Source organism: Canis aureus, chromosome 33 (genome assembly GCF_053574225.1).
Source record: "Canis aureus isolate CA01 chromosome 33, VMU_Caureus_v.1.0, whole genome shotgun sequence".
In the NCBI taxonomy this organism is placed as follows: Eukaryota; Metazoa; Chordata; class Mammalia; order Carnivora; family Canidae; genus Canis; species Canis aureus.
The window spans coordinates 7,347,247-7,419,169 of record NC_135643.1 but is presented as its reverse complement, the minus strand read 5'-3'; the positions used below and the strand labels follow the sequence as shown (position 1 = coordinate 7,419,169).

Here is a 71,923-nt window from a genome sequence, read left to right as displayed (position 1 = left end):
CTAATTACTATAGCAGTAGTGAGTTGGAGGAGAGAATAGAAATGTTCCCTACTCTATGGGAAATATGACTGGCTTCTATTTTATCTCATTCTGACATTGCATCAGGATAAACTTAAAACCCATTGACTTCTGTTTTTTTTTTCTTTTTATAAATAATATTTTTTATTTAAATAAATAAGGAAAAAACATAATTTATCTAAAAATTTCAGTAATAATAAAAATACAGTTTATTGATTTATTTTTTTTAATTTTTATTTATTTATGATAGTCACACAGGGAGAGAGAGAGAGAGGCAGAGACACAGGCAGAGGGAGAAGCAGGCTCCATGCACCGGGAGCCCAACGTGGGATTTGATCCCAGGTCTCCAGGATCGCGCCCTGGGCCAAAGGCAGGCGCCAAACCGCTGCGCCACCCAGGGATCCCAAAAATACAGAGTTTAAACAGATGGAGGGATGTCTTCAATAATGAGAGAAGTGAGAAATGGAAAAAATTGAACTTATAAAAAGGTTGTGACTCTTAAAAATATACCATTTCTCATAGCAAAAAATGTTGATCTCTAAATGCTTCCCCAGGCATGGGCTCTAGAAGAACGCTGGCCAGGTTAAATGGTGGAGGAGCATGGCCAGTGAGGATCTGTGTTTAGCACCAAGAGGCCTGGTGTGTCATCCCCTACGCTGTACCCTAGAGGAAGCCTTAAAGTGGAATCCTTTCTTCATTTAGGGAAAAGTTCCAGTGTCTGAAAGGGCAATAATTCTGTTGAGGACTGGCTGTATGATTTGCCAAAATTTACATAAGCTGTTCTAACCTGGCTATATAATTTGCAGATCACTCTGTATTTTAAAATGCTTAAAATCTTAACCCATTAGCACTAATTCCAATTGGAAGAGGTAAGAATAGTGCATTTCAATTTTATTTTCCTAAGTTGGCTGATGAAAGTTAATTTGAGGGAAATCTTAGAATCAGCAAAACTACAGCCATTTATGATAAATGGGAACAGGAGAGAATATAGGTTAAAATTCATGTGTTGTCTTGCCTTCAAAAAGCAGCTTAAACTTAATTATTTCAGTCCCTTTTCATTTCATCTTTCTTCTGTCAGGTAGAAAAGCTGAAAAAGTAGTATAAATATTTAAGGAGCAGATTGAGAGAGATGAAGTAGATTATTAACCTCTAAAGGCACAGGGTTAGAAAGAGGTACAGCTGTCATCCATCCAGTGATCTAGGGTCAGGGGGTCAGGAGAGTACTGTAGGTTCAAACAGTGAAATTACATCTTGTTTTGAGAGATTCATTCAAGTTTCTGCTGCAGATTCACTGTGAGGTTGTAAAGAGCATTTGAAAGAACTGAATAGTTGCCTGGTATAAGTTTATGGTAAGAGTGGATGTGAGGTGGGACCTACGGGAAACTGGCTAGAGTCAGAAAATAACCCATCTCAAGTGCTGCCTCTCCTCTTCCAGGACTTCTTTGCGAAATCACTCTATGCCTCTTCCAGATTGTAAGCCTTCCACAGGTCACACTCTGCTATTTCCCCCAAATCAACATACGCTCTCATCCTCAGGCTAGTCTCCTCGCTACCCACAGGCCACTCATCTGCCCAGCTCTGCCATTGCAGTTGCCCTAGCAGCTTTAACCTGGCGAGGACTTGGCCTTTGGAGCAGGCAGCCCCATGTGTGAATCCTCCCTGTTGTACTTGCCAGCTCAAGACCTCAGTTCCTCTGAGGAACTGCTCTCCACCACCACATTCTCATCTGCCAAAACTGGGCTGTTGAGAGCATGAGACCGAGTTGGTGTATTATTCAAGCCTGTTATGGACTGAATTCTATTGTGCCCAAATTCAAATATCAAAATTCTACCCTCCAGTAACTCAGAGAGTAACCACGTTTGGTGATAAGGTCTCTAAAGGAGGTTATTAAGTTAAAATGAGGGCATCTGAGTAGGCCCTAATCCATTATGATCCATGCCCTTCTAAGAGGAAGTCTGGACACCGCCACTCGCACCCAGAGATGACTGTGAAGGCACAGAAAGAAGATGGCCACTTCAAGCCAAGGAGAGAGGCCTCAAAAGAAACCAACCTTGCCCACACCTTGATCACAGACTTCTGGCATCCAGAACTAAGAAAATAAATTTCCACCCCATCCTACCTTTGTCCTAAAGCACAAGTTTTAGCTCTTCTAGTAATCACAATGGTGGACCGAATAAAATCCTCCAAAAATGTCCATGTCCTAATCTCCAGAACCAGTTTATGTGTTACCTTATATACTAAACACATAGTATGTATACTATATACTAAAGGGGCTTTGCAGATGTGATTGAGAAGAATCTTGAGATGGGACTACCATGGTTATCTAGGTGGGTACATTGTATTCACAAGACTTTTATAAGAGGGAGACAAGACCAAAGTCAGTAGCAAGAGGTGGATCTATGAAGGATGAGGTTAAAGTGATGCAAGGGGTGGGACGCCTGGGTGTCTCAGGGGTTGAGTGCCTGCCTTTGGCCCAGGGTGTAATCCTGGGGTCCCAGGATCGAGTCCCACATTGCTTCTCTCTCTGCCTGTGTCTCTGCTTCTGTGTGTCTCTCATGAATAAATAAATCTTAAAAAAAAAAAAAAAAAAAAGAAGTGATGCAAGGGGTGAGCCAAGAAACGCAGATGGCTTTTAGAAGCTGAGAGACCGGATGCAGATTCTCCCTTCAGAGCCTCTAGAGGGAACCAACCAGCTGACACCTTGACTTCTACCCAGTGGAACAGAGTTGGACTTCTGACTTCCAGAACTGGAAGATTATAAATTTGTGTTGTTTGAAGCCACTAAATATGTGGTAATTTGTTACAGCAGCGACAAGTAAACATAACAAGTCAAGCTCTGATTGACCAGTCCTCTGAACTGCCAGAGCACGTGGTTGATACCAGGGGAGCAATTGCTAAGAACGCAAGTCCAGTGTCAGCTTGTGTGGATTGGAATCTCTGCTTTAACATCTGCCAGTTGGATGAACATGAGCCAGTTACGTGATCTCTATGTGGTTCAGTTCCTCAAACGGGACTAATAATAATAACCTTCTCATGGAAATTCATCAGTCTCCATCTACTAGAATGCAGATTCAGTAGTAACTGGACTTTGTCTTAGTCACTAATAGCCCCAATAAACCATACTGCAGGAACTCAATCAGTATTTGTAACTTATCATACATTAGTTTGCTTTTTTTTTTTTTTTTTTTTGTCATTTTCAATATTGAAGTACAGTTGGTTGACATGCAGTGCTGTGTTAGTTTCAGGGGTGCAACATAGTTGATTCATTGATTCTATTCATTACAGAATGCTACTGTGAGTACTTGCCAGACCCAGCGTCAGGTGCAACCGTTAGAAATTAGTGCGGTGCAGAGCGTCGGCGCTCGGGCCTGCGAGCCCGCTCCCGCCCCGCGCGCGCCGCCGCCGCCTCCCAGCAGCCTGAGGTCTTCTACAACCAGATCTTCGTAAGCAGTGAGTGGCACGATGCTGTCAGCAAGAAAACGTTCCCGCCATCACGCCATCCACCGGAGAAGTCCTCTGTCAGGTAGCTGAAGGGGACAGGAAGATGTTGCCTTCCCGCTGGCTCACCCGGGGCCGCTTGCCGACCCGCCTGGCCTCTCCGAGCGAGACCCGACCTCCCTGGAGCCCCGGAGACCCTGGGTAGCGGCGACAAGCCCTGTCGTCTCCTACCTGGTGATCTGCACACGGTCCTCAGATGCCTCCGCTGCTGTGCGGGCCGGCCTGATAAGTACCATGGGAAAACCATTCCTATTGATGGGGACCTTTTCAGTTATACCTGCCATGAACCTGTCGGGGTGTGCGGGCAGATCGTTCCGTGGACCTTCCCCATCCTGATGCAAGCCTGGAAACTGGTCCAGCCCTGGCGACCGGAAATGTGATTGCGATGAGGGTAGCTGAGCAGACTCCGCTCGCCGCCCTCTATGTGGCCAACCTGATTAAGGAGGCTGGCTTTCCTCCTGGCTGGTCAATACTATTCCTGGATTTGGCCCCACAGCTGGGGCTGCCATCGCCTCCCATGAGGATGGGGACAAAGTGGCAGGCTCCACCAAGGTTGGCCACCTAGTCCAGGTTGCTGCAGGGAACAGTAACCTCAAGAGAGTGACCCTGGAGCTGGGAGGAAAGAGCCCCCAGTATCATCATGTCAGATACAGACATGAACTGGGCCGTAGAGCAGGCCCACTTTGCCCTGTTCTTCCAACGAGGGCCAGTGCTGCTGTGCAGGCTACCGGACCTTTGTGCAAGAAGATGTTTACGCTGAGTTTGTGGAGCAGAGTGTTGCCAGGACCAAGTCACGTGTAGTTGGGAACCCCTTTGACAACCAGACTGAGCAGGGGCTGCAGGTGGATGAAACTCAGTTTAAGAAGATCCTTGGTTATATCAAATCTGGGAAGGAGGAGGGGGCAAAACTATTGTGTGGTGGAGGGGCACCTGCTGACCTTGGCTACTTTATCCAGCCCACCGAGTTTGGAGATGTGCAAGACAGCATGACTATCGCCAAGGAGGAGATCTTTGAGACAATGATGCAGATCCTGAAGTTCAAGACCATAGAGGAAGTTGTTGGGAGAGCCAACAATTCCAAGTATGGGCTGGCTGCAGCTGTCTTCACCAAGGACTTGGACAAGGCCAATTATCTGTCCAGAAACTGGAGGTCAGGAAAAGAATTAACTACAAAAGAGCACAAGGGAAGTGATGAAAGTTTGGTATTTTGATTTCAGTGATTTTACAAAATTGTATGAATTTGTCTAAACTCACAGAACTGAGTTATACCACACACAAAGTGAATGGAATTCATTTTCATCCATTTGGAGTAAGAATAACCAAAATGCAAACATGGAGGCACCTGGGTGGCTCAGTGGTTAAGCATCTGTCTTCGGCTAAGGTCATGATCCGAGGGTCCTGGGATTGAGCCCTGCATTGGGCTCCCTGCTCAGCAGGGAGTCTGCTTCTCCCCTTCCCCGACTACCCCTGAAGATAAATAAAGTCTTAAAAAAAAAAAAACCCAACCCAAAATGCAAACACATTGTTGCTGTGCTAATTCAGTTAGGAGCTAAAATTCATGTGGATTTATGTTCCAGAAGAACTATGCCGTTTCTGAGACCTACCTTCCTAAAGCTGGTGTTTTAATAAGAAATAAATAAGTAAATAGATAAATAAATGTGCATAGGTAGGTAAATAAATAAATAAATAAATAATAAATAAATAAATAAATAAATAAATAAATAAATAAATAAACTATTTAAAATAATATAATCTGGGACACCTGGGTGGCTCAGCAGTTGAGCATCTGCCTTTGGCTCAGGGCGTGATCCTGGGGTCTGGGGATCAAGTCCCACATGGGCTCCCTGTAGGAAGCCTACTTTTCTCTCTGCCTCTCTCTCTCTGTGTCTCTCACGAATAAATAATTTTTAAAAAAAAATAAAATAATATAATCTGACATAGTGGTAAGTTATTATGAAGAAAAATAAAGCTTGATAAGGGGAAAGAGTTACGGGGAAGGGAGAATGTTTGATAGAATGCCAGGGAAACAATTCTGAGTGGTGACAGTTGGACAGAGACTTCCATGATGTGATGGAAGCTGTGTAACAACTGGAGCAACAATATTCCGGAATAAGGAAGAGCAAGAGTATCAACCTTGAACCAGGGATGAATCAGATACAAGGAGCAACCGGAAGGGTCAGTTTCTGGTCTTGTTTCTGTAGTCCATAACCAGGCCATATTATAAATTCAGATGATTTTAATTAACACTTACCAAAATTAAAAAATACTGGGAAAAATTCGGTGTCTCTCTTTTCGAATGATAACTTGAAGGCATGCACAACTACCATCAAAAGAAAACTGCGAAGCAAAACAAAACCAACGTGTCCGTGTTCCTACTTGCAAAGTAGCCAATCTAGGCAGACAATTTATCAAGAGACTATCAGGAAGCTCCCAGAAATGAAGCACCAGGGTGCTAATTATTAATTTATTGCCTCTTGGCTCTAAATTCAGTCTTCACTATCTGCTCTGCGACAATGGAGGTGAACACTTGGCAATGAGCATGATATTAAGCTTTGTCAGTAGAGGGCACTGGAGGGACCCTGCAGGAGGAAGGGCTTTTCTTCCTGAGCCTGGTGTGTTTCCATTTGCTTCTTGCTTCCACGTGTGGCTGGCTGTCAGCAGCATGTGGTGGAGACATCCAGTTATGTTTAAGAACTGAATTCCTTCCTGGGTGTTAAGAACTGAATTGTGAACCCCCCAAATTCCTCTGTCGATGTCCTAACCCACAGTACCTTCTAATGTGACTGTATTGGGAATAGGGTCTTTAGAAGGGTGATTAAGGTTACATGAAGTCATTAGGATGGGCCCTAATCCAATATAACTAGTGTCCTTATAAGAAGCAGAGATCACACAGAGGGAAGACCATGTGAAGACATCAGAGGAAGGCTACCTACAAGGCAAGAAGAAATGTCTCAGAAGAAATCAACCTTGACGACACCTTTCCCTTGGACTTCTAGCCTTCAGAACTATGAGGAAATAAATTCCTGCTCTTTAAGCCACCCAGGGTGATGCTTTGTTACAGCAGCCAGCCGCACCCACATGTACCCCAGAGGTGGTTTCCTGCTTGCCAATCCTGGCCATGATTTCCTGGCCAGGCTCAGCCCACCTGTCCTACAAAAGGGTGTTCCTGCTTGTCCAGTGTCTAGAAACCAGCTCTGGAAGGGCCACCCAGCAATCCGGTCACCATCTAGTGGGCTAAAACCACTCCTCCAACCAGGTTTGAGTCCCAAACTCCAAGAGAAGGACTGCCTCCAACTTTGTTTCTTCCTTGAGTACTTTTCTCCACAAGGGCATTCTTCAGCATTCTTTTTATTCCTTATAGTTATTACCCAATTATAGTTAATAATTCTTTTTTTAAAGATTTTATTTATTTATTTATTGAGAGCATGAGCGGGGGAGAGGCAGAGGAAGAGGGAGAGAGAGAATCTCAAGCAGACTCTGCACTGAGCGTGGAGCCCAACATGAGGCTCCATCTTATGACCCTGAGCTCATGGCCTGAGCTGAAATCAAGAGTAGGACACTGAACCCAGTAAGACACTGAGCCACACACGTGCCCCTAGTTAATAATCCTTTATATTAAACTTTCCCTGTTCAAATGTGGCTTAGACTCTCTTGGTACACTCTGACCAATCCAGATTTGGCATGGGGACCTGCAAAGGTAGGATTTGGTTCATCATGTTCTTTGGTTAGAGCTCAGCTCTGAGTTCCTTGCCAATGAGAAATGGGAAGCTAGGAATCCCTGGCACACTGGGACATCACAGTCACACCATCACCCGTGTTTGACTGTGATGAAGTACAAAGTGAGGCAATCCAAGCGGTTGCTACATTTGACTGTTGGAGGCAGTTGATGAGGATTCTGAGGAGTGTGGTGTGAGATCAAGTGTGGGGAGTACAGTTGAATACTTATAAAATGACAAACTCAGCTTTGAGCTCTTAGCTTTCTCAAGCCAGAAAGTTTCCATGACGGTCCTAAAACAATCATTTCTTTTTACCCAAAGGGCTGATATTGCTGAAAACTAAACATAAAATGTAAATGTCTGGGCTGCTGAATTAAAACAACTGTTGAATTTACAGTTTATGAGCCTCTCTTTCCTGGGGAAGCAGCTTGCAAACTAAGTCCAAGCAAACTAGCCTTCCTTGGCTTAAATACCTGTGCAAAACTTCATCTGGGGCAGATTTCTTGGAAGGGCCCTTTGGTTCTCCTCAAGGCCCAGCCCAGCCACCTCCTTTTACAAATGATGCATCAGCTAACATTAAATATCAGCCTGTTCCCGCAGGCCAGGCACACACTCTGACCCAGGAAGAAATAGTTTCTTCCCAAAGAACGGCCACACTTTTCTAATATATATCATCAGAAACCTAGGGAACACGTGTGGGAGTTCATTTTAAAGATGTGAGAACAAGAAGGGTTCGGTTGGTTAAGCGTCTGCTTTTGGCTCAGGTCCTGGTCTCAGGGTTCTGGGATCAAGTCCCACACTGGGCTCCCTGCTCAGCGAGGAGTCTGCTTCTCCCTCTCCCTCTGCTCCTCAGCCCACTTGTGCACTCCCACTCTCTCTCTCAAATAAATAAATAAATACAATCTTGAAAAAAAAAAAGATGTGGGGAATATAATACTGGGCCAGGCCAAATTCACTGACAGGAGTGTGCCCAGCATGATGTGGAGGAGACAGTGCAAAGCCTTAGGGAGTTAGGAACGTTGGACTGGATGTATCACTAGCCTGCACCCCCATGTCCCATCTATGTTCCCGGAAACGGCCCAAAAAGCAACTCTCCTCACGAAGGCATCTGCGTCCTTGGAAAGCTCTGCAGTTCGCTCTTCTACAGGCGAGGTGTCACTCTAGGAGGCAGCACCCTGGAGAGGGGCTAGCTGGCTTCAACGGGATGGGGTGATGGGATCCCAGAGTACCAGAGGCCAATCGGCAGCATTTAACAGCCAAAGACAAGGTGTGCGGGCACACCTACTGCAAAGGGCGGCAGAGACCTGTCAGCAATCAGAATGCTTTGGCTCACAAAGATCTGACAGCAGCTAAGTGGTCAACATAGTTGGGCAGGCTGCCGGGCGGCTTGATCTGTACTACAGGGAAATCTCCCACTCTGGTAGCCCAAAGCCAGGTCTGAGGTTTTCTGTGGCAAGTCACTGCTGTTTACTCAGTTTCTTGAGCTGAGTGAATTCACAGACTCCCCTGAGGGTGGGAGGGTGGGAGGGTGGGTCTCCTGTGGGCCACCCTGACCAGAGCCCCACAGGGAGAGGACTTCTGGGTCGCTCCACCTGGTAAGGGGAAGAGCAGGGGTGTGAGTGCCAGCCCCTACTTTAAGCTACTATTCTCTTTCACCTCCTTATGGGGCACAAGGTGATAAAACCCTCAACGTTGAGAAGACATGCAAGTCCCGCTGAAGCTCACCCTGATGTGAGTGTTGAGGAAGGTGCGTGGCACGCTCCAACCTCAGTGGCAAACCTGCAATCCGGGAGGAAATAAATAGCGCTGCTTTTCCTCTTTCTCTTTCGGGAGAAGAGGCTCCTAGGAACCCACAGTTGGAGGTATTTCACCCTACTTAAGTCCCTGTTGCAGTTAATAAGTCAGTGCTGCTGTATCAATAAACTCAGACCTTTCTAGGCTGGCAGGCAAGTCCTCCTTACCCTTCAGCCAGGTGACCAGAGGTCCTGCTTTGTGTGGGATTATTTCCTGGGATAGAAAGTCTCCTAGCACTTTCTGTGCTACAGCTAGGCAACTCCCAGGCAAACTGGAACCCTAACAATCCCGTTGTCCTGCCCCCGCTCCCCTAGCTGCATTGCCTAGGAGTACAGGGAAACAGAAAATGAATCGCTCCATGAAATAAAAGTGGAGGAGACTACAGGTCTGTCAGGAGAAACTAATGATAATAGCCGACACCCCCATAGTGCTACGAGTGCCAGATACTAAGTGTATGAACAAGCACTTTGCACTTATAATTGATTTTATAGGTAGGAAACCGGGGAAGGGGGAGATTGAGTCATGGCATCAGGTCATCCAGGTGGTAAATGGTGTTGCTGGGATTCTGTCCCTGATTTGGGCCCTACTTTTGGATTGAATTAAGTATGTTGACCTATGTATAATTTTTTGATAAAATACACTCTAAATTTTATATAGATTTTAGCCACTAGTATTGATTCCAGTCAGATGGTAAAATATTTACCACAAACTTAATGGATAAATAGTTAATATGAAGCAGCCTCATGGCCCCAAACTACATAAAGGCCATCACAAACAAACTTGACTTCAAAATAATTTCCTCAGAATTTTCAGCATATCTTAACACCAATAAAAATCTACAACTTCTAAGGGGAACAAATAATACATAAATAAACCTAATGTAGAGGCAACATTAAAACCTTTTCAGGCTTTCAACAACTGCCCACTGAGCCTCTTTTCTTTAAAAAATTATTTCAGTTCTCTTTTTCTTATCCCTTTATTTCTTCATATAGAAAGACTAATAACCAGGTAAAATGTTTAGAAGACAGACAACAGATAAAGGACAATTAAAATGCAAATTTTTTCATGCTGGAATCATAGGTTCAAGCATGTTAAACTTCAAAGCAACCCTTGCAGCCATCTCACCTGGCATCTGCAGGTACCTAATGGAGAGGCAGGTCATGTGACATGTTAAGGATGATAGTTAAACAATAGAAGTATTTGTTACTGGTTTACTTCATAAAATAAAATAAAATAAAGTGGAGAAGACTACAGGTCTGTCAGGAGAAACTAACGATAATAACCAACACCCCCATAGAGCTACGTGTGCCAGATACTAAGTGTACAAACAAGCATTTTGTACTTATAATTGATTTTATAGGTAGGAAACCAAGGAAGGGGGATATTGAGTCATGGCATCAGGTCATCCAGGTGGTAAATGGTGATGCTGGGATTCTGTCCCAGAAAGTCCAGAGTCCTTACCATAAACATTAGTCCGGTTGCCCTGGCACAGGCATTAATGCAAGCTCGCACAAGGGAATGGAGAAGGCCTCAGTAGTCACAAACTATTTTGAGCAATAGTTGAAGCAAAAAAACAAGAACCACTTTTATTTATAAAAAAAAAAGACCCAGAAATAAGAAGTGGACATCCTTAAACTGTGCAATAAGAGCCATGTAAAACACTGAAAAGAGGATCCAGGCCATCCGGGAAATACTCTCCTGGCCACAGAGGTTAACTGCTATTGCCAGTTCCCTAGAGCGGAGGAACAGGAAATTGATGTCAGGACCTTCAGAATTGGGCAAAATGCTGAGTGGATTCAGACTTTTTTTTTCCCCAATAATTTTGAGCTTTTTTAAGTTGAAGTGTAATTAATATACAGAGGTATATTAGTTTCGGGTGGACAATATAATGACTCAGCAATTCTCTACACTTCTCAGTGCTCGTCAGTTAAGTGTACTCTTCATCCCCATCACCTATTTCACCCACCCACTTCTGTGCTGGTGACCACTGATTTCTTCCCTGTAGTTAAAAGTCTGGGTTTTTTTTTTTTTTTAATCTCTTTTTTTCTTTGTTCATTTGTTTCATTTTTGAAGTTCCACATATGAGCAAAATCATATGGCATTTGCATCTCTCTGACTGACTTATCTCACTTAGCATTATTCCCACTAGCTGCATTCTATTGTTGCAAGTAGCAAGATCTCATTCTTTTTTATGGTTGAATAATATTCCATTGTATTTATATACCACATCTTTTTTATCATTCATCTATCAGTGGATACTGGGGTGCTTCCTTTTTTTTTAAAAAAGATTTTATTTATTTATTCATGAGAGGCAGAGACACAGGCAGGGGGAGAAGCAGGCTCCATGCAGGAGCCCGATGCGGAACTCGATCCTGGGACTCCAGGATCACACCCTGGGCCAAAGGCAGACGCTCAACCCCTGAGCCACCCAGGCGTTCCTGGGGTGCTTCCTATCTTGGCTATTGTAAACAATGCTGCAATTAATGTAGGGGTGCATATATCTTTTCAAATTAATGTTTTCATTTTCTTTGGGTAAATATCCCACACCAGAATTATTGGATCATATGGTAATTCTATTTTTAATTTTTTGAGAAATCTCCATACTATTTTCCCCAGTGGCTGCATCAATTTATATTTTCATCAATAGTCTATGAGGGTTTCCTTTTCTCCATCTCTCCATAACACTTGTTATTTCTTATCTTATTGATTCTAGCCATTCTGGCTGGTGTAAGGTGATAACTGCATTGTGGTTTTGATTTCTATTTCCTTGATGATGAGAAGTATTCAGCATCTTTTCATGTAGTCTGTTGGCCATTTCTGTGTCTTTTTTGGAAAATGTCTACTCAGGTCCTCCACTCACTTTTTAACTGGATTATTTGGGGGGTTTTGGTGTTGAGTTGTATAAATGTTCTTTATATATTTTAGATATTAAGCCCTTACTGGATATGTTACTTGCAAATATCTTCTCCCATTCTGTAGGTTGCCTTGTTGTTTTTTCTGATGGTTTCTTTTCTGTGCAAAAGCTTTTTACTTTGGTGTAGTCCCAATAGTTTAATTTTTGTTTTGTTTCACTTACTTTGGGGGACATATCTAGAAAAACGTTTCTACGGCCCATGTCAAAGAGGTTACTGCCTATGTTTTCTTCTAGGAGTTTTATGGTTTCAGGTCTCACATTTAGGTCTTTAATCCATTTTGAGTTTATTTTTGTGTATGGTGTAAGAATGTGGTCCAGTTTCTTCTTTTACATGTAGCTGTCCAGGTTTCTCAGCACCAGTTTTTGAAGAGAAGTCTTTTCCCCAGTGTATGTTCTTGCCTCCTTTGTCATAGATTAATTAACCACATAAACATGGACTTATTTCTGGGGTCTCAATCTATTAATGTATGTGTCTGCTTTTGTGTGAGTACCATAATGTTTTGATGACTACAGCTTTATAGTATGTCTTGAAATCTAGGATTGTGATGCCTCCTGCTTCTTTCTTTCTCAAGATCGCTTTGGCTATTGTGGCTCCAAACAAATTTTAGTATTATTTGTTCTAATTATGTAAAAAATGCTGTTGATATTTTAATAAGGATTGCATTGAATCTGTAGATTGCTTTGAGTAGTATGGACATCTTAACAATATTTGTTCTTCCAACCTGTGAGCATGGAATGTCTTTCCATTTGCTTATACCACCTTCTGTTTCTTTCATCAATGTTTTATAGTTTTCAGAGTACAGGTCTTTTGCCTTTTTGGTTAAGATTATTCCTAGGTATTTTATTATTTTTGGTGCCATTGTAGATGGTACTGTTTTCTTTTTTTTTTTTTTTTAATTTTTTTTTTTATTTATTTATGATAGGCACACAGTGAGAGAGAGAGAGGCAGAGACACAGGCAGAGGGAGAAGCAGGCTCCATGCACCGGGAGCCTGACGTGGGATTTGATCCTGGGTCTCCAGGATCGCGCCCTGGGCCAAAGGCAGGCGCTAAACCGCTGCGCCACCCAGGAATCCCGGTACTGTTTTCTTAATTTCTCTTTCTACTGCTTTATTATTAGTGTATAGAAATGCAATAGATTTCTGTATAGATCCCTTTCTCCTTCATAGGACCTTGAACTATAGAATCTCTCTGGAAATATTTTTATGTTATTAACTGGACAGAATAGGCTCTATCTGATAACTACCAGCTCTATTCTGGCACCTACTCTTTTGTATTTCCCATGTATGTGTGTAAATGTTTCAATATGTGTCAAGAGCATGGACAGTGTGATATGTGTTAGTTTTAATCTAGAGAAAGAAATTCAGCCTTTAAAGTCCCTTAATCAGAAATTTACTCTCCAGGCATATTTGAAATGCCTTTAGCAGGTCCCCATACTCCAGAGGACCTATTAACAAGTGGTTTAACTCTTTCTAACTCAATAGGCTAATTATTAATTAGCTTAATAAATGATAATTTTTAATTGGCAAAAAGTGATATGTAAGCCATTTACATCAACTAGCAATACTGTAAAGGTACTTCTGCTCCTGTATACACAGGAATATATGAATTTTATATAAGCCCAGCAGACCAATTGTTTCAGAATGGTATTCTTGGCTCTGCCCCTGACCTGGACCTGAAGATTCTGCTACCTGTTTTGACTAGTAAGTGATCTGAACTTGCCTCTACACTATTAGTGCATCTGCTTTGATTAACCGTTTTATGCAAAATATTTGGCAGTGTGCGAGTGGTGGAGACAACTGGTCGTCCACCAAAAAAATGCATTCTGCCCTTCTTCCTAGATGTGTGGCTACACCATAATTATAGCCTGCCTAACAGGTGTGGTGTATGGCTACATCTGTCTGATAGAATGTGAGTAGCAGGATGTGTGCCTAGATTTCTGGGTCTAAACCTTAAGACCATTAGTATGCCTTCCTTCTCACCACTTGGATAGCTAGGACCTTGATCATGCAGAGAAAAAAAGGCCCTGGAAATGGTAGAGCATCATTTTAGAAGGAACGTGAGTCCGTGAGTGACTGCATGGCGTAGAGCCACCTGCCAACTTGAAATGTTCACCTTAGACTGTTGCTTTAAACCACTACATTATTGTTGGGTCTCTCTGCTACATCAGCTTTACCTTATCTCAACTAATACAGTATCTACTGGATTGAGCTGAGCTTACAGGAACAGAGAGCCTGATTGCTATTAATGATAGCTGAAGCAGAGTTCAGCCTGAGGCTTGCTACTAGAGTACATGCCAACTTTTAAGTGAATTTCAGGTACAACATGAAGTCCTCACCTACCTCTAACTACTGGAGACCCTCAGCATCTCCCAGGAAGAACCTAACAGTTGTTAACAGCCTATTAGACTTAGTCAGTTTGCAACATACCCAGTCCGAGCTCAGTGAGAGGCAGGGAGACACCAAGAAAAACTCAGGTATCTGGCTTGAGTAGCTGGGAGACAGGATGGCATTTTCTAAGTGAAGAGGAAATAAGATGAGTTCAGTTTTAGGTATGTTGAGTTTAAGGTGACTGCAAGATTTCCAGGTGGACCCAGAGTGGAATATTCAGGCTTTTAAATCAAAAGAAAAAGATCTGGTTTAAAGATAAAAGCTGGGGTATCATCCACATATGGAGATTAACTTAGAGACAGAATGGAATAAAAAGAGCAGAGGAACTAGGGCAGAGCCCTGAAGACAGCAGGCATTTAATGGATGGGAGAGGAAGAGGGCCTGCCATGGAGGTGGAGGGGTTGTGGGGTATTAGAAAGTAATCAGAAAAATGAGTTTCTGGAAGCCAAAGAAGGGTCATATCAGGAATGAGAGAGCTTAATAGTTCCAGATTCCAGAGAGAGGTCAAACAAATAAAGGCCGGAAAATATCTTCTGAATTTTGATGGTGTGGTGCAGCAAGAGCCAGACCGTGGTAGAATTAAGAGTTAGAGAGAGAAACAGAGACAACTTTTCAAGAATTTTGGCTCTTGATATGAGAAGAGAAATAGGACAAGAATTGACAATAGAGAATCAGTCCAAGGAAGTTTTTATTTTTTGGTTGAATTCGAATGGGAAAAGTTTGAGCATATATAAATATTGATGGAAAGGGTCCATCAGAGAATTAGAGCGGAAGCTATGGGTAAGAAGATGGCTTTTGGACTGAAGCCCCTACGAGAGCAAGAACAGAGTATAAGTGTTCTAAAATATTAATTTTTTCAACTCACGTTAGCTGGGACCTCTAGCTCCTGATGCTCAGTGTGTCCAGATGTGGCCTCTATGTCATTCTGCATCAACAAAGGTCATCCATTCTCTAGTTTCTGAGGTGGGGGGGGGAATCTAATAACTCAGGCATTTCATAATTTTTGTAGAGTTTACTTAGAATTTGGAGGATCCATAGAGAGGGGTCCATTGTTCAATGCCCAGCACAATACCATTTTAAACCTGGCAAGAAGAGAGCACTAGGCTCTCTGCTTTAGAGATCCTCACTCTCACCCTCCTCTGACTACATCCTCTTTATAGGCCAAGGAGTCTATTGGGCTGAGGAAACATGCCCACAGGGTTCCTGTAGCACTCCCTTTTATACCATACTCAGGGTGCCTAAGACCCTAGAATTCTCCCTCCAAACAGCCCTAAGCCTTTTTCAGGCCTTATACAGCCTCTTCATGGTTCAGTCTTTACATGGACAGGCTACCCAAAGAGAATACACACTCATAGTCCCCAAGGGTGCCAAAGGCACATGTTTTATGAGGGGGGTATAGATAGAGCTTCGATATGCAGCTTAGGATGCCCCCATATGTGCACACAAGGCCTGTTGCTGTGTATGATGGGGCAGTGGGCAGAAATAGAAGAGGAACTGCTCACAACTTGGGCTGGGACACCCAAGGAGCCAGCTGTGTTTGTATATTCTGTTATGGAACCCTAAAGAGTCTGAGAATGCTAAATTCTGGAACCTACACTTCCAGTTCATTCTAAAAATATACTTGCCAGAGTTGGAGGGTAAAATATATTTTATCTAACAATTTTGATACTCTGACTTACAACTTCTAAATACTTAGACATGTATTAAGCCAACATAATAGAGGAACATTAGAGGAATGGCAAAGCTGGTGAGCCTTGATTTGTAGCATTTGCCAATTTCCGTGGTATATTCTGTGCCAATTTCTTGTGTTATTCTGAGCTATCACGATGATGTCACTGATGGATGTCACCTGTCTCTCCAGAGCCAGTGGGAGCTGGTCACGCCCCTGCCCAAACCCATGAACAGAGGCCGGACTGGCCTGCATTGAATGAAGCATTTTGCTTGCCTCTCTGCTTCTTCTTTTCCTTCTCCTCCCTTCTTACCTTGTAGGAGCAACATAACTTCTCATCAATGTACAATGATATTACAACCATCTTCTGGTGCTTGAGTCTGACCTTAGGTCTTACCCTTCACCCTCACTGGCTTTTCAAAGTATTTCTTTTAATACTTTTCATACTTACCCATTCTTCTCTAGAGAACTTAGTGAATTTAAATCATCTTCAGCTCAGTCCACTGCAGACTGGCCTGTATAACTTGGTCTGATAATGAACCTTAATGATGATGATAAACTCAAACCTGAGAGGATGTTCAGAGGCTTTGAAATTGTACAGCTGACCCAGTTCCGTCATTCCTGTTTACAGCTCTGCACATGATGTACAGCTCATCATGGTCATGTACCTGGCTTCCATGTTGTGAGAGCCACCTAAAGAAAGAAGTCCAGGGATGCCTGGGTGGCTCAGTGGTTGAGCGTCTGCCTTTGGTTCAGGTAGTGATCCCGGGGTACTGGGATCAAGTCCTGTATCAGGCTCCCGGCAGGGAGCCTGCTTCTCCCTCTGCCTATGTCTCTGCCTCTCTCTCTGTGTCTCTCATGAATAAATACATAAAATCTTTAAAAAAAAAAAAAAAAAAGGAGTCCACTTGAAGGGAATCCAATACTCATTTTCTAATGAGACTGCAATTGTCATTTGCAACAAGAGCCCTCAACTTAGGTATCTGCCTCTGAGCACAGGTTCTGAGAGCTGATTTTAAATTCCTGATGACCAGTTCCCTACTTCATCCTTCACTCTGAAGATAGTCCCTGTAGAGATGCTATCTGAGCACAAATGTCACAATTGTTTTTATTTTAGTGAATGTTGAATCAGATATTCATTAGACTTACTATGAGTTGACTGCTTAACAGTCATAGAATGCTTTTAATACTCAAGAAAATGAAAACACATATGAAATTCTTTTTAAAAAGTGCTAACGATTATATTTAAAATTAAGTCACTAATAAGGTTTTTATAAATTTAATGTCTTTGGACATAGTTCTTATGAATTTAAGCATTTTAGTATATGTTTCAAAAATAGACTATAAAAAATAACTATAAAAAATAAGATTGTTTCTGCTATTTCAAGCTACTTAAGACAAAAGCCTACATTTTCTAAGATTTAATAGTTTGCGTGGGATTTATCACATCATTCTTTAAGTTTGGTTCTTCTAAAACATATAGAAAAAGAATGACCTCTCTTAGTGTTACATTCTCCAGAAAACTTGTCTGCAAATAGTTTAATTTTAGATGATCGTTCCTCTCCAAGATGGGTGTGGAAGGGGATAAAGTTGGCAGTCGGGTAGGTTACATATATATATTAATCTCAGTTTGTGTCAGGCATACACAAATTTAAAAAATAGTCCCTTCATCTTAATGAATTGTTACATTCATACTATTTCCAATGACATAGATACCAACTTAAATGCTTACATGACAGTCTCTTCTGATCATTACCAAATAAATTTATCCAATACTTAACATTGCTAATAGAATAGATTAATGTAGTACTGACAATGCTTTTCTAGAAGTAGTAGGTAAAATCTAGAATGGGTTAACATTTACAGGACTTCTAATTTTGAAAGAAAGTAAATAATATTCTATTTTCACTAATTAATATCATTTTAAGCCTGATAACTGTTTCAATATGCATTGCGATTTTTTTTATTTTTATTTATTTTTTTTATTTATGATAGTCACACAGAGAGAGAGAAAGAGGCAGAGACACAGGCAGAGGGAGAAGCAGGCTCCATGCACCGGGAGCCCGACGTGGGATTCGACTCCGGGTCTCCAGATTGCGCCCTGGGCCAAAGACAGGCGCCAAACCGCTGCGCCACCCAGGGATCCCTATGCATTGCGATTCTAATTATAAACTCCCTGGGGACAGCAGGCATGTTTGTCACTGCACCTATTAGGACAATCCAAAGCTCCTATTTCGTAGTCTACCATTTATTTTGTTTTTTCCTGAAAAAGTTTTCTTTCTTAGAGGTTTGTGTGCTGGGAAGATAGTTAATGATACAGAAATCCCATCTTTATTGTGAGAACAAGGAAAGAAGATAAAACATAGAGGTCTTACTGGCAAAATCGACAAAGTAGGGGACAATCTTTAAAGCATCACAAAATAAGATAGTCCTCAAATCACAATCTGGTAAAATTCCCTCCTTGTTTCTAGCAAACTTTTTATAAGAAACTAATACTAAAAATGGGTTTACAGAAAAAACAGTACTATGCATGCTGAACACACTCAGACACATGCAAGATGTTATTGGAGAAGAAATCCTTTCTACCCAAGGATGCCTTGGAGATTCACTGTCCCCTTCTCTCTCACAATCCCCTCCAAAGACTAGTCCAGAGGTCGGTGTGGGTTTCTGTGATGGCAGGATATCCGGGTATCTCAAGATGGTTCATCATGACCTGGTTGACGCACTAATTAGCCACACTCTTCAAGTCAGGGGACACAGTGAGGTAAGGACACCAACTCTCCTGACCTCAAAACAGACTTGAAAAAGTCGAGAAGATGGGAATGCCACCTCTGTGAATTTTTCTTTTCTGAAGAAAGTCCTCTCTCTTGTGAAATGCTAATGTCTTGGATAGAATATTCGGAATTTCCCAGACTTTGTCCTAGGAAATGCCTTGGCTTTCTCAGTGGCAAATCCTTTGTGAGTCTTGTGGTCCTGGGATCAGAGCCAGGCCTCACTTGGGGCCCCTGCCTTCACACAGGACACTAGGGTTGGTTCCTACCTTATCTCACATGGCTTTGCTTGAAATTCATTAAGTGAGGTCCCCGATCCTTTGCTACCTGAGTCATCATCCCTATTTGAGATACCTAGGATTTCTCAATTCCAAATGTCCTTGAACCTAGGGCAGGGGACATGATGGGAGGCTTCTTTCCAGTTTCTTAGGAGACACTCAGCAGTACCTATCCATATTCATTTGCAATTGCTTTGGTCAAATAGCATGAACAGATAAAACAAGTCAGCTCCTCTTCTAGATTGGAGGCAGTCATCTTCCTTATATGGTGTCTATAGTCAAAACTCTGAAACCAGCCTTCAACACCCAGGCTCGGTGGTCCCACACTGTTTTTAAATAATCTCTTACTGCTTCCTCCCTTCCCCTTACCAATGGGGAAATGGTGGGAGTTTGTGGGGCAGGAGCCATAGGCTGATGAGTTCTATGAGGCTTCAATTTTAGTATCTACAGGCTTTACATGCATGGTCTCAAAAGTCCCCCTTTATCTCAGAGCATCCTAGCCCAGCATAAAGGAATTCCATGTTTCCTCATTTTTTATTAACTCAGAATCCTTAGCCCCAAAGGCAAATCCTTTCTTTGTTCTTAGTCTTTTTTAAGAAAACATAGGGAAGCATGCAGACTGTATGCTTCTATGTACAAGAAGTTCTGGAATAGGCAAAACTAATCTATAGTGACAGAAACCAGATCAGTGGTCTCCCGGGGGGGTGGGGGGGTGGGGGGAGAACTTACTGCAATGGAACACAGGGAATTTTGAGGTCGTTGAGAATGTTCTGTATTTTGTCAACGGTATACATTTGTCAAAGTCATCAGACTGCCCACTTAAAGTATGTGTTTTATTGTGTGTAAATTATATCTCAATAAATTTTATTTTTAAGTCCTTTTTATTGCCTTGGAAATTGATCACAAGTATCACATCATTCTAAGGATTGAGCTTCCTGACAATTGTCTTTCAGTTCAGGTCCAATTGAAACTAACCCTCTTCCATCTTTTGTGCATGTCCTTTGATATCTGAGTTTCCTAGAGAATCTACTAGGCTGCCAAGTGTGTCACTTTAGATACCTCTCCTTTTTCTTCCTATCCAAGATCACCCTTGTTTGCAAGATTTAGAACTTAATTTTGAAGCACTTCTCTCAGACGCTAGTCATCTTCCCTTTGAGGGTCTGTCCAGGGACTCCTCCCATTTATCAAAATATTTCAGGTCTGGGAGCTTCTGGGTAGCTCAGTTGGTTGAGTGTCTGACTTGATTTCAGCTCAGGTCATGATCTCAGAGTGATGAGATCAAGCCCCTTGTCAGGCTTCCCCTCAGCTGTGAGTCTGCTTGTCCCTCTCCCTCTGTTCCTGACCCTGCAAGCTCTCTTGCTCTCTCTGTGTAAAAGCAATCAATCAATCAATCCTTAAAAAGAAAAACTCAGGTCTGTCTCACTGAAGTCTAGGATATGTATCTGATCATGTCCAATCCTCCCTGATTTACAATGAGCCCTATAATAACCAAATTACTTTTTTCCCATGAGTTCATGTCACTTCTACTTCTCCAGCAAGTTCCTTCTTGTGGTTAGCACTTGGTACTTACTTCCTCTACTTTCTGAGAAAATTTCCACATTAAAAAAAATAACAAAACTGTAGGCTCCCTAGGGAATGGCAGTTTTTAAGGTCAGTAACAACCTCTTCACTTTGTTATGTGATACATCTCAGGTCTTAAGGGCTGAGGTGTTTGCTCAAAGTCAGATAGTGAATAAATAAAACTCTGCATTGAAACATCATATCCATCAGGCCACTGTGTACTACTGGGCAGGATGTTTATTGACCAGGGGCAATCAGCCAAGGGCTGAGTAGGAACTGCATTTAATGTGTGCTCTACTTCCTTTGCCAAGCAGTGAGCCTTGCCTAAGGCTCTACCCACCTCCTCAGAGGAAACAGCCTCTCTCTCATTTTCATAAAGGCACTATTTTGCTAATAATGGCTCTGATCTGTAGTTAAACTTCTCTTCCAAATTTTTTCAAATGTGTTTATTTTTAAAAATCATATCAGGAAGAAATTTCACATTTTTTTTAATTTATTTTTTTTTAATTTATTTATGACAGTCACAGAGAGAGAAAGGGAGAGAGGCAGAGACACAGGCAGAGGGAGAGGCAGGCTCCATGCACCGGGAGCCTGACGTGGGATTCGATCCCGGGTCTCCAGGATCGCGCCCTGGGCCAAAGGCAGGCGCCAAACCGCTGCACCACCCAGGGATCCCCCACATTTTTATTTTAAAAGAATTAATATCCTATACCTTTCATAGATCCTAACAATTTTTCTTTCATCTTTTTCAAATGCTGTTCTGTGAATTCTTTTTTTTTTTTTTTTTTTTAAGGAGAGCAAGAGAGCACAGTGCATGTGGCGTGGGGGTGGGGCACAGAAGGAGAAGAAGAGAGAAAACCTTAAGCAGCCTCTGTGCTTAATGCGAAGCTCCATCCCACGACACTGAGATCATTACCTGAGCCGAAATCAAGAGTTGGACACCTAACCAACTGAGCCACCCGGGCCCCCTTGGTTTGCGGATTCTTATACAATCCAGGACATTCATAGATTTGATATACTTTATTTCTGCAGAGCCAGGCCAGGGGCTCCACTTGGAACTCCACTTGGAGTTTGCCCAGGACTCTGGGGCAGGAGCAAAGGAAGACTTAAGTCTCAACCACCCATAAGGCAGCTTTCAGTATGATATAAAGGACAGGTTCCAAGGAATAAGAACCTAATCCCAAAGGAAACGTCTGGAGTATGAGACAAACAGAACAGAGAGAGAGCGGTTTAGAGGCAGAGCCTGGAAAGTCTCCTTAAGACAATAGGAGACTTTTGTTGGGTGCCTCCTGCGTGCCTTGGCTGAGTAGGCAAAAGTAGAAAGGCCTAGTGGACCTGCAGAGACCCAAGTCAACACAAAATTGCTGCTGGATGCCAAGAGGATTCAGAAAAAGCAGAGACTAATGTCCTGGTCTAAGTGGGATAAGGCACTGCAACCGGAACCCCCAGTAAGGTTCACTGGGTAAAACAAAATCCTGCTGTGGGCCAGTCATCACTCTACCTGGTGCCATGTGGATGCCTAAACTTTTCCCCTCCCAAATGCCATTTTGGCTGGGGTGAGGGGAAGAGAGGAAAACACCTGGAAGACTGAGCACCTACACAGCGGACTGAGTTGTCTCTGATATTATCTTTAACTAGAAAGTGAATGCTCAGTGATCTACCCTCACGCCACCATCCCACCTCCCTGTCAGAGGAAATGGCACTTTCAGAACCAGAGCATAGTTACAGAAAAGAAGAATGCTGCATTTTCTTGACCTTTGAGTGCAGTTTAACCCATTATATCTGGTCCTTTCCATTCCAGAAAGCATGCTGTGTACATTACCCAGGAGTCACAGAGTTCAAATGTCAATTGTCAGTGTGAGTCTTTTGATGCCCTTAGGTTAGCTTTTGTACATAGAAAAAGATTATTCAGAGGTTAGTTTTAAAAATTAATATTTAATTCACAGGTGTTGTAATTTAAAAACTTAGCTTCCTTTAAGATTTTAAGTTCAACTTAGAATTCTTATTGTTCTTTTATAAATAGAGCAAATTTTAAAAACCACTTTGAAGGCCCTTAAATATTATTTGGTGCCATTTATAAATGTTATTAAATAAACTCCCCTAAACCTTTTCAAGGACATTTATAAATCTGATATTTTATTCACCTCAAAAATATAGACCTATTTGATTAATATTGAATCTAAGTAATGAACATAAATCTAATAAATCAAACCTATAAATATGGCGATTTTTAAATTAAGAGATTTAGTAAGAATCTGACTTGAGTATAAATAATTTCTCCCTTTGACATTTTTTTTTTAAAGATTTTATTTATTTATGAGAGACAGAGAGAGAGGAAGGCAGAGACACAGCCAGAGGGAGAAGAAGGCTCCATACAGGAAGCCCAACGTGGGACTCGATCCCGGGTCTCCAGGATCAGTCAGGCCTTGGGCTGAAGGCAGCCCTAAACCTCTGAGCCACCCAGGCTGCCCCATCCCTTTGACATTTTAAAATGGAATCACAATCAAACTAGAAGTTAGGACTTAAGGTTTAATTTAATTTGATCCTGGTTAGGGTTGTCTGGGTGGCTCAGTGGTTGAGCATCTGCGTTTGGCTTAGGTAGTGATTTTGGAGTCCTGAGATTGAGCCCCACATCAGGCTCCCCATGGGGAGCCTGCTTCTCCCTCTGTCTCTGTTTCTGCCTTTCTCTGTGTCTCTCATGAATAAATAAATAAATAATTTTTAAAAATTTGATCCAGATTAAACATTTTGGGGTGAAATACAGGTATCCCCCACTTTCTAAAAGTTTGCATTATGCCACTTCATGAAAGACCTACAGTAGATTCCAAGAGAAACCCAAAGAGGATTTTTGCTTTTATGAAAAAAGTTGATTCCATGCTGGGTGCCTGGATAGCTCAGTCGGTTAAGCATCTGCCTTGGATCAGGGGATCGAGCCCCTTGTCTGACTCCCTGCTCAGTGGGGAGTCTGCTTCTGTCTCCCTCTGCTGCTCCTCCCACCACACTTCTGCACCCCTCGCTCGTGCTCACTCTCCTTCTGTCAAATAAATAAATAAAATATATTTTTAAAAAGTTGTTGCAATGTTAATTGTGTAGGTCTTTTATAAAGGTGCAGTGGCATGAGGCAAACTTTCAGAAAGCAGGAGATACTTCTCACTTTACTGCTATTTCAGTTTACAAAAGGTTTCATAGGATTCTTCTACTTTCCAATAGTGGGGAAAACCTGCACTCCATCAGCAGTGCCATGTGCTTCATCCTGCACTTCATCAGGAAGCATAAGATGCTGCATTAATAAGGATTCTAAGTTTGGTCACTTGGTTAAGATGGTGAGAGCCAGGTCTGTCTATGATAACAGTGCTTCTCCCCTTTGCAGTTAGTAAACAATCTGTGGGGTGAGCCCGTGGCACCATGGGGATATTCCATTCCTTAAGAAACTTTCACCTAATTCATTGATGGTGAAATTTATTTTTATATTAATTATTTATTTATTTTAAATAAATTATATTTATTTAAATTTATTATTACATTGGAGCACAAAACTTTTTTTTTTAAGATTTTATTTATTCATGAGAGACACAGAGAGAGGCAGAGACACAGGCAGAGGGAGAAGCAGGTTCCATGTGGGGAGCCTGTTACAGGACTGAATCCCAGGACCCCAGGATCATGACCTAAGTCAAATGCAGACGCTTAACCACTGAGCCACCCAGGTGCCCCACAAAGTGATTTTCTAATTCTGTTGTTCCTTCTTTCCTTTCTGGCACAACAAAATGTTCCAGGTTCACATTGTATTTTCCTGGCCCCAGCCATGGAATTGGTCATTTCTTGAAGTTCTGCTTCTTTTTACTGAGAGAATTGTTTCTTAGAAACCACTATGTGGGTGCTAGCCATACTTCTTGCTACTGGAGTATCATCGTTTCTAGACTTCTTCAGTGGACAGACCTATGGAATATTTCTTTTAATTAGTAAGCTCATGAGGATATTTTCAATTCAATTTATATTTAAAAATTTATAGTTAAAGAATTTTTTTCTTAACTGAGTTTATTTCATACTTTGTTTTCTCTTGCCCTGGAAATCATGGTTCTAGCAATGTTATCTGTTTACCTATTATTTTATCTTACAGCATACATAAAATAATTTCAAAATCATGATACTGATATTCCTACTAACAAGGCACCTACTGGGAGAAGTCTAAAATTTCTTTGCAGTTCTTAATACCCTTAGAATATATTCCACTAAATATATATCATCAGAATACTATATTAAAATTTGTTCGAAATAATACTTTTCTTTGAGTGATTATATTATCCATTGGATATACAGTTAGAGTTTATATGCTTTTGTTTGTGCTCAGTTTTAGAGTTTGCTGTTGGTTACTTTTATTTAACTATATTTTTGAATATGTAAAACACTTACGTGTCAAAAGCCACAACTTTTCATAAAAAGTATATGTGGACAAATCTGCATCCCCTTCCTCTTTCCTGTTCCCTACTCCCTCTCTCCATCTCCGGTGGGTAGCCCTTTTCATTAGTTTCTGGTCTAATTTTTTTTTCTTTGCATAAATGTTTGTAATGTAAGAGCCTGACATTGAGCTCTTGAGTGTCCAGGCATCCATTTCAGAGATATCCATCTTGAATAAGCACATTGCTAAATGTATGGCAGCCACTAGCAAACCAATAGACTACTATTGGGACCAGGCTACTCCCATCCATTAAGTTGCCCTTTTAGAAAGCCCATGGTATCCTAGATAACTGACACTTGAGTGACCCTGCTTCTCCCTTCCTGCTTCCTAATTCGTGTTCTTTATGTTTTAAACTTGTCAGTAAAGAGTGAACCCATGAACTCCAGGCATACACCCTTGGACCTTAATAAAGGCAGAGCCCCAGTCCCTACTTCCTCCCCTTTCCTTCACGTGAAAACTTGTTGTGCGGCCCCAGGCATGCCGAATACCCTCCAGGACCTGTGAGTAATAAACCTTGCTATTCAAAATTCTCCGATGGCTGTTGCCAAGGTGCATCTTGCAATCCTAAAACCCATAAAGGACTGGTTCAGCGACAACATTGGCTGTAGTCAGGGAAGTGTCTATGAAGGCTTACAACGGGTAATACGGTGCTCATAGCACCACAGACTTAGACTAACACAACAGTGTGTTACACATGTATGCATGCATTACATAATCTCCCCTCCTTCACAAGATGTAGCATAATAGATGCACCCACCTGAACTTGCTTTTTTTCATATGACAATATAACCTGGAAATTATTCCATATATTATTTCATGGAGATCTTTCTTGTTCTCTTTAAACAGCTACAAAATCTCTCGCAATCAACGTGTTGGCTGAGCCTGCAGTCATCTGAAGACCTGACTGGGGCCTGCTGAGCCACTTTTAAAGATGACTCACTCCTGTACCTCACCCATTGGTGCTAGTTGTTGACAAGAGCATCTCCATTAGAGCTTTTCCCCAGGCTGCTAGAGCATCCCCACAACGTGGCAACTTAATTCCCCCTGAGCACATAATCCAGAGAGCTGGATAGAAGCAGCGATGGCTCTTATGACTTAGCCTAGTCACATACTAGCCCTGCCAGAACATTCCATCTGTTAAAAGCAAGTCACTAAGTCTGGCCCACATTCAAAGAAAGATGAATTGGGCTCCACCTTTTAAATGGAAGCATATCAAAGAATTAGTGGACTTATCTTAAAACCACCATAAACCATATTAAGGGAACATTCTGTACAGGACACTATTTACCTTGTGTGTAAAGTAATGTAAACTTTTTATTATGATAGTCAAACAGTTTTCACTTAGCTCAGGAATCAATATAATATTACTATGTATACTGTATTATATATGGGCATATATAGATATATACATATGTGACAAATATATCGATCTATTGATAGATAAATTCCTAGAGGGCACCTGGGTGGCTCAGTGGTTGAGCATCTGCCTTTGGCTTGGGTCATGATCTCAGGATCCTGGGATCGAGTCTCACATCAGGCTTCCTGCAGGGAACCTGGTTCTCCCTCTGCCCATGTCTCTTCTGCCTCTCTCTGTATTTATCATGAATAAATAAATAAAATCTTTTTTAAAATTTCCTAGAGGAGTTCTTTATTTTCTTTATGAAAATAACAAAGGATGTATTGAGAATTTTTATATGTAGACATCTCCATTTTATCATACATAACTCAAGGTCCTACTCTCAAATTAGGAAAACTGTGTTCTCAGAGATATGTAGTAGAAGGGTCAGGAGTATGTGTTCAGGAAGGGGCAGATCTTACAGGAATGGCTTTATGTGGCAGTAGGCAAATAAAAACATTTTATAATGAAATAACTGTAGACTGGAGTAAAACGTAGTGTCTACACATATTTTTTAAATCAAACATGAAACTTCAAAGACATTTTGCACTTACGGAGTTCAAATAGGCTGCTTTGGCCTATTTCTTCTAACCTCCCAGGGATGCTTTTCCAATTCGTTGTCCTTAATGGTACATCAGTGCAAAAGTCTGAGAGGTGTTGGCTTTCAAGTACATATCTATATTAGGGGTCCCATCTCCAAATACAGGCACCCTGGGGGTTAGGGCTTCTCCATTTGAATTTTGGAGGACATTCACATTCAGTCCATTAACAGTTATACTCACAGTTCCCAAGAGAAGGCATACATCATACCATGGGCTTGGGGAGTAGGGTCACGAGGGAAGCACTGGAGACTGTCAGGAGGCAGAGCAAGTAAAGGGAAAACACAGACAAGAGTCTTCTATGGTTTCCAGGGGAAGGACCAGGTGAGGCAAGGTGAGAAGGTTTAGGATGGGTAAGTTTAGTAAATTCAGTGGTCTCTGTCCCTAGTTGTCTGGTACCTGGCCTGGGGTGATCAGGGCCAGTGGATAGTGATAGTGGCGTGTGAGAGGGTATGGGCTCTGGATTCATCGGTCTGCACGTGAAAGGCATGTCATTTACCACCTCTAGGAAGTGGCTGGGTCAGGAGGGACAATCTCTCCAGGTTGGGCCAGGCCCTACATATCACTGCATCAGTGCAGAAACTAGAAAATGCGGTTATTACACATGTCAAAGTTTGTTCCACTTTTTAGTGTCCTTAGTCAAGCTAAAGAACCGCAGCCTTCATATTGATGTGTCTTCTAAAACATACAATCTGGGACGCCCAGGTGGCTCAGCAGCTTAGCGCCTGCCTTCGGCCCAGGGCGTGATCCTGGAGTTCCAGTATTGAGTCCCGCATTGGGCTCCCTGCATGGAGCCTGCTTCTCTCTCTGCCTGTGTCTCTGCCTCTCCCTCTCTGTGTCTCTCATGAGTAAATAAAATAAAATCTTTAAAAATAATAATAGTAATAAATAAGTAAAGCATATAATCTTAATTTTGCCTATATTGGAAACACCTTTTCATCACTAAATACCATACATATATCCCAAATTTGCTCTATCTTAATATGTTGATGTATTAACCATTTTTTTTTTTAATTTTTTTTATTTATTTATGATAGTCACACAGAGAGAGAGAGAGGCAGAGACACAGGCAGAGGGAGAAGCAGGCTCCATGCACCGGGAGACTGACGTGGGATTCGATCCTGGGTCTCCAGGATCACGCCCTGGGCCAAAGGCAGGCGCTAAACTGCTGCGCCACCCAGGGATCCCGTATTAACCATTTATTGATGCATAACAAGTCACTTCAAAAGTAGTGATCGAAAACAACAAACACTGATCATTTCACAGTATCTGTGGTCAGGAATTCGGGTGCAGCTTAGCCACGTGGTTCTGTCTGCGTTAGGTTCTCTCCTGAGGACATACTCAAGGTATCAGCCAGCGTCTTGGTCTTGAGGCAGGATGGGGGAAGAATCTGCTTCCAAGCTCATGCATGTGGTCATAGGCACGCCTGAGTTCCTTGTCACGTGGGCCTCTCCATAGAGCTGCCATGGGATAGGACAGTTGGCTTTCTGTACTACAAGTAATCTGAGGGAGAGCAAGAAAAACCACCCAAGTAGCCAGAGTGTTTTTATAAAGTAATCTCAGAGGTTACATCTCCCTTTTTCTGTCCTATTTTATCATTAGAAATGAGTCATTCTTCTCGGTCCAGCTCAAACCCAGGAGGAAGGAATAAGTCAAGGGCAGGGACACCCAAAGCAGGATCCCTGAGGGTCACCCTCAAAACTGCATATCACAAATGGTAACTATGTTTCAATACAATTGCTCTTTTCTTTGTAATTCTTTGAATTTTATTTTTTTGGAATTTGAAAACATTATTCTAAGAAGAGGTCCAAAGGCTTCTCTAACTATATGTAACACAAATAGGTTAAGAGTCTCTGTTCTAGTACCAGACAGACCCGGATTGAAACCTGGCCTCACCTATCAGCCACATGGACCCTCAACAATCACTTCACCTTGGTATAGCACTAGCAGCTATAACAACAACGTGGAGATGCTAACAGCCTGTCTCCCAGACCTGTTGGGGGGATCAAATGAGATCACACATATAAAAGCCAGACTATATTAAGCACTCAATAAACGGCAGCCTTTATCCAAACAGAAAAAAAATGTGCCTGAATTTCACACATATGCATGGTTTCCTATGTCACATAGTTACAAAACCCAGGGATCGTGTTTAGTAATGGTCGGGTTCCACTCTTTCCCCCTGTTACCTTAAGTATCTTAAGGAACATATGTGATGGGGCCCCACGTGTCTGTACCTCACCCGAAAGGACCATATAAAATACGAAGTATTATTGCACCTGGAAATATTCAGGCAAATGATGTCAGCAAAGACCCGGACGCTGGGCCAGGATCAGCCACAGGAAGGGGGCCTAGAACTCCAGGAATCTCCTACCCCTGACAGAACCTCGACCCTGGCGATTTGCATTTTCAATCAGGAAAAGCACTGCCCTGCAGAACACAGACATAAAGGGAACATCAGCCCTCTTACAAGCTTTCCAATTAGGCGCCCCTTCCTGCCAGTGCAGCTCAGAACGGAAGAGGCCGGGAAAGACTGGGGCCACCTGGTTATCATTGCGGATTCGCTTTTGCTCCTTTTAACAGAGGGGGTGCATCATTTAGGAAGCCGGTAACAGATCAGAACCTTGTGGAAAGAGTCAGGAATGGCTTGCTGCCTACAGCTCTTCGTCCCTGTGCGGCTGGAAGTCAGAAGGATGGGATTGGCCAGAGCAGGGCTCACTTCCTGCCCCGGGGCCTGGACACAGGTAGAAATTGCCCCTTGGGCTCCGCTCCACTTAGCCTCTGTTGGGGGGGTCCCTCGCCAGCCCCACAGCGCACACACGGACCGACAGACACGGAGCGGGGCAGCGGAGGGGCAGCACCTGACACCCAGAAGTAAGCCCAGGCACATGCTGGTTTTGCTTTCCCAGCAAGGGGACGAACTGAAGCACTGTTCCCTCCCCTCCTCGCCCCTGCGGGTTCACTCCCAGGCCCCAGGCCCAGTGGTGCAAGACCTGGTGATCCAGAGAGTTGGGTCGGAAACAGCTTGATTCGCACCAGAATAAAATTAAGGCCCACAGGCAACAGGTACACCGGCTCTCTCACAACTGCGTGTGAATCTACAGTTTCCTCAAAATAAAAAGAGCAATTTTAGAAATCGAGCTACTCAGAACATACTAGACAGGAAGAAAGAAATAGTAACACCCCATGGTCCGAAAGTGAAAAGGCTCATTCTGAAAATCAACTTTTCGGTTTTTTTAGTAGATGAACTTCCTCATTCAAGCCATTCCTATGTCGTTGCCGCTCTGAGCCTCGTGGAAGCTGGTGCAAGAGAAAATGCCACCTGTTCCTTTTTTCTCCTTTCCCTTGACCAAACTGACAAATTTCTTAATAGCAACTGAAAGTATATCTCCAGCAGCAGAAACAAGAACTGCTAAGACATGTTTGCTCCAGACAGAACAGAGGAATAGGCGGGGAGAGAGGGGAAGATACATCTGTCAGCATAGATACTTTTGGACTTTTGGATTTGATATTATGTGTACATATTGCCTGGTCCAAACCATTAGTCCCCAAATTTTACATATCCTTCGAGGGTCTAGTGCAAACATAACCTTTTCCATTTCTCATCATACCAGTTTGAATACACCATTCTCTCCTGTATGTTGCATAGTGCGGTGGTTCTTAACCCTGTCAGTTGAAAAAACTGAGAGCTTTTTTAAAAAAATGCTCATGGTCCACCTGAATGAGAATCTCAGAGGGGAGGAAATCAACAGAGATTTTTTTTTTTTTTTAAACTCCCTGGTAGTGTTAAATATGTACTTAGGATTGAGAACTTCTGCCCTGGCATTTTATGGAGCCAAGATTCCAGCACTCACCCTGTAGGTAAATACTGAATAATGTATTACAGAGATTAAAAGAAAAAAAAAAAAAACACAAACACATTCACATCCTTTATCTGGTTTTGCCTGTAAAACCGCCCTGTGAAACAGGTGTCACTGCCCCACTGGTCAGAAGAGGAAAGGGAGTGTTGAAGTGTTAGAAGTCATAAAGGGCCCCTTTGGGCTTTTTGGTTCTATACTTTGACCACGTCCCCTGAGATTAAAACTGGATTCTGTGTTCCCACCCGTACTCTAGCATAGCACCTCACGCCTCGGTGGTGTTCAGCGGCGAGTTATCAGCACAGTAAAAACCGAGTGGTCCAACAGAGCAGCAGGAAGTGTCTCAGTCATCCAGGGCTCTGGACAGGCTTCCCACATTGTGAGCAACTGCCCATCTCCCTGTACGTCCAACTGCTTGTTTACCCCTCTCCAAGTCACCTCAGCTGCTTGTTCAAAATGCAGACTCCAGGGCCCCGGATTTACAGAATCAGGATCTGTGGAGATGACATTCAGGAGTATCTTTGTGTGAGTGTAATAGGAAAATATACATAGCATATAATTCACCATCCTCCCCATTTTCAGTTGTACAGTTTAGTGGCTTTAAGTTCACACCGCTGTGCTGTCAGCATCACTACCCACCTCCAGGACTTTTTCATCTTCCCAAACTGACACTCTCTACCCATTAAATAATAACTCCCCATTCCTTTCTTCCCCGGCCCCACAAGCCCCATTCTTTCTGTCTCTGTGGACTTCACCACATTAGATATTTCGTATAAAGGGCATCACCCCCGCATTTGTCTTTTTTGTGACTGGCTTATTTCACTTGTCATGTCTTCAAGGTTCATCCATTGCATCATATGACAGGATTTCCTTTTTTTTTAAAATTAATTTATTTATTTTAGAGACAGAGAGCATGAGCAGGGGGAGGGACACAGAGAGAGAGAAGCCTTAAGCAGATTCTCCACTGAGTGAGGAGCTTAACGCAGGGCTCAAGTCCAGGACACTGAGATCATGACCTAAGCCAAAATTAAGAGTCAGACATTAACCAACTGAGCCACCCAGGCGCCCCAGGATTTCCTTATTTTTTAAGACTGAAAAATACTTCAATTTATGTATTATGCCACATTTTTATGCATTCATCCATCAGAGGACATCTTGACTATTGTGAATAATCTACAATGAACATAGATGTGCAAATCTCTTTGAGATCTTGTTTTTAGAGTGTTTTTTTTAATACATATACATACCCAGAAGTGGAATAGTTGGATCATATGGTAATTCTATTTTTTTAATTTTTTTAGGGTGACTCCACGCTGTTTTCCAGGGTGGCTACACCAATTTACATTCCCACCAACACTGTGCAAGTGTTCCAGTTTCTCCATATCCTCGCTATTTTTTATTGTTTTGACATCCTATTAGTTGTGAAGTAATATCTTGTTGTGGTTTACATTTGCATTTCCCTGTTGTTAGTGATGTTGAGCATCTTTTCATATATCTGTTGGCCATTTATATGTCTTCTTTGGACAAATGTCTATTCAGGTCTTTTGTCCATTTTTGACTCAGATTGTTTTATTTATTTATTTTTTAATTTTTATTTATTTATGATAGTCACAGAGAGAGAGAGAGAGAGAGGCAGAGACATAGGCAGAAGGAGAAGCAGGCTCCATGCACAGGGAGCCCGACGTGGGATTCGATCCCGGGTCTCCAGGATCACGCCCTGGGCCAAAGGCAGGTGCTAAACCGCTGCGCCACCCAGGGATCCCTCAGATTGTTTTTTTTGTTTGTTTGTTTGTCGTTGAGTTGTAGGAGTTCTTTATGTATCTTGGATATTACCTCTTTATCAGATATGTGCTTCGTAAATATTTTCTCCCAATTCTATGTTGCCTTTGTAGTTTGTTGATTATTTCCTTTGCTGCCCAGAAGTTTTAAAGCTTGATGTATTCACATTTGTCTATTTTTGCTTTTGTTGCCTTGCTTTTGACATCTTATCAAGAAATCATTCCGGAATACAATGATGTAATGTATGACATGTTTTCTTCTAGGAATTTTATACATTCAGGTCTTACATTTAGGTTTTTAATCCACTTTGAGCTTTTGTATATAGTGTAAGGTAAGGGTCCAACTTCATTTTTTTCCCCTGTGGATATCCAGTTTTCCAGCACCATTTGTTGAAAAGACTATCTTTTCCCCATTGTGATGTCTTGTTAAAAATTCATGTTAAAGACGAGTTAACCACATATATGAGGGTTTATTTCTGGGATGTCTATTCTGTTCTACTGGTCTATATGTCTGTGTCTATGCAGTCCCACACTGCTTTGATTACCACAGATGTGTCTTGAAATCCAAAAGTGTAAGGCCTACAGCTTTGTTTTTCTTTTTCAAGGTCATCTTAGTTATTCAGGGTGCTTTGATATTCCATATGAATTTTGGGATAGGTTTTCCTATTTCTGAAAAAAAAAAAAGTGCCATTGCTATTTTTATAGGGATTGCATTGATTCTGTGGCTCACTTTGGGTAGTATTAACATTTAAACAATATTAAGTCTTCTGATCCATGAATGTAGGATGTCTTTCCATTTATTTGTGTCTTTTTAAATTTCTTTCAGCAATGTTTAGTAGTTTTCAGTGTACAAGTCTTCTGACTCCTTGGTTAAGTTGATTTCTAAGTATTTTATTCCTTCTGATGCTTTTGTAAATGGTACCATTTTCTTAATATCCTTTTCAGGTTATTCATTGTTAGTATATAGAAATGCAACTAATTTCTGCATGTTAACTTTGTATCCTGCAACTTTGCTGAATTGGTTTCTCAGATCTAAGTTTTTTGGTGGTGTCTTTACAGTTTTCTACATATAAGATCATGTCATCTTGAATAGTGATGATTTTACTTCTTCCTTTCCAGTTTGAATGCGTTTTATTTCTTTTTCTTGCCTAATTACTCTCCTACCTAAGTACTCATCCAGCACTATGTTGAATAGAAGTGGCAAGAATGGGCATCCTTGCGTTGTTCCTGATCTTAGAAAGCTTTCAGTCTTTTCACCATTGACTATGATGTTAGCTATAGGCTTTTCACATATAGCCTTTATTACGTTCAGGTAATTTCCTTCTAATCTTAATTTGTTGAGTAAATGAAAGAGCATTGAATTTTATTAAATATTTTTTACATCAATTGAGGCAAACATGTGGGGTTTTTTCCTTCATTCTGCTTATATGATATATTACCTTGACTAATTTTTGTATGTTAAACCATCTCTGCATTCTAGAGATAAATCTAACTTGGTCATAGTGCCTAATCCTTTTAATGTGTTGTTGAATTCAGTTTGCTAGTATTTTGTTGAATATTTCTACATCAATATGCATCAGGGATATTAGTCTGTACTTTTAGTATTTTTGTCTAATTTTAATCTCAGAGTAATGCCGGATTCATAAAATTCAGACATGTTCCCATTTCTTTAATTTTGGGGAAGAACTTGAAAAAGACTGGTATGAATCTTCTCTAAATATTTGGTAGAATTCTCCAGTGTAGCCATTTAGTCCTGAGTTTTTCATTGTTGGAAGGTTTTTTTATTACTGATTCAATCCCCTTACTAATTATGGGTCTGTTCAGTTTTTTTAACTCTTCATGACTCGGTCTTGGTTGGTTGTATGCTGATAGAAATTTATCCATTGCTTTTAGGTTATCAAATTTGTTAGCATATAATTATTGATAGTAGTCTTAGTTCCTTATGATCCTTTTTATTTCTGTGATATCAGTTGTAATGTCTCCCCTTTCATTCTGATTTTTCTGACTTGAGTCTTTCTTTTTCTTACTCCAGTTAAGAAAATTAACTCTTTAAAAAAAAACAACCTCTTAGTTGATTTTTTTTTCTATTGTTTTTCTGTTCTCTATTTTGTTTATTTCTGCTTTAATTTTTATTATTCATTCCTTCTGGTAACTTTGGTTTAGTTTGTTCTTTTTCTACTTCCTTGAAGTATAAAATTAGGTTTTTGATTTGAGATCTTTCTTTTTTTAAAATACAGGCATTGTTCACTGTGGAACTTACCTCTTAGTTGTGTTTTGCTGCATCCCAGTTTGAGTATGTTATGTTTTTGTTTTCATTTCTCTCAAAATATTTTCTAATTTCCCTTGTGATTTATTCTTTGACCAATTAATTCAAGAGCTAACTTCCTAATTTGGGGCTGGGGGTATATTTCTATACAAATGATTTGAAGACCAGGAGCAAACAGGGAAGAACTCTTTTCTTACATAGCATGGACCTGGAAGACCCAGGCTGTGAAATGCCCAATTTGGAGAAGGGTCATTAGAACCAGCTGTGAAGACCATGATGCTTGTTGAGCATCTTGATCATTATCTCCATGTGAGGCCTTGTGTCCATCTGTGGTTCTGTCTAGACAGAGCTATGATTTGTAGTGCAGTGATTAACCCCAAAGCATAGCACAGATGTGTCTATACCTAATCCTGTCCCCAAGGTGAGAGAGAACTAGCCACAGATGGAGAGATAGTCCATTTGATCTCCTTATTACTTACTCTATCTACCCCTTTCTTGGAAACCACTGCTCCCCTTTCTCTACTCCCTTCCTTCATTCAAAGGAGAAAGAAAGAGAGGAAATAGTATACCAAGTACATAATATGAGTTGTCACATTGAAGCCTCACTAGTATTACTATCCCCATTTTATAGCTGAGAACTGAGGTTCAGTTAAGTAACTTGCTCAGACCCCCCCCAAAAAAAAGAAAAACAAAAAACAAAAACAAAAAAGTAACTTGCTCAATCACTGTTAAATCAGTAGACAGTAAGAGGAAGAGAATGGAGCTCAAAATAGGTCTTTCTGGATCTAACACCCCAGACTCTTCCCATTGCAGCTATCCTTCCCAGTCATTCAACAAATACCTACTATGTTCTTGCCCTGTGCTAAGAGCTCAAGGAGCTACAAAGGAAAACCAGATATGACTCCTGGCATCCAAGGAAAACACTGCCAGTAGAGAGGACAGATACCAAACCTCTAATTACAAAATTTTTTTGTAATACTGAAGTGGTATAAATACTATGGGAGCACAGAGAAGTAGGGTTCCTAGAGTATAAGTAGAGAGAAATCTCACATTTAGGGCAGGATTTCACTAGGCAGAAAAGAGGAGGAAGAAGGACATTTGGGAGTTTTGAAAAATAAATGCTATGTTGTAAATATTATAGGCTCTGCAGGCTAGACAATTTCTGTTGCAGCCACTCAACTCTGCCACTGTAGCGCAAAAGCAGACACAAATAAACATAATTGAATGAGCGGGGCTGTGTTCTGCTAAAACTTAATTTACAAAAACAAGAAGGCAGATGGATTTTGCCTGGAGGCCATAGATTACAAACCCCTGAAAAATCAAAGGTGATTAAAACAGGGAAGTAATCAGATTTTCATTCTCATAAGACCACTCTGGACAATGTAGTGGAAAGACTTTATGTATTCCCTATCTTTTTTCCTTGGAGTAGCTCGGAGAAATTTGCACCACAGTGGGCCTTAGGCTTTGGATTTTGTAAGATGAGGAGAGTAATGGGTCTAGGTACTTTCATACAAGTCTCTCAGTTCCTCATTCTATTCATCTTCCCAATTCCATTTTCTCCTATGTACTTCTATCTGCCCTCATTTCGGGTGTAATTTGCCAGATTTAGCAAATAAAAATACAAGACATCTAGTTAAGTTTGAATTTCAGATAAACAATAAAAATTTTTTTAGTATATCTCATGCAATATTTGAGGTATACTTATGCTAAAAATGTATTCATCATGTATCTGAAATTCAAATTTAACTAGGCTTCTGGTATCTTTATCTGGCAATGCTACAGGGGCACCTTTGTCACCCAAAATTGGCTCCACCTCTTGGTGGATGCTGAGCTGAAAGATACAACCAAGTCAAAGAATGGGAAAATGAAGGGTTTTATTTGCAACAAGTAAAAGATAACACCAGGGTTACTTCCCAAAGCAGAGTCTCCCTGAACAACAAAATTAAAGAAATTTTAAGTTAAGGGTGCATACATATTCATGAAGGGGCTTGAGCAATGGGGAATACAGTATGGAATTAGGGCAGAAATCATCTTAAGGTGACAGAGTCCAGGTTGAAGTCCAGAGAGCTTGGAAAAGGTCAGCATTATCACTTCTCCGCAGCTGATCTAGTGAGTGCTCATATGGGTTTAGATCCTGTAAAGATGACTTAAGAACATGTGTCAAATTGATCTTTACTTGGAACCAATACTAAGAATTTTACCACTGACTTTTTTGGCCCTGATATGATTAGGTTATCTCCTATTTGTTCCTAAAGTCTTTCACAGGATGGCTGGGGGCCTAAATGAATTATCTTATGTCAAGAAAGCTATGTCTTGTCTTTCTTTTGCTGGGGACCCTTAATTCTTTCTGCTTACACCTTCAGTCTGAGTTACTCAGAATTCTAACATAAGAGATGGGGATCAGAGTAGTCTGGCCAGTCTTCAGCAGGAATCCCCCCACCCTTAATGCCTTCTCATAGCATTTTTCCATGCACTGACCTCTTCGGTCTGCTCATTGGCTAGAAGTCCCCAGCTGCCTTTGCTGTATTCGGAGTTTAGCCCCATCTCTTTCTCCTGTTTTCTCTTTCCCTGACAGGTGTCACAAGAGTCCTGAATAAAGTCCTCCTTGCCATTTTGACAAGTATTAGAATAAATGTTTAACATAACGAACGACTGGGGTATGTTTGCCTCCTCAGGTCAGAGGCCTGAAGACATGAAGAATCAGGGACGGGAGGATGGAAAACAGGAATTAGCATGAAATGAGATAAACTGGGGGACCGAACATCTCATCCTCCCCAGACTCCTCAACCCACTGCACGAGCTGTCACTGAATTGGCCCCACCACTATTCCCCACACTTCCTCACCCAAACTCCTAGCCACCCTGCATCACCCTACTCAGATGTCACCAGGTAGTGATACCCTCCACTTCCCTAGAGAGTGTTTAGAACTCCTTCCTCTGAGCAGCACACTTCTCTTGTAATGCCTGTGTTAGAGGACCGCATTGCCGTCATTCACAAGCCTATCTCCCTTAATAATCTGTGTGCTCTTCCTTGTGGGGGGCATAAATTCGAGACTTTTAAAACAAGGCCTGATTCCCAGTGGCTTACACAATAGAAGTCTACTGTGAATTTCAAAGGACAGTTATTTGAAATTCTGTGGGAAGGCTGCCACGGGGTCATTTAAAAACCTAGGCTCGTTTCATCTTGTGACTCTACCTTCCACTAGGACCTTGAAGTTCTCTGTATTCAGCAGGAAGACGGGTAAGGGCACGCAAGACTGAATGTGGGAGCTGGAGATAGTGCGGTCAGGACCCCTCACGTTCCATTGGCCACAGCTCAGTCACGTGGCCACAGCCTCGCTGCAAGGCAGGCTGAGCAGACTAGTCTCACTGCATGGCCTGGGAAAGAGGAAATGAGCCAGACTGCCTGGGTTGGAATTATGCTTTCATTACTTACCGGTTATGTGACTTTGGATAAGTTACTTCACTTTATTTAGAGTCATAGTTTCCTTACCTGTATAAATGAGAATGATACCTACAGGGTTGATACAGGAAATAAATGAGCACACTTATATAAATACATAAAGTACTTATGTAAATAAATGAGTATATAACGTGCTCAGAGCAGTGTCCAGCATCTAGGGAATGCTATATGCAGATTAACTATTAGCAGCATTAACATCCTTTCATCAAAATTCTCTTACACCTTCCCCCTCTGACCCAGGGTAAAGGTCTTTACAATGGCCTATGAAATCCTTACATGAGCCGAACCCAGTTATCTCCTGCTTGTGTCATTACTCAAGCCACCCTGACCTCTCTACTCTTCCTGGAAAGAGCCAAACATGTTCATGCCTCATGCTGTGCAGTCTCATTTCCCAGAAGGTTCCTCCTGGGTTTCAGAATGACTCACTGCAAAACTCCTTCAGATATCTGCTCAAATGCCACTGCCCCGACTACTCTTTCAAACACTCACAGCCCCCCTCCTACACTTCCCATTCCCTTCCCGACATTATTGTTCTGGGCGATGAGCTTTACAGGGGCAAGAATTTTCCCTGTTTCCTTCCCTTCTGCTTCCCTAGCTCCTGCAGCCGCCTGTGGCAGAGCAGGCAGGCGGTTCAGTAAGTCAGCGAATGAACCAACGGCGACTCTCCACGGACACCCTAACCCTCTGGCCTCACTAAATGTCTATCGCAGTTGTGGCAACTATGATTTCTGTCTTATCAGACCTACAATTCATCTACTAAGTGTGTGCAGTGTGACTTGAACCAGGGGACAAAGAAATACATTCCCTTTCTGTTTTAACAGAAATGAATTCCTTCCGGTGTTAGTGTGAACTTTTGCAACTGTGTCTTGTGAGTACTTTCCTGTCAACTTTTTCTACGTGTCAATATGGGGAAAGAGAGGAATGTAGATAGAAGTCAGTTTTTCGGGGAATCCCTGGGTGGCTCAGTGGCTTGGCGCCTGCCTTCGGCCCAGGGCGTGATCCTGGAGACCCGGGATTGAGTCCCACATTGGGCTCCCTGCATGGAGCCTGCTTCTCCCTCTACCTGTGTCTCTCATTAATAAATAAAATCTTAAAAAAAAAAAAAAAAAGAAGTCAGTTTTTCAAGATTTGCATCCAGTCACACAGCACTTTTCTCCTCATACAGATGAGAGAGATGCCCTGCCCTTGCTTACAGTAATGCTAACAGCATAGGTGATGGGCCCTGTGTCATTTCTCCACCCAGGGGCTAATTCTAATTTTTTTTTAAAGATTTTATTTATTCATGAGAGACACAGAGACAGAGAGAGAGACACAGAGACAGAGAGAGACACAGGCAGAGGGAGAAGCAGGCTCCACGCAGGGAGCCCGACGTGGGACTCGATCCCGGGTCTCCAGGATCACACCCTGGGCCGAAGGCAGCGCTAAACCGCTGAGCCACCCAGGGATCCCCGCTAATTCTAATTTTTGCTTCACCCTCACCCTGAGTGTATTCAAACAGACACACTTCACAGTGTGTGTTTCCCAGACTGTGAAGACACTGACACCAGTTTCAGCTGGTCTGGGTGGGGATCCGACTTTCTACCCGCAATTCTACTGAACCCACCTGTGCGGTAACTGAACCCTCCTGCAGAACAAAACAAGCTTGAATGTGGCTGCAGCCAACATACCTAAGGACATGGTCCTGAAACCTAGTTTTCAGAGGAAAATAAAGTGTGTGACGCCTTCCACTCCCCCACCCTCGCCGCAGCTGACGTGAAGTTCCTGTGTATTATTCTAGCAAAGCACGTGTTTGCTCCTAGCGTGTGTGGTGGCTTGTGATCTTCTGACTCCCCGCCCCAGAGTCAGCTCAGGAGAGGACTGGCTGTCTTGGATCACATTCACTACAGTATACTGGATGCCTCCTAGCTCAGGAAGTGCTTGATAAATATGTGTCTTGATGACCAGGCCGCTGACAACCTTCTACAGCTGCAGTCAACATATGTGGGAACATCTGAAAGAGCACCGCATTTGATCCGAACCCTTGACTTTCTCAGCTTTGCGACTCTGGAAGAGTTACCCAGCCTTTCTGAGCCTTTATTTCTCCATCTATCTCTATCATTATAAGGATGATAAAAATACTATCCTCTAGGGCATTTCTAAGTACCAAATGTGATTACGAGCTTGAAAGTACTTTGTAGATACTCCATGGACATCAGCCAAAATCAGTGAAGTGGTCAACATTTTAGCGTTGGGATTATAAAAGAACTTTGTGGTGGAAAATAAGACAAGTAATCCCTCACTCATTTTTGCTTCTTAAAGCATCCGGCATCATTGCCCTGGCTTCCTTTATAGAAACTTTGTACTGCATCGTCTCCAGGTGTGGTTTTCTCTTTTTCTTCTGCGTTCTTGGACTCTATCCTTCCAGCTGTCTTTGCTCTCTTACCTTTCTCCTGCATTCACTCAATATTTCTGGAGGGACTGCAGTGCGCCAAGCAACATACTCCTAGTAGGAAGCAAAACAGGTGTACAGGCTGCTCTGTTGGGGTTGTTAAAAAGAAAACAAGCCCAACAGGCCCAAGATAGAGTCACCTATGCCAGACCAAGTCACCAAACTGAGGCTAAGAGTTCAGCATGACTGCAGTTTCAAAGTCCACTGGAAGTGTAATTTTAACTGCTCCGTAAGGAATGTTCTGGTAAGCCCCAAAAACGCAATCTGTCAAATACGCCCTCCAGATCCCATAGAGGAAGCTGAGGTAATCCACATGATGAAATCCCTGTTCTTCCCCCCTTCAAGTAATACTAACAGAATAGATGAAAGGGGGATGCCTGGGTGGCTCAGTGGTTGAGCATCTGCCGTCAGTTCAGGGCATGATCCGGGGGTCCTGGGATCGAGTTCCGCTTAGGGCTCCCCATGGGGAGCCTGCTTCTCCCTCTGCCTATGTCTCTGTGTCTTTCATGAATAAATAAGTAAAATCTTTAAAAAAAAGAAGAAGAATAGATGAAAGGGACCATGACTGAAAAAGTTCTATCTTTTCTTTTCCCTGGGAGGTTATTAAAACTTTCCTTTTTTTTACAACTCCTCAGAGCATTGCTCTACTTACTAGGTGGGTTACCACCAGATTCATGAATTGTTTAATAAAGGGAATTCAAGCTTCAGATTTCCTCCATCAAATTGTGTTTTTCCACAGGTGTGGATCAAGTCATCACCGCCAGGTCTGGACTTGCAGTAACAGCTCTCCACAGGGAACCCGGGGCCATGCCTAGGGAGACAGAAGGCCACGGAGGCAAAGATCTGAAGGAGGAGTCTATTCAGTAAACTTTTGGAGTCATTTTCATTAGAGTTTGACTGAGTTATCTTCTTACTATTTTTATCCTATTATTTTTCTATGTATACCGTTAATTTCAACTTTTACCTTTATTTATTAATTGAAATTAATCCAATTTCCTGATTGACTTTTTTGACATTTTAAGATGAATATTTAGTTCTTTTATTTTTTGGTCTTACTTTTAAATCGCTAAGGCATCTTGAAACTCTGAATGTTCCTTTTAGTATTACTTTCAGGATCCCTTAGGTCTCAAGAAAAAGTAGTTTGCTTTTCATTGGTTTCTAGAGAATGAATGGATTCCCATTTCTTTTCTCTTTAATCCAAGACTTGCCTCGGAGTTTGTGCCTTCACTTCCAACTATTTAAGGCTTTTAGATCACATTCATCATGTACCTTTAATTTTTCATTTTTATGAAAAATCTGTCTTTATGTGTGGCAGGTAAGAAATCCTTATATGTGTTATCTCAAGTTATTTGATTATATTATTTGGTTCATCTGAATAAAGTTTTGACTGTTAAAACATTGTGTTACTTGTTGAGTTGAATGATTATTTTGATGATGAATTCTGGATGATTGGGAGCAAGGTATTTTGAAATCTCTCATTAATTGTACAAGGTCTCCTTCCTGTCTTTATGTATTTAGCTGCTATGTTCTTTGATATCTCCCTTGACTGTTTTATCTTCTTTAGTATTTGTGCCTTTTATAACTGCAGACAAATGTTCCCTACACTCTAAGTGCTATTAGCCTGAAGTTCTACTTTGTCTGAGATTAATGTTACCGCTCCCGCTTTCATTTGTCTTCATTGGTCCAGAGTCTCTTTGCTCACCATTTTATCATCATCTTATTTGAAGTATGAATCAATATATCCAATGGGCCATATCTTTGCATGAATGCTTTTCTAGGACTTTAAACCTTAGCCCACTGAGTTCATCATTTCCTCCCTAAAACCCTTTTTTCTTCTTTCTTTTCCATCTTGGTCATGATGGAAAGCTCTTGTTTCACTTGTTTGTTCTTTTTTTTTCTTAAAGATTTTATTTATTTATTCATGAGAGACACAGAGAGAGAGGCAGAGACACACACAGGCAGATGGAGAGGCAGGCTCTCTGCAGGGAGCCTGATGCAGGACTCAATCCTGGGACCCTGGGGTCACAACCTGAGCCAAGGCAGCCGCTCAACCACTGAGCAGCCCAGGTGCCCCTCACTTGTCTGTTCTGATGGAGTATCCAGATCCCCTTTGGCGGCCAGTCCCTCCCCTTGCCCAGCCTGGGAGCTCTGCATGGTGTTTCCTTTTTTTTTTTTTTTTTTAATTTTTATTTATTTATGATAGTCACATACAGAGAGAGAGAGAGAGAGAGGCAGAGACACAGGCAGAGGGAGAAGCAGGCTCCATGCACCGGGAGCCTGACGTGGGATTCGATCCCGGGTCTCCAGGATCGCGCCCTGGGCCAAAGGCAGGCGCCAAACCGCTGCGCCACCCAGGGATCCCTGCATGGTGTTTCCTTGTGCCCACTTCAGGATGGGCAAGTGATTGCCACTGGACAAGTAGACATCACCTTCTACTAGCCTTAGAGACCCAAACACAACAACCTTAGTACAAATAGGTCCAAAGAGATAGTGGCTGTTTTTCAGAAGAGGCTCTTTAGAGCTCAGACTTGGAAACCAGACTGCTGGCTCAAATCCTTCCTCTGTCTCTCATTTGCAGCTTCAGGCTAGTTACTTAATCTGCCTCAGTTTTCCTACCTACCTCATTCTTGTGAAAATTACAAGTATCAATTTATGTAAAAAAAAAAAAAAAAATTAAGGGATCCCTGGGTAGCTCAGCAGTTTAGCGCCTGCCTTTGGCCCAGGGTGTGGTCCTGGAGTGGGATCGAGTCCCATGTCAGGCTCCCGGCATGGAGCCTGCTTCTCCCTCTGCCTGTGTCTCTGTCTCTCTCTCTCTCTCTCTGTCTATCATAAATAAATAAATAAATAAATAAATAAATAAATAAATAAATAAATAAACTTTTTTAAAAAAATTAGAAGAGGGGGTACCTGGCTGGCTCAATCTATAGAGCACGCGACCTTTTATCTCAGCGTTGTGAGTTCTAGCCCCACGTTGTGTGTGGAGCCAACTTAAAAAAAAATTAGAACAGTAGTTATAATACAGTGTGCAGATATGGATGTTAACTATTGTCAATTTTTCGTGCCCCAGGACCTGGGAGGACAACAGTCCAGGGCATGTGAATTCTGAGCAGAAGTGTAGTCAGCATGAAGAAGAGGGGAGGCAGTGGGAGGACAGACCAGGCCCTTCACAGAGGTGAGCCCTGCAACAAGTTGGTCCCAAAGCTGGTCATGCCCAGGATTTTTCAGACAGTAGGCAATGAATCCCCTTTTTGTTTAATATTCTGTGACTAAGTCAGAAAACCTTAAATTATACAACTACTAAGCAAAGTGCCAGGCCAGTAGCTTCGATTGCCCCCTCTCCCTCACTGCACACATGCTATGTGGCAAGTCTACATGGCCTCCTTCCTCAATTTGTTCTCATTATGATGCCTTTTCTCCACTTCCCTAACTCAGGATTGAAGAAAGAAAATCGGTGTTTGCGAATACCGGCTACATACTTAGAGACTGTGAGGACATGTTCACTTTTGAATCCTGAAAATAGCCCTGTGAGGAATCAGAAGCTCAGAGACACTGACTAACTAGTCCAAGGCCACACAGCCTTGGTGATTCTAGCTCCAGAGGCCACACTTAGCGCCACTCTGCCATACTGTCTGGATAAATACTTGCTGGGTGGCTAACCCCAGGAGCAGGACCTATGGAATTCATTGCAAGCAGTCCTCCACATGGCCCAGACCAGTGGTTATTTAGTCCCTTTTGACTAAATGGCAATGACCTTGAAAATGGCAATGACCCTAATGTAGTTCACTCATGTCAGACATCACACACAGCCGCCCTGACTATGTTTCTCAGGGAACTGGTCATCTATCACTAAATCTACCCATCCTCAGCCCCAAAGCTTGCTGAGCCCTTTTGCAGAGAGAGAAGCAACAGAAGCGAGGTTGTGGCCATGCCACTTCCTTTAATCAATCATGAAAAGACTAGCAAATGGCCTGGTAGTTTTCCCAGCATGAATTCACACACACGTACACACATGCATGCATACAAACAATCCAGGCTGCCAATCTATCTTGAAAATACATCATTCCATGGAGACTTTCCTGAATAGTCCTGTAAAACTATCTCCACCTCTATTCCTTGGCTCCGCACGTTGTCCAATAGAATGTTTATTGCTTGTTCTGTGGTCACACTCTCTTAGTTCCTTAAAATCCACTGAGTTCACAGGGGGACTTTTGCCATCTACCAGGATTCTCCTACCACCCCCTCCACTCAGCCAGCCACTGCTCTTCCTTTGGCTCTGCCTCAAGGAGGCCCTTCCTGCCCACCCTGTTCAAGGTAAGCCTCCTTCTTACTACCCCATTATTCAGAATCTCAGCCCCTTGACAATTTTCTTTGAGACTCTTAGAACAACGTGCAACTATAGTGTCCATTTGTAGGTTTACTTAGGTCTTAATTTGTTTTTGTCTGTTTGTTTTTAAAGATTTATTTTTTATTCATGAGAGACACAGACTGAGCGAGAGAGGCAGAGACACAGGCAGAGAAGCAGGCTCCTACAGGGAGCCCAATGTGGAACTCGATCCCGGATCCCGGGATCATGGCCTGAGCCGAAGGCAGGCACCCAACTGCTGAGCCACCCAGGCATCCATACTTAGGTCTTATTTGTGTTTCCATGTGTTTTTCTTTTGTCTTTCTTCTTTATTAGAATGAAGCCAAATAGGGGCACATCTCTTGCTGTGACTATCAAGTGGTGAAAACATATACTAATATATGAAACGATTGAAATGAAACACTTTTGTGCTGGGCACATACCAGTTCCTAAATAAATCACAGTCTTTTTGATTAAGAGATTTGCCCAAGAGCCACCCAGTTAGTGGCCTAGAACTGGTGACCTCTTACTTTGTAAGATGCTAATGATATTTTCTATACAGACTGTTCAGTTGTCTCACTTTCCAGGCCGTGAGCTCTTCCAGGACAGGGAAGTGGCCTATGTACACAGTGGTTATTGCTCACACGCATTTATTATACGGATGCCTGGGGGGCTCAATCGGTGAAGCGTCTGACTCTTGATTTCAGCTCATCACAATCTCAGGGTCCTAGGATGAAGCTCCTGCATCGGGCTCCCTGCTCAGCGAGGAGTCCTTGTCTCCCTCTCCCTCTACCCTCCCCCTTCTCTCTCTCTCAAATAAATAAATAAACACATCTTTATTTTATTTATTTTAAAGATTTTATTTATTCATGAGAGACACACAGAGAGAGGCAGAGACACAGGCAGAGAGAGAAGCAGGCTTGTCACAAGGAGCCTGATGTGGGACTCAATCCCGGGATCAGGATCACGCCCTGAGCCAAAGGCAGACACTCAACCACTGAGCCACCCAGGCGTCCCAATAAATGTATCTTTAAAAAACAGAAGCATGTATCCTACTGATAGTGAATTTTCCACTTAATGGTACATGTGCATGTGAATAGTCTAGGCAAGTGTTCCTGGGAGAGAGGTGAGCACTCAAGAACCCCTTTCCGCTTACCTGGTGCCTCCCCCACCAGCTCCCTCTGTACACACGTCTCACCTGGGGGAACAGAAAGCAGTCTGAGGGATGTGAGGCATTCAGCTCTTCTGTTCAAACCCTATGAAAGAAAATACAACTTGCTAGGGCCACACTGATAGGAATGAAGGACACTTTAACCTCTGCTAAGCTAACTCCTTTTTAGTGGGCAGTCCGGAAGCAATTGAGGTTTTATTTATTTTTTTTTAATTTTTTTTATTTACTTATGATAGGCACACAGTGAGAGAGAGAGAGAGGCAGAGACACAGGCAGAGGGAGAAGCAGGCTCCATGCACCGGGAGCCCGACGTGGGATTCGATCCCGGGTCTCCAGGATCGCGCCCTGGGCCAAAGGCAGGCGCTAAACCGCTGCGCCACCCAGGGATCCCGCAATTGAGGTTTTAGACGCAGTATCGTGTATCTATGTGCCTGTCTAACGATTTGATAAGTGAGACAGTTCCCCTTCCATTCCCCTGCCCAATTTCGAAGAACTGCCTTTTCCTGTCCCGAGTTTCTGTTAAATCCCTCCTCTTGCTTTCTAACCCTGCTCAGGCCCTCTGCACCCTTCACTCACTTGTAGAATTGCTCCCACAGTGAGCTCCTTGATGTCGGTCTCACCTGTGAGAACCCACTCTCCACACTGGCACCAGGTGAGTGGTATTGAAATGCCACTGGCCACATCCGCACTCTGTCCCCTTACCCTTCACTAACTCCTCTTGTCCGAGCCACCCAGCCCCTTAGCTTGGAACCTAAGTCCCAACAACCTGGCCAGAAGGAAGGTGGCCTATCTCTCTAGCATTTCTGAGACCTCAGACCAGCTGCCCACCGCTTACTTTTAAACACATACCATGCCCCTTAAGTGCCTTAGGGAGTGGAAAAAGTAGAGAAACCCTAAGTAAATGAACAAAATTTGGACCTTCATAAAACGTGTTTCTGCCTAATCATAAATAAATCTCGCTGTCTAAGGGCGCGAGGTTTGTCAGGCAAGTATCACAGAAAATAAATATAGTGAGATAAAATGCATTGTGCATTTTCTTAAATAGAAAAACAGTGGCCTCCAAGGCAGTAGAGACAACTAGCTTTCTTTCCTCCTGTCCCACCTCCTGACTTTCCCCACCCCTAACCCCACCCTTGCCAGCTACTACAGCACAAGGCTGCAGCCTCCAGCCAAGCAGTCGTACCCCTGGGGCTTCTCCTGCTTGGCCTGGGCTGCTGGCCTCTGTAGTTAACCAGAGTGGGGTGAGTATTACTGCAATACAAAATAATACCTTTCCGTTGTGTAACCTTTTGTCTTTCCCCTCTTCTTTCAAAAGAAAAAAAAATATTTAAAAAATAAACGATAGAACCAGTAAAATCTTACCGTGTAATTAATACAGGCCAGGGCAGAATTGAGTGGTACATATTCATCATTTGCCTCATTGAGTTTCTTGGGTTGTTTTTTGTTTTTTTTTTTAAGCCCGTAAGTCTGCAGCATGCGGTTGTCTTTTAAATTCAACTTGGCAGTAGTGATTCTTAAGAGCCGAGGTAAATTGTAGCCTGTTTCTTTAAAACGTGCTACTAGAGATGCATTTTTAAGAGGGAAAAAATGTTCTTGATCATTAAAGAAGAAATCTTCGCATCACCATGAAGACTGATGTGTTTAAACAGAATATTTTAAATATTAAGTTGCTTCTAGAAAGTGTCTTATTTGCCATTGGTTTCAGGATTTGCTGTTGGAATTAGTTTTGCTGGTAGGGAGGCACGATTTCTACTTTCAGTCACCTTGAAGCTTATTATTATCTTATTGTCAGAATTAATGCTAAATGTCTCTGTTTTTATAAAATAAAAACAAGTGATCTGGCCACTTGTTACCTTTCCCAATTTGTTACATTGTTATTATCACCAATAATACCAAGTCGGCTTTCAGTATTTTCCTTGTTGAGGGAATGATTAGCTTTTCTCACCTACATGATTTAACGGAAGAGGAAAAAAGAAGCTTTTTTTTCCCTCCCTCTTTTGTCCAGACCCCTAAGGCTAGCACATTTCTTAAAAATGGCTGTTACAAGGGAGGTGGGGGTCGGGAGGTGGTATTGCTGACATCTAGATGTCTAGTCTAGAGACTTTACAATCATGTGTATGAAACTTAACAGTTTCTATATTCATGAATTTGTTCATTTTTCAAAAAAAAAAAAAAACAGCCATTGAGCATCCAGGCACTGTGGTGGGATTAAAAGTGGAATGGCCAGCACCAGCAGAGCTGTGACCCTGACTCCAATAGGGGAGAAGGACCTGGAAACAGCTGACCTGATGGGCGTCTCTAGACATCTTAAATGTACTGGAAAATGTACTTAACGGTGTACTACAGGTCTACACCCTTTCATATGTAAATCAGCGTCAAGGCCAATATAATTATGAATATTTCCCTCAAGGATTTGCATTCATTTCAGCAGGAAGACTAAATATTTTTCTAAAATTTTCTCTCATTTATTTTACTTTATTGCCCTAGCTTTATTGATGCCCTAAGGAAATGCTTAGTTTACCTCCTGGGAGGTAACTGACCTTAAGAGCACTTCAATGTGTTAGCAAAATGTGGAGGAAGCCCAGCAGCCTGAACTGGCATCCCATATAGCCATCAGTTTTATTGAGAAATTAGCACTGAAGATTGCATTGAAGCTCACTTGAGTTTAACTTGGGGGAGTGAAAATGGAGACAAATGTGTGTGAAATTAATGGATGATGCTTTTGGTGTACAGACCATGCTCTAGAAAAGTATATCTGGAAGATTTTGAGAAAAAAAAATTATAATCAAGTGTTTGTATAGTCTGCTGCCTTTTGCCTGAACTAAATTTGTCAACATGTAAATGTTTCATGGTCACCAGTAACTGTATTTTCATGGAAGTTTTGAGATCTATTTATACCAAGTAGAGCACTCAAAACGGTTTTGCTGTTTTCTGATAAAGTATTGGATGGGTCCTGGTCACGTTCTATTTATTTATTTTTTAAAGATTTATTTATTTATTCATGAGAGACACGGAGAGAGAGGCAAAGACATAGGCAGAGAGAGAAACAGGCTCCCGGCCAAAACCCTGGGATCACACTATCACACTCTGAGCCCAAGGCAGATCTTCAACCACTGAGCCACCCAGGTGCTGCCCCAGCCCTACCCCCCCCCCCCCCGCCGACCCCCACCCCGGTCAAGTTTTAAATTTAAGATACCACCCAAAACTCAATAGCCTGCAAGCTTTGATAGTTGACTTTATGGCTAAGGACCAGCACTATCTTAGCCCTCTTTACTTCCATTACAATGGGGAAGATAAGGGTGAGGGAGACTCTTCCACTTACTTAAAGTAAAACAAAATTTAACATCACGTAACAAACTTGATTGTTTACCCAAAACTAACTAACTAACTAACTAACTAAATAAATAAATAAATAAATAAAGTTTGGTGGAGATGTTCTGTACTGAAATGGATATGGCTATTGGCTGTAGTGACTTCCCTGGTAAAGGAGCTTTGGCCCACATTAGTAAAAAGGGCAAGTAATTCCGATTCAGATATGAATCACAGCAATATTTAAAATATAATGCTATGCTTCATAGGTCTTCCAGTTCTTGTAGCCAAAATATTATCTGAGATATCTATGGGACTGCTGCAGTGTGGGTGTGACCAGATACCAGATAGGCTAAGCATGGGAGAGCCAAGCCCTGTGCAAGTCCAGGAGGTGGTGATACCCTCTTCTTTTGGGATTCCTCTCTGCTGAGCTCCTACTGGAGACGAGTTCTAGAAAGGATATGAGGAGAGAAAGAACGAAGGCAAGACAGGAGTCTGGGGAAATAGACCATTGCCTAAGTGAGGGATCTGGGTTTAGGTGAGGGATTTCAGGATATTTGCATATGAATTGGGACTTTTAAGTTAACTCAAAGATTGATTCACTCAGTAATATTTCAACCTTTAATTCTACAGACAGAAATAAATTGTGGGATGAGCTGGAACAACTCCAATTAAATTCTTTTTTTTTTAGAGAGAAAGACCCTCTCTTTTTTTTTTTTTTTTTTTTTTTAAGGTTTTATTCATTCATAGAGACAGAGAGAGAGAGAGGCAGAGACACAGGCCGAAGGAGAAGCAGGCTCCACGCGGGGAGCCTGACGTGGGACTCGATCCCAGGTCTCCAGGATCAGGCCCTGGGGTACAGGCGGCGCTAAACTGCTGTGCCACCGGGGCTGCCCCCTCTCTGTCTTTTTTACACCAACTCCAGAGTCATTAACTAATCAGATAATGATTCTGAGCTGGAGCACAATGATTGAATGCCACTTCTCAAAGAGATGAACGCTTGCTCCCCGAGTGTCAGAAACAGCAAGTGGAGCAGCCTTCTCTACACTGTTGGAGAAATGGATTTATTGCCATATTTAGGAGAATATTCCTTAAAAAACATGGTCCTATCCGCAATTTTTTTTTTTTATTGGACTACAGGTAAGGATGTATGTCACAAGTTTCAATAAGGTTAACTTTGTATGGTGGATTAACAGATTTTTTTTTTCTTTTGATGTTTTTGTGCTTTTTAGGGTGTCTTCATTGAACATTCTATTTTGGCTACATTTTTATAATTACACGTGTTTGCAGTCAAAATTTAAGTGGTAGGGGAAATTTGAATTGAGAGGAAATGTGTTTTATTTTTGTGTACAAGTCTTAAGGCTCCACTATTTCAATACTCAAATTTATCATTTTGGCTAGGCTTTCTTTAATACACTGATTTTCAACCCTCACCACACCTTGGAGTCACCTGGGAAGCATTAAACATATCCTCTCCTCTCGCCCAGACTAATGGGTCAGAATCACAGTGGACCCAAGTGGTTGGTGTTTTTAAAAGGTCAACTCTTTATGCTATGATTCCACGTTGCAATTCTTTGATCTCCATAGTACTGACCAGGATGTTAGTTACTTAAAATTGGACTCCAAGGGTGTTTTACTGCCTTCTTCTATTGTCACAGGGGGTAGGCTTTGCTAACACCTGATATAAGCATTTTCCAGGTTCTATGGTGTACAACTTTGGGACTTTGATCACTCCTATGATCACATGCAATTCATAAGTACATGCAGAAGAGGTATCTCTTAGCGTAACACTATCTGCTTCTTTTAAATGATCATCTAAATGCCAGTTGTAGCCTGTGTTGGCCATTCTTCCTTTCTCAACTTCACTATCGGTTACTTGGTAAAGCAGGCCCAGAACTTGTATCTGAGGAAAACATAGGCTTTCTTACAGATATACCTTTATCTTATCTCCATGTTGAGTTAGGATAGCCGTTAGCTCCCTCCGTGCTACACTAGGGTGCCTTCTATTCAGATGTGTGGCCTGACTGCATCATTTAATTTTTATAACAATACATTTGCTTTATATCCCTTTCCTGCTGCATATCTGTTCTTATGCATAATAAGCAGCCCTCATGGAGAATCTAAACTCTGGTTCTCACCAAAGACTTCCAATTCAGACCCATTGCTGCCCAATTTTTATCAAGTCCTAGCTGGTGAAAATATTACTCATGGAGGGTTGCCCAAGAATATACATCCACGTGTCTCTCTGAACAATCTACATTTTAAATCTGATTTTTTAATCCTGGATCATCCAGATGATCAGAGATAAGCAGTTCGCTGGGATCATTTTAGCTGCTCATAGATTGCCTTCAGTGATTCTGCTCCAGCATTGTGATTTAACCGTATATTAGGAAATATGTTCGTGAAAGTCACAGTTCTGTTTAGAGATACTGTTAAAGACTTGGACCACCACATGTCATATATCATCTCCTTTTTTTTTTTTTTTTTTGAGGACCTTGATGAGAAATTTCTCTAGCTATCAATATGTTTTTCTTTTATAGACATAGTCAATTTCCTAAATGTTTGCATGCCCTCTGCTTTGCCTGGCAGGAAGCCCAGAACCTCATATGCAGCCCATGTCCAGCACTGTATGGGAACCTTAAAGGACATGCTAAATTTGCTCAGACTTTATTTTCCCTGTGACAAATTTCCTTTTTTTCTTTTTTTCTTTTTGTATCTTGTTATATATGTAAGTTTGTGAGCTGCTCAAATCTTCTTAAGAACAAGATGAAGGTATGAGTAAGTTTCTCAGTCTTGACACTGTTGGGCCAAATACTTTATTGTTGGCAGGAATGGGGGATTAAGTGGGGGATTTGGAAGGAAGAATGGGGGGGGGGTGCATCCTTGACCTCCATCCACTGGATGTCAAGAGTAGTTCCTGGTACTGGGAAAGTACCTTTCACATGACAGATTTATCTACAGCTTTTAGGGAAGAAGGGCAAGAAGAGGTCAAAATGACCTTCAAGCTTTTGCCATTTTCTCAGCCTCCTTAATACATTCAACATGCTAAGCTGCCATATTTTAGGGTAATATATCCTGAAGCCCAATACTTACTTAGTATTTTCTAGGCTATGTGCAAGTCACTGTCTTTGGGGGACCCAGATGACTGAAACCCACTTACACCCTCAGAAAAACCTGCAAATGAAAAAAAGAAAACAAAGAAAAATATAAGTGCTCAGTTTGCACATCTCTTAATCTCATATCTGAAGTTAATGTCACTTCTGAGGGCTTTCCCAATGACCCTTGGGAGAAGAGAGTGGAGATACTGCTATTGGCATTTAGAGGAAAGGCAAAAACTGCTATTAGCATTTAAAGAAAAGATAAAAGTGTGGCTAGCACCCAGCATGCTGACTCCCTCACCCAATAGGCTCTCCAGCCCATCATGAGAGTGATGTGCAAGGTTGAACAGGAACAGGCAAATCCAACTTGGAGGATTAGGAATGGCTTCATGGAGGAGGTGGCATTTTAGCTGAGATATTAAAACAGGTAAATAGGAAAACAAGGGACAGGAGCTCACAGCAGGAACAGGATGGAGGGAATGCCTGCAAACTGGTGAGCATTGTGGCCTGACTGGATAAGAGAAAGAAATGGCAGCCAAAGGACTGAAAAAATAGGGTGAGTCCTTGGGCACCCTAAAACTGTTTAGGAACGAACAGGCATTCTTCCCCTAGAGCCATGTATGCCTGACAGCAGATTAACAATTTTAAGACAAAAGTAGCAAAGAAGCTGAATGAATTAGTTGATGGCAGAGTGAGAAGAGACCTGGGAGGATCCAGTGTATTCTATGGTTTTTGTCACCAATCCTCGCCTCAGTTAAATGTTTTAGTGAGCACAAACCTTTACTTCCTTGACAAAAGTAGGATAAAGGACTCCCCCGGTGTCAGAAAAATTCCCAGTTGAGGACTATCAAATATACAAATACTCCTGAGAGGGCTCTGAATTTAAGGATTACCAAGCATGAGCACCATTTTTAACCAAAGGGAAAATGTTTTGAAGTGGCTTTTGGTGATAGAAATGATTTAGCTTCAATTAGGAAATGCCATAACTTCAATGATGCACAATTGTTTTTAAACTTACATGTAATATAGTTTTCATTGTTTTGGCTAAAATTTCAGAAATAATGTGATTGGTGGTATATTAGTCAAGGATCCTATTATGATACAGGCAATACTGCATTCTGTAGGTGATCCAGATAACTGTCTCCAGATACAGATCAGACCCAGGACTAACAGCAGGCTTGCTGTGATGCTTCTGGGTGGGGAGAAGCTCAAGAGGGAATTCTTTGGGAGGAGCAGGATCTGAGTGTATCTGGGGAGGCAGGGTAGACTAGAAGCCAGATACTGGTAAGTGAGGAACCTCCTTTCCCCAGTCCAAGTCTATAAAGAGAAGAGCTATATTCTCAGCTAAGGCCTAACATGGGGGCTTCAGTAAATTGGGCAGAATGCCCAGCTCCCACTATTCCATCACCCTGGGCAGTGACCAGAGGCTTTTTGTTTCAGATATTATTTAGTTTAGATTAAGAAATGTCATTTTTGGGGGGCACCTGGGTGGCTCAATTGGTTGAGCATCTGCCTTCAGCTCAGGGCGTGATCCTGGAGTCCTGGGATCGAGCCCCACATCAGACTCCCTGCATGGAGCCTACTTCTCCCTCTGCCTATGTCTCTGTCTCTCTCTGTGTGTCTCTCATGAATAAACAAACCTTTTTTTTTTTTTTAATTTATCTTTTCAACCATGCATAAATAATCATTTTTAAATTTCCTGGTTTGGCTAAAATTTCAGAAATGACTTTGTAGAAGAGGAAAAATATGTTAACCTCTATCCTTCCAAATTCTTGACTAGGGGCCCTGAAAGAAAAGACAGATTAAGGAGAGAAAAACAAGAAAACAAAGAAAAACAAACAAAAAAAGATTACACATATATCTCATATACATGGGAGGTATGCAGGAAAATGAGTAACTCTCAGAAGTGGCTTAGAATTCAGACTTAAGGATGGCACTTGATGTGAAGAGCACTAGGTGTTATACTATATGTTGGCAAATTGAACTTCAATAAAAACAAATGAAAACAAAAAAGAATTCAGGCTTAAACCAGCTTTAGCTAAAGGCACTGGACAGAAAATGTGGGGGAAGCCAGTTATGAGAAAGGGAGCAGGAAAATAAAGGCTTGTCATGCAGATTTAAATCCATACTTTTTCCATTGATGAGTCTCTTGTGGTATAGAGTCATCCCTCTACTCCTGATAGGAGAGGGGGGCACTTACAAATGGATATTTTTTCCCTTATAAATGTAAATTACCTTAAAGGATAAGTTTGACTCTGTTTTCAGAGCTTCTCCTATGTGTGCTGTTTCTCAAAATAATGGATTCAGAATAACTCTTATGCCATAAAGGCATATTTTAGAATGGCATTTTCTGGTCTATACACAACATGTACAGAGGCAGAGTCCCCATGTGTTGCAGAGATTGCAGAATTCTGCTTGCGATGCAAGGTGGTAGGACAACTGGTTCCAGATGCAGACTCAATCCCTGCACTAAAAGATAGGCCTGCTGGAGGCTGGTTGGGGGCTGAAGAAGCTCAAAGTGACTCAAAGCGGGGCCTTCCCAATTGACTTTATTTACTTTGCTTTTCCAGAAACGGGTTGCCTACAACCCATGGAATGGTCTGGTAGGCAGCTGAAAGCCAGAAGGAAATGGACAGAGGAGAAAGGAGGGATGGAAATAGAGGGAATGAGGAGCCTGGGGAAACCCAAGGAGAGTAATAGCCATTTGGTGGATCCCATCAGCATAGCTGAGACTGGTTGAGAGAAATGGAGCCCATGCAGGCCCTGGGGCCAGTCAGTGGGACTCCTCTAAAGATAGGACCTGGAAGATAGGACTTGGTAGGTTGGAAGAGTATGGACTTTGGATTCAGCTCACCTGCCTGGGCACCTGGCTATGCTGCTCCAGGTATTTGGTTTCAAATTAGGAGAAAAGATTGTTATGGGGCTAGAATCTCATCATGTACCTAAGATTGCTTAAAATGGAAACTAGCAGTAGAAACTGCTCAAGAAATTTCAGTTTCCTTCCTTTAACCATAAGTAAAGCAATTGCATTCCCAGAGGAAATGCTCTTGTAAGAATTTAGATAGAAATCATAAATCATGGCCACCGTTAGTGTCCTTTGGCGTCTGCTCATTCCCTGGGGGATGGGAGACAGCTTCCTGCACAACTTAGGAAATCTCCATTGTTTTTGGCCTCCCTCATGCCAGTTCCATTCCTGTAAATTGGGAGGCAGAAACTGCCACCATATTTTCTAATTTCAAAGTTATTCCCCAAACCCTCCAGATAAATGCAGGATGCCCAGTTAAATTTGAATTTCAACTAAAGAATGAAAAATGTTTTAGTATTAGTATGTCTCAAATATTGCTTAGGACTTATTATTCAAATTTAACAATCTTCTTTATTTTTTCCTAAATATGGCAATTCTATTTAATCATTTAACCATAATTTCTGTTTTTCTCAGTCTTAAGCCTAGGCTTCCACTTCCCAGATGCTGGTAGCACTCTATGGGTAAAAAGAAAGATGATGGCATCACCAGGTATTGACAAGGACATGAAGCAAATGGAACTCTCATCCATTACTAATGGGAATGTAAATTGGTACCACCATTTGACAATACTGTTTGGCATTATCTACCAACCCCAGGACCCAGCAATTCTATTTCTAGGTGTAGACACAATAGAAATACATACCTGACCCACCTAAAGATATGTACAATAATGTTCATAGCACTACTGTACCATTCCTAATAGTCCAAACTGGAAACAATACAATGGTAGCATGGATGAATAAGTTGTGTTATATCTATATGATGATTTATTATATGTCAATGAGAATAAATGAATTATTGCTACATGGTTGCATCTCACAATCCTAATTTTGAGCAAAAGAAGCCAGACACAGAAGAACAAATAGTGCATATAATTCAATATATGTAAGGCTCAAACACAGGCAGAGGCAGAGGGACTTTCTAAGAGTAAGGAGGGCTTCTGTGGTGCTGATAATGGACTTCTTAAATCAGGCTGTGATTACAAGAACTGTTCACCATTAAATTCATCAGTAATGCTTATGATTTCTGCACTTCACTGAATGTATATTGCACTTCAGTTAGGAGTTCACCGAAAGAGTTGAGGTATATCCTAATGGGGCTTTTTTTTGTAGACCAACGTGGTTGGAAATGCCTCATTGAGTATACGTGTGGTTTGCTTTATTCACAGAACTATGTGTTAGATCTGTGGGAAAGAACTGTAAGACATCTATCTGCTAAGATGATGTGAAAGACCTAATAGTCACATTTTTAAAATCTTAGATATTTGCATATCCCAACAATCTGTACAATCCTAGGGTGTGATAGTTTAGGGGTGAATATGATTTGAACTCATTCATGTTTAGAAGGTGTCTGAATTGAGAAACAGACAGATCCATCTACTCTGATCCTAAATGTGTCCCTAGAATAAAGAAATTGGATTCTAAAGATTACAGGTGGGGAATTTTTGAAGTGTGTTCATATTTCACTTGAAATCAAAGAAGCCCAACTGAAAGAACTCCGGATTGATAGTGACAACTGTATTGAACAAAAGTTCTTTTTAAAAGGGCTATTCTGAAGATTATGATTCTGACTTTGGAAAAACTACAATGATGGGCAGTGGAAGGAATCACATGTAAAATTCCTTAAATAAAAATTTATTGACTTTAAATTTTAAAAAAAAGAAGTTGGGTGACAGGCACTAATGACATTTGATGGGATGGGATGAACACTGGGTGTTATACACTATGTTGGCAAATTGAATTTAAAAAGTTTTAAAAATAGTAAGTTTATTGAAAGAGAAAAAAATAGAACTGGAGAGTTACACTGTCCACATAGGAACAAGAAGCAGAAGGAAGAGAAAGAGGCAAGTGGTGGAAGGGGAGCAACTGGCAGGATAAGCAGGATTTCAGAATAGGATATGAACCAATCTATGGGGAAACTGGGTAGTGTCATGATCCCTGAGTTCTAGCCTTTGAAACATTGTGAGTAGGAGGCCAAGTGTTAGGTCCCATTCCTTACAAGGACTGCTTGTCTGGCTACTATAGCCTCGGTTTCTATACCCCTAGAAAACCGAATCAAATACCTTTAGAAGCCCTCCAAAAGCTCAGGTGTCATGAGGCTTTTGATGTTTTCTAACCATGTTTCTCACCTTAGCACTGTTGTTGATATTTGGGGATAGAACATTGTTTGCTGTGGGGGCTGTCCTGTGCTTTGCAGGATGTTTAGCAAAGTCTCTGGTTTCCACCCACTAGAATGACAATAGCACCTCACCCTTGATCATGACAACCAAAAATATCTCAAAGCATTGGCAAATGTCCCGGGGGGGCGGGGGGGGCGGAATAATCCTAGTTGTGAACCAGTTAGCTGAACCTGTATGGTGGAACTCTAAAGGACGTTTTTGAGTGACTGCTTTCAAAACACTAAAAATATCTACCTGGATAAAGAAAGACACATGAGCACACACAGACACACAGACACATGACTTAAAAGAAAGCAACATTAGTCACAAACCACCTCCCTGTGGTTCCAAAATTCACCTGGGAAAGGATAACCTAAAATATGCTTACCTTTTCTCCCTGAGCAGGTCTGGCTCACTTTAGCTGGCCAAGGTTCCCGATCCCAGATTGGGTGGAAATAAGCATAACTGCTTTAGAGTCCCAAGAAGTGAATTCAAATCCCAGCCTTGCCACTCTGTCACTGTAGGCATGTGACTTAGTTTCTGTTTCTTTCCCTTTCATCTGTGGCCTTATAGAAGAAATGCCCATATCCCATAATATACAGGAGAGTGTAAAGAAGGGTAGGGGATTCTACTGATTTCCCTCCAGGGCCAAGTACTCACTTTTATGTAACTACTACTCATGAAGAATGTATCCCATGCCAGACATCACTCTAAAGGCTTTTCAAATATCTAATGCTCCTGACAGTTTTATAAGCCACTTACTGTGCACTTCACAGATGAAGACACTGAGGGACAAGGTCATTAGCTAATGATTGGAAAGCTGGAGTCTGTGGCCAGCATCAATGATGGAAACCACTGGATCGTGCTGACTGGTCCACCTTCTCATCTTTGGGTTTCTATAATGTTTCCTGTGAGGTGTCTTCATGTCTTCTTCCTGAAGAGACTGGGAAGAGGATACAGAGTAACACTCAGTCTTTGAGACAAGCCTCATGTCTTCATCTATAAATTAAGGAGGTTGGACTAGTGATCCTGACCTTTCCCTAGCCCCAGCATGTAATCTCTTTGCCTCAGTTTTCATGTCTACAGTAGAAAGCATATTATCAGCCTTCATTGTCTGAGTGCTTTAGTCTGCTGGAAATATTAAACAGAGATAAGTGTCAACTAGAGATGAAGCATGAACACACTTTGGAAAGCAAGCGTAAACCATTGTCATATTGGCAACATATCACACTCAGGTTTTTCCATCCATGTTCTTGGCACTTAGACTCTTCTTAGACTCTCTCTTTCTCTCTCTCTCTCTCTATATATATATAGTGATTTGCAGTTTTCAAAATGTCTTCACATAACAGGATTTTGCTTGAGCCTGCCAAATACCAGCAATGACTAAACCCAAGTTTTTAGATTCCTACCCCATTGCTCATTTTATCACCACACTGTGTTAGCTTTATGGAGCTGTGATCCCAGGCACTGCCTGATACTGAGTCAGGTGTATGACCTATTACTTAACATTTAGCCTCAGATAGACACAAGGGGGCATATGTCCGCTCACTGCCATACAGAAAACACAGTGTTTAAAAGGCATAAGTCTATTGACATAGTCTCATCACAGTAATACAACAATCCATGAGAAAAGTGGTACTATAATCATTTTAAAGGTGTCAAAATTGAGGAGCAGAGAGGTTAGTTTACTTGTCCAAGAACACACAGAGGGTGGGAAATAAATTTGAACCCAGTTCCTAATCATGATCTAGACACTGAGTAGTCAAAGTGCGGGCCAGTTGCCAGCAGCACTGCCACTGCAGGGGCGCCTGGATGGCTCAGTTGGTTAAGCATCTGTCTTCGGCTCAGGTCATGATCCCGGGGTCCTGGGATCAAGCCCTGCATCAGGCTCCCTGCTCAGTAGGGAGCCTGCTTCTCCCTCCCTCTCAGCCCTTCCCCCTGCTCTTGCTCTCTCTCTTTCTCAAATAAATAAATAAAATCTTAAAAAAAAAAAAAAAAAAAAACAAGCCTCTGGCCCTATTCTGGACCTAGTGAATTAGGTTCTACACTAGGTTCTACACTCTAAAAGGATACTGAGTCCTGTGCACAGGACAGTAAGAACCACTGCTGCTCAGTGTAGAACTATCCACATACAGAAGCACAAAATCTATAAATAGACACATAATATATGCATACAGACATACACTGTAGTGTGTTTTGTAAACATTTTACTTAAAGAACAGGAATTTAGGGGTTTAAGAACAAGTGGCAAGAGTCCCTGTGTTAGATTAGAAATTAATTGAATTAATACAAACAGTACAATGTAGGATAGATGTGATTTGTGTGTAGAGTAATTACAGCCTACACCCATTTCAGGATTCCTATCAGAACTGATTCTCGAGCCTCCTCACTGGCCTTTTTCTTCACCAAGCACAGCAAATTTTATACTTACTGTAAACTGCTGACCACACACAAAAAAATGTTTCCAGGGCTCTGCAAAGGGTAATGAAACACTGGAAGAATAGTTAAAATATAGTCTTTGCTCTGGAATAATTTTTAGGGTTGGAGTCTTGAAAAGAACTTTAGCATAGTTTTCCATCTTGATACATTAGCTAAACTGATTTGTTTGGTTATGCAAATTTTTTCACCAAAAGCAATGCTTCTTCTAAGAAGTAATTTTCTATTAAGAATATAGTCGTACTGGGGATCCCTGGGTGGCGCAGCGGTTTGGCGCCTGCCTTTGGCCCAGGGCGCGATCCTGGAGACCCGGGATCGAATCCCACGTCGGGCTCCCGGTGCATGGAGCCTGCTTCTCCCTCTGCCTGTGTCTCTGCCTCTCTCTCTCTCTGTGTGACTGTCATAAATAAAAAAAATAAAAAAAAAATTAAAAAAAAAAAGAATATAGTCGTACTGGCATATTTTTCTTTAATGATACACACGCAGCAGCAACAGCTACTTGTACATTTTGTGTAATGATTTTCCCAGTATATATTTTGAAGGTATTGGATAATTCACCTTCAGGCCAGAAGTATATCTGTAACATTCAATATTATACACAACATTACCTGTGCAATTTATTCAAATTTTGTGACTATTTTTCAGATAGTACATTGAGCTCACAGCATGTGCCCACTCTGATAAGACGGTAGTAGAAAAGATGTCATAGTCCTCCTAAATAATCAGAGAGAAGAAAGATCTTTGGATTCCAGTGAAATGTTTATCTAGCCCAATAGTTTCAAATGTAATCCCTAGTGTGATGTGACAATAATTATGGAGACTTCTCAATTTGGTTGTTTTCCCTTTGTGTCATAAAGCAGGTTCTTGATAATAAATATTAGAGGTAGACTTCTAAGGCAGTCAAAGTGCCCTGGCTCTTATTGTCCCATGATTATTCCATAATCACCTGTCGGGGAAATCAACTGATGATAGCCACGCATGTCAGTGTAGACAAAATCAACCAGAACAAAGAGCAGGGCAAGGGAGGAGCTAAGAAGAGGACTGGGAAGGGTGGAAAGAGAGTGAAATGACCAGTAAGCAGTGGTCTCCAGAGCTGTCTACATCACAATCACCTCTGAAAACTTTTACTTGCCAGGATCTACCCCAGCTACTGAATCAGAATCAAGTATGTGTGTTTTCAAAAAAAAAAAAAAAAAAAAAAAGTATGTGTGTTTTCAACTAAGCACTAGGGATGAGCCTAGTGCACAGTCAGGATTGAGATGTACTCTGGGAGCATCTTTGACTTGGGCCTTCCCTTGCTACATGGAGCAGGTGGACAGATAATGGGACTGGATGTTTCCTCGCACCTGATTAAGGGAAGTGTTTGACACGAGCAGGGGTCAAGGCTCCAGAGCACAACACATGGTTAGATATGAAGCAGTACACAAGAACGTTTTAACATCAGCCTTTTTGAAACCAAATACATTCTCCGGAGTTCTGACTGGGTAGAGCTTAGGAGACTTCATTTGATCCCTGGATGAAATCTGAAAAGTATAGGCCCCACTTTGTTTGAGAGACACTATTTCTTAGTGGTTTGGCAACTACCGGACTTTTCTGTGAAAGCTTAGTCTTCCCACCATTTTTTTCAGATTCTTGCCTGACAATTTCACAAAAAGAAGTTAATTTTTTTTTTTTAAGTAACCTAGGACATCTGTTAAAACTTTAGCTATCAGGATGCCAGTAGCAATTAGGCAATGAGGACTGACATTAGCTAGAGGCATCGGTGTAATGACATCTTTCTGGAGAAGTAAAGAACTCTATCTCACAAAGTTCTCAAGAAGCAACTGAGATCATGTCCATGCAATAGTGTTGTAAGAGTCGTTACAAGCAGTATTAAATAAAACACCTCATATGCAAAGTAGACATTGTTCAGGATGGTTGTCTTGAAAATAGAAGAAAAAAAATCATCTTGCAGATTAAAAGAAAATAAGATCAGAACAAAAGGGGCAACAAAATCCCCCCAGAAAACCTGAAAAATGAACCCTCACTCCACTTCCTTGAAATTTCTAATTACCAAGTATCAATAATAGACTGTTACCTATGTCTTGCTAAGTTCGTTGAGTGTGGCCAACCCTAATCAGGAGAAGTGTGATGAAAGTCCTCTCGACTAAAATTTACATGATATCCAACCAACACAGGTAGGGGTTAATACTTTTTTGGTTTTGTTTTCACAGGCAGTGCCTTTTGGAACTTAGTCTTAAAAATGAATCCAGTTGTTTCGCAGCCAGGATATGGTACAGCAGGGAGTATGATGAATAGCGACTGGCAAACTGGCATGTTTGACTGCTTTGATGACCTGGGGATTTGTAAGTGTACCTACTTATTGCTTCTCCTGGACTCTAGGAGTTCAGGTTCCTGACCTAATAGAACTCGTCTACTTACCCTGTCACTGAGCTTCTGCTTTACTGTCCAACTCGCAAGCCCATTGGGTGGATTCAACCACCAGATGTGTTTTGTTCATCCTATACTTAATGAGCTCTCTTCAGATAGCAATTTAAAAATACTAGGAAACATATAAAAGTCAGATTTCACATAAAAATCTGACTTTCCATTCTAGATTGCCAAGTTCTTTCGAAAATTGGAAAATCTGGAAAGACGAGCCTTCATTACATATGGCAGAGTTCAGCTGCTGCTTAGCATTACCTGATCCCACTAAAAGTGATTCTCATTCTACAGCTTGCCATATTTATTTGTGCCCACTGCTGTCTCTTTTGTGTTTTTTCCAATCTATTTCACTCATTCTACCTGCATGACCTTGAGTTTGTGATCCTCGTCCAGACCAATTGCCTTTTGCAGTTTTTCACCTCTTATATCACCATGCTCTTGACACGTTGCTCTAGCTTGTCTTCTACTCACCTCTACCTTTTCTGACAATGCTGTTCTGTGTTTTCCAGCTGTCAGTGACATTCTTGCAACTCTTCTCACTGTTCCATCTCAGGAAGCACTGCAGGCTTTTAGCTTTACTCACTTCAAACTACAAAACACACTTTTGCGTGAGAAATTTTTTCTTATTTCAGAGTCTCATGCCATATGGGTTACAGACGTTCTCTGTGGGGGCTCATCTTGACATTGTGTGTGAGAAACAGCCTCCTTTTTTTGTGTATGATGGAAGTTGCAGTTTCTTTGGAGATCCCTTCTGCTTAAAAACAATCAGTTAAAAAACCACAGACTCTCTTATCTAGGGTACAGCCATACCAGAACTCCACCCCAGCACTTTGCAAAATAGACTTTTACTCCGAGCATATTTGAGAACAGTTTCCTGTTTGTTGTCATTTTCTTAGGCCCTCTTTCCTACAGAAACTCTGTAAAGTGAAATTGCACCCAACTTTTTAAACAACTGATACCAACGTCCCTTAATTTCTGCTTGCTTCCATCCTCATGATGATGATAGAGTCCTTTTGCCCGAATGACCATCTAGGATCTATTTCCTCTCTTTGTCCCTGATGATTTCTTCACTCGGTGTTTCCTGACCCTCAATGCCCTCCCACAGTTTTTAGAGGGCTTCTCAGACATCCTGACGCCACAAACTTCCTCTGCAAGCATGACCCGAATGTCACAAGCGCAGGGAGGAAAGATAATGCGAACACGCTGAGATTAGCAAGGCATGAGCTTCTGCGATTAAATCTGACCTGGTGTAGTGACTCACGAGGTATCCCCAATTCCTGGACAGATGGCTCTAGAAGCAAGGCCCAAGGAGCCAGAGGATGACGTTGTCTTCTCCGAGCGCCCATTAAGGCCACTTTCTGAGCCAGCACCTTGTCTGAAAGGGGTGTGATTTCGTTGAGAGTATGATGACTTACACTCACTCTTCTGTGTGCCCTCCCCCCGCACCCAGGCCTCTGTGGGGCTTTCTGTCCCCTGTGCCTTTCGTGCCAGATCGCCTCCGACATGAACGAATGCTGCCTGTGCGGAGCGAGCGTCGCCATGAGGACCTTGTACCGGACGCGCTTCGGCATCCCGGTGAGTCGCCCGTTGCCCCGCGAGGCGCCCAGGGCTCCCTGGGGTCCAGCGCGGGGCTGCGATCGCCCTCCTGGCCTTGGCACCTGGACCCCGACCTTGTCTCCGCTCCCGGCCCAATCGGGGCAGGGACTCACAGGACTCACAGGAGGCACCGTTGGTAAGAACATCTCACCTGGCCACCTGGCGGCAGGTGTGCCGAGGCGCGCAGGGGAGCCTTGGAGGGCCCGCAGCGCTCCGGCCGCTTTGCCCCGAGGCCCACCCGCGGCTCTGCCAACCTGCAGCCTGCAGCAGAGTCTGTTAGGGCGCGGCCGCCTCCTAAGCCAGTGCTCATTCATTCAAAAGGGATTATTGAGCCTCCAGACCTGGCTCCGTCCTAAACTGGTAGGCAGGCATTCAACGGGGGGCTGGCGCGGGCGCGGAACATGTGGGGTGCTGCTCTTCTGGGTGCCAGACACATCCCAGTGAACAAAGCAAATGGAAAGCCCTGTCTGCATGCATGTAGCTTACATCCTTTTTCTCCTTACTTTTTTGAGACCTCTATTTTAACAGACTCTCAGACTTAAAAGTCGCAGAAAGAACACAACAAAAAAAGAAAACGAATTCCTGAATACCCTGCACCCACGTTCCCCCAAATACATTAAAGTCTTGCCACCTTTGTGTTGTTTACTCTTTCCTCTACCCGTTTGCCTATTCTGTTTTTCTGAAGCATTAATAGGAAATTACAAACTTGATGTCTTATTACCTCTATTACAGCATGTATTTCTTAATAACAAGAACATTCATTTATATGACCATAATACAACGCTCAAAATCGGAGATTTAACACTGATACAGTGTATTAGCTAATCTGTGGATCTTATTTAAACTTCACCAATTAACCCAATGACATCCTGTGGATGAGAACAAAATCAACCTGCGATCACACATTGTGTTCAATTGTCATTCCTCTTTCATCTCCTACAATAGAAATAGTTTCTCAGTCTTTCCTTGTCTTTTTTTTTTTTCCAAGTACAGATCAGTTATTCTGTATTTTCCCCCAATTTGGTGTGCCAAGTATGTCCTCATGGTTAGACTTGGGTTTTACATTTTGGCAGATCCTCCACAGACCTGATGTGATATTTGCTGTGCTTCATACCGAGAGGCACATGACATCAGTGTATCCCATTATGATTGTTTACATTGATTACCTAGTTAAGATAGTGTCCACCAGGATTCTTCACTATAAGGTTGCCATTTTCCCCTTTATAATGAGTAAGGACCTTGTAGAGAGATAAAATACCCTATTCCTCATCAAACCTTGATCCACTAAGATTAACATCCATTGAAGCGTCTCACTTGAATCAATTATTACTATGATGGTTGTCAATGGTAGAGCTTACACTCTAACAGGAGATCACTACTGTGTAACCAAGTAAAAACCTTATAGGATACTGGTAAGGTGGTACAGAAAAAAATAAAGAAGAGGAGTAGAGAATGTTGAAGGATTCTAATGTTATTATTTTTTTCAGTATCATAAAATATATTTTTATCTAAGCAAGATTTATCCCCTGGGATGCAAAGATGGTTCAATATCAGAATATTCTATTTATAGATTCAAAAAAAGAAAAACCATATGATCAGCTCAGTTGATGTCTGAAAAACATCAACAAAATTCAATAACCATCCACATTTTAGAAAGGGAGTTTTAACTTTAAATCGGGTTATCAGAGAAGGCCTTGGTACAAAAGTAAAAGGATGGGAAGATGACCCATCTGAGGAAGAGCCAGGCAGAGGAAAGAGTGTCACTCAAGGCTTTAAAGGAGTATATCTGGAATGTTCCAGAAACTGCAAGGGGCCAGACAGGCAAGAATCAAATGAATGAGGGGGTGGGGGTAGGATGTCATAGAAAAAGATGACATTAGAGCGAGACTTAGAAACTCTAGGCCTTTGAAAACCATTGAAAGAACTTTAGCTGTTGCCATGAATGAGCAGGGAAGCCATTGAAATATTTTAAATAAAGAAGTGATATGATGGATTCTTTTCCTGGAAACTGCCCCCATAGGAACAGAAGCAAGTTATTAATCTCCCTAAGCCTTGACCCCCTCACTGATACATAGTTACAATGACACCTCCCCTTTGATCATGTAGCAAGAGTCATGTGAAATGATGTATGGAAAGGGCATAGCACAGGACCTGGCATGCAGTAAGTGCTCAGTAAACAACTATTTTTATTTTTGTACTTTTCTCAGAGAATTACTCAGCCACTTCCTCAGGGCAGAGGTGTGTTCAGGGCCCTGGCCTCATTTCTCCTGTGTACTTGCTCAGCCTCCTGACTTGCTCAGTGCTCAAGGCTGCTTTCATTCATGCTACCTTGTAAGGCAGCATAACACACAGGGGTTCTTAACCTTGTGCCTGGACCTTGAACTTCCTGAATTGTATGCAAAGTGCATGCATGTGTACTTATGTATATGGTGTGAGGGTAAGGTTCTCAAAGCAGCCCAAGACCCCAACATGGTACCTAGGAAGGGGCACTGAGCTGGAACCTGGAGATAAGGGTTTGGGAACAGCTGAGCAAATAGCTAACTTTTTGACTAATAAATCATGTGATGGCATCAGTTTTCTCACCTGTCATGAGGAAGTTGTGCAAGATGATTTCTAGGCCTAAGATTCTAGATATAGTAGGTTTCCTAGACACACAATGAAGCAGTTTATTTATAGGCAGTGTATCTCTATTTCCTCCTTAGAACAGACCTAAAAATAATTCCCAGGACTGGTTTGTATCATTCAGGCTCTCTGCTTTGTTTTCCTTTCACATCCATGCAAACTTTTATGGGGCTGCTACAATGCAGCCTCTCTGATCTGCTGCCCTTCGCTTTATGGATACATCCCTTTGGGCAGGGCAGGAGAGAAGGAGGAAGAAAAGAGGCAACCATTGATTGTACTACCATAAGCTGGGGTATTATCTCACCTATATTTGCTCATTCACTACTGGCAAACTCTTGTGGTGCAGGAATTGTTACTTCCCTTTGTAAATATGGAAACCATATCTAGAGGTCACAGAACATGTAAATGTTGGAATTTGGGCTCAAGGTTATCCTAACTCCCAACAGTCTGGCTTTTCCAACATTACATCTTGCCTTCCTGAGAAGGAAGCCAGCCATGTACCCTAATTCATTCATTTATTTGTTCAGTGATTCCTAAATAGTGCTCGTAACAAGACAACTTCCAAACAAGTGAAGCACCAGTTCATTTAACCAGAGTAATGAGTGCAGAATCTTTATTTCTGGCACCCATTTCTTGAAAGGGTGTTCTCTGGTCAAAACAATTCTGTCTTTTGTTAACTTCAGCATGGTATAAACCTATAGCTCATTTCTTCTCACTGTGAACAAGGAATGATTTTTTTCTTCTCTGTATCAACACTGTGTAACGTACTTAGAATCAGGGTTTATTTTCTATAGGTTTCCTAGGTTTCTCAACAAATAATAATGGGGATTTTTTTCTCCCTGAAAGCTAACTGGGGTAATAGACAGGTATAGATGTGCTGGAACAGCCAAGTAATTAGATCCTCATCAAATAAGAATACTTTCTTCCTTGGGACATATTATAAGTGTTTAATAATGCTGGTTTAATGAAGGCTTAAAAGATAAAAAAAATTAAAAGTAATAATGAATTAAAACCAAAAAAATAAGTACTATAAGTAAAGGTTATCAGGAAAAAGAGAAGACAAGGGACAAAATTATTCTTCTCCAAATATTTATTTAATTAATTAATTTCTTTTAGAGAGGGGGAAGGGAGGGGAGAGGCAGAGAATCTCAAGCTGACTCTGCACTGAGTGGGGAGCCCAATATGGGGCTCCATCTTGACCTGAGCTGAAACCAAGAGTTGGACACTTAATTGACTGAGCCACCCAGGCACCCCAAGTACTGAATTATTTTCAAGTTTGTACCCATTCTTCCATATCATGAGATCACAGCATTAGATTTTTTAAGACTGCTATTTGTTTGCTCTTTTGTCCCACATGCTTATTCTGTTAGATAACAATCAAAATCACTGTAACAATGGGAAAATTTTGTGTGTGTGAAACATAAATCACTCATAATTTCACTTTTTAGAAGCTCCTGATTATACACCACCCCTGCCCCACCCCGTGAGCTCACACTGTAAACTGGGAATTACAGCAAACTTAATATTTTAAAAAAATAAGCCCTGTCAAATAATGGAGTTCAAAATTATTTCCATCTGTCAAGATACACTGTAATAAAATCGGGTTATCAGACTATAACTCCCTGGTTCACCCAGTGCCTCCTGCAACCAGAACAGGAGTCCCTTCAAGGGTATGTTTCCCAGAAGGTCATTGAGGATCCAAATGGACCCTTCTATTTAGAGGGCCCTCAAATCCTTGCAAAGCACCCTATTCTATGGCTTTCCAAACAATATTCATTCTTTTCCCCAAAATTTATGTATCTCCCCTCTGCTCCAAACTTCCTCCATTGCAGAACTTGAGAGATGTCAATGAAAATGGCTAGAGGGATACAATGTGGGCCTTGGTCTGGCTCTGCTCTCAAACTACAGAAAAACTGGTGCATTTTACAGCTGGTTTTAAAGGGAAGCATTTCAGAAGAGATGCTAAAGGACAAGAGCTATCTTGAACCAGGAAATCATTTGAAATTGTGTTATACTATGGTAAGAGCACTGGCTTGATAAAAGAAAGACCAAGTGCAGCTACCACTTTGTTATGTAATCTGAGCAACTTATTATACCCATTTTTCTGATGACCAAGTGAAGGTAAATGAGAATTCTCAAGATAAACCAGTAGCATAAAATATACCTTTTAAAAAGTTTTAAAAAGCTATACAAATACGAGGAATTGTGTGACTATATTTATGGGCTATATGCTGATCCGCTGTTTGTTTTTTAACAGGGATCTATTTTCAGTGATTTCCTATGGCTGGGATGTTTCCCTCTATGCACCCTTTGTCAACTCAAGCGAGATATTGAAAAAAGAAAAGCAATGAATGCTTTCTAAAAGGCACTTGGTAAGTTGGTGGGAATTGTTTCATTTAGGAATATCAAAATGAACTCTCAATAACATCCTTTATTTCTTTGGTCCTCTCTCACAAATACATGCAACATCCCTTGCAAAATGGAGGACAACTCATTTTTAATTGCTAGCCTACACCAACAGTTGGTAGTCAGCCTCCATGGGTTGAAAGGGCTAAACCTGGAAGGATAGGAAAGAATTTGAAGATTTGTTAGGTTGTCTACCACAGGAAGAGTGGCTGTGTGAGGTACCAAATGAACATGCCACATATGAACCATGTGTATGTTAACTAGACCATGATTTTTGGTAGTCAAATTATGTGTGCGACCAGACATTCATTTCCCTAAGTCTAGTTCCTAGGTCTGCTCTACCAACACTAACCAAATGAGGTGTTATACTAAGTGTGATTATGTAATGTGCCTAGTTCTGTGTTCTTGACAACACCAGAATATTAACATAATAATCCTTCCTCCAAAGTGACAGGAAGCTATTTAAATCTCTGTAAAGTTGGCTGGCTCAGCTGTTTAGCGCCTGCCTTTGGCCCAGAGCGCGATCCTGGATGAGTCCCACGTCAGGCTCCCGGCATGGAGCCTGCTTCTCCCTCCTCCTGTGTCTCTGCCTCTCTCTCTGTCTATGATAAATAAATAAATAAATAAATAAATAAATAAATAAATAAATAAATATCTCTATAAAGTTAGTGTGGACCTTTCATCCAAAATTCCCAAAGCCCCCACTATGAAGAAGAGTTACTGACTTTTTGGTGGCTATATTGTCAAAGTTGGGTAACTGCTCAGTTACCTATTTCCTAGCTCCCCTGGTTACATTTTTTATCTGAGTACCTGTTTCTCTCAGACAAATGAGTAATAGTTTACTTGTCCTGTCTTTCAATCTCTTATTGCCAAGCCCTGTGGAATTTGCAATCAAAGTTTAGTTTTCAGTTGGAAATGGCTATTATCTATAAAATCCTAGCTCCCATCAGGTCCTTGGGAATGTTTGCTCAGGATGGTACATTCATGTGTATGATAAATTGTCACTGGCCCAATCTGTCTCTTTCTTAGCTATTTTGCCACATACCTCACAAAATAAAGTCCTTCTTCATTTTAGTTCATTTCATGTTTCATTTTCATACCATTTTAGTATCCTAGCATTTGTCTTCCGATTGTTTTAATGGCTTCCCTCAAGAACTAACGTGCTTTATTCACTCTCATCCAGAGTCCAGATCACTCTTTTTCCTCCTTATACTCTACCTCCTGAGAATTGACTGTTGTCTCTCCAAGCAAGGACATTTGTTAAAAGGCCCATATTAACAATGACTTGGAATCTGATGTCAAAGTAGTCCTAGAGGAAGGAGGATGTGACAGTTTACTGTTGTAGTTATCCAGTTAGTGACAAAGATCGTTTGGTATTCTCTGCCTCTTGGAGACTCTTACCTTGGCATGGTTGATGATACATGGACATTTGTTAACAGAAGCTAACTTTGCCAATCTACAGAGCATTCTGTTGCCAGTTCCCTCAACCACTTAGCAACAATGCCTGACACCTAGTAGGCACTTAATAGATATTGTGGAAGAACAAACCAATGCAGCTTTCAAGCAAGGAAGCATAATGAGGCTGTAACCTAGGAAACTCCTCTGAACCTTAACTGATGATTGTGACTCTTTCTAATACATTGTGCTGAACCAGGGGCCATGGTTTGATGTAGATTGCAAATATGTAGCAATTTGGCAGTAGGGGAGGAGTAGAATGGAAGTTTTGATATTCGAACAAGATAATGTAAAGAAAGACGAAACTGATAAATCCTGATTTGTTCATTCATTTATTCTCTCTTTTCTTCTTTTTTTTTTTTTTTCCTGATTTCTACAGGTCACATTCACAATGTGGTGAAAGAAATGCTAGAATGATATACTACATCTGTTGAGTGCTATCTCACCCCAAATCTTAGAAACTAATTCAACTAATCCTGTGGTTTCCAATGGCTTCAAGACATTTTTAATTTCTAGTTTATTTCAGAAGAAATATATTTCCAGTGCTGTTCTGGATGACTGCTATTAAAAAATTAATGTCCTTGGGGCACCTGCATGGCTCAGTTGGTTAAGCATCTGCCTTCAGCTCAGGTCATGATCCCAGGTCCTGGAATCAAGCCCCACATCAGGCTCCTTGCTCAGGGGGAAGCCTGCTTCTCCCTCTCCCTCTGCCTGCTGCTCCCCCTGCTTGTGCTCTCTCTCTCTGTCAAATAAATAAAATATTTTTAAAAAATTGTCTTCAACATTTCTTGTCTTTTGATACAGCTTTATGAAAAATTACAATATGATTTTTTAAAAATGAACCCAAATTTGTCAAAATATTAAATCTGAATGATGGGTACATGAAGAGTCTTCTTCTTTTTTTAATGATAAAAGGGTTGGGTTTTTTTTTGGAAGTATAGTTGACACATAAAGATTCTTTATTCCACTTTACTATCTTTATATATGTTTGAGAATGTCCAGAATAAAAAGTGTTTTAAATGTTGTCAAGTG

General features: G+C 41.7%; 1 protein-coding gene, 1 long non-coding RNA gene, 1 other non-coding gene and 1 pseudogene across 7 annotated transcripts; 3 read left to right on the top strand and 1 right to left on the bottom strand.

Moving 5' to 3' along the window:
• Window positions 1-2,179: 2,179 nt before the first annotated feature.
• Window positions 2,180-4,727, top strand: LOC144303944 (aldehyde dehydrogenase, mitochondrial pseudogene; annotated as a pseudogene).
• A 35,127-nt stretch (window positions 4,728-39,854) lies between these two features.
• On the bottom strand, window positions 39,855-64,563 carry LOC144304238 (uncharacterized). 4 transcript variants are annotated; one of them, XR_013371177.1, is made up of 6 exons: window positions 63,284-64,563; window positions 58,715-58,895; window positions 52,765-52,845; window positions 50,016-50,121; window positions 46,390-46,447; window positions 39,855-40,903 (listed from the first exon to the last, which is right to left on the bottom strand). It is a non-coding gene; the product is annotated as an uncharacterized LOC144304238 (long non-coding RNA). The 4 variants fall into 4 exon arrangements; XR_013371178.1 differs by lacking the exon at window positions 50,016-50,121; XR_013371179.1 differs by lacking the exons at window positions 39,855-40,903; window positions 46,390-46,447; window positions 50,016-50,121 and adding an exon at window positions 60,997-61,102 and having other exon boundaries at window positions 52,472-52,845.
• LOC144304237 (placenta-specific gene 8 protein-like) lies at window positions 44,877-71,663 on the top strand. 2 transcript variants are annotated; one of them, XM_077882741.1, is made up of 5 exons: window positions 44,877-45,160; window positions 62,602-62,733; window positions 64,263-64,387; window positions 69,288-69,402; window positions 71,271-71,663. In XM_077882741.1, exons 1-4 carry the CDS (start codon window positions 44,914-44,916, stop codon window positions 69,390-69,392), a joined length of 609 nt encoding a protein of 202 aa, XP_077738867.1. In that variant the 5' UTR covers window positions 44,877-44,913; the 3' UTR covers window positions 69,393-69,402; window positions 71,271-71,663. The 2 variants fall into 2 exon arrangements, with proteins under 2 accessions (XP_077738867.1, XP_077738868.1); XM_077882742.1 differs by lacking the exon at window positions 44,877-45,160 and adding an exon at window positions 47,446-47,603.
• On the top strand, window positions 56,872-57,003 carry LOC144304432 (small nucleolar RNA SNORA18). The gene has a single exon (XR_013371344.1). It is a non-coding gene; the product is annotated as a small nucleolar RNA SNORA18 (small nucleolar RNA).
• Window positions 71,664-71,923: the final 260 nt, after the last annotated feature.

Coding starts and splice junctions, on each gene's coding strand:
- LOC144304237 (XM_077882741.1), top strand. CDS start 44,914: ATGGAGACTTTCCTGAATAGTCCTGTAAAACTATCTCCACCTCTATTC. Junction 45,161..62,601: donor TCCTGCCCACCCTGTTCAAG/GTAAGCCTCCTT, acceptor TTGTTTTCACAG/GCAGTGCCTTTTGGAACTTA. Junction 62,734..64,262: donor CTTTGATGACCTGGGGATTT/GTAAGTGTACCT, acceptor CCCCGCACCCAG/GCCTCTGTGGGGCTTTCTGT.